The sequence below is a fragment of the Salmo salar genome, chromosome ssa18 (genome assembly GCF_905237065.1).
Source record: "Salmo salar chromosome ssa18, Ssal_v3.1, whole genome shotgun sequence".
In the NCBI taxonomy this organism is placed as follows: Eukaryota; Metazoa; Chordata; class Actinopteri; order Salmoniformes; family Salmonidae; genus Salmo; species Salmo salar.
The window spans coordinates 29,188,776-29,260,864 of NC_059459.1; the positions used below are offsets into that span (position 1 = coordinate 29,188,776).

The window sequence follows — 72,089 nt, forward strand, 5'->3', positions numbered from 1 at the left end:
ATTCACCTCGACCTCTGCTGATGTTACCATCTGCTGTCTCTTAGACTCTTCCTCCTGTTCACCCTCTTCCTCTGGGTCGTCCACTTCAACATCCACTTTACCTCTATATTTCTCTTTCTCTTCATCCATCTCTTCCCCACTCCTCCTCTCAGCTTTGTCACTCTCTTCTCCCTGCTTCTGTCTCAACTCGTCTCCCTCTCCCCCGTCCGTCTCCTCGGAGCCTGTCTCCTCGATCTCGGACATCTCCATGTCTCTGGTGGTCTCAGTAATGATCTCCTCAACAAACTTGTACTGGGGCTCAGACCTGCGTGTGGGCCCTCCCTGCCGGGCCAGGTAAGGCAGGGTGTAGACGGGGGACTGGCGGTAGATGCAGGGCATGGAGATGTGGGTGTCAGAGATGGTGTACAGACGGGACTCCTCACCCTCCAGGAGTTTCCTATAGGGAGGCAGAGAGATGTGTTATTACCGTCATGACTATAATATGGATATGTCCCAATGTGTTAGCCTCATAAATGCCAGACTGATCACCATGTCAGCTCGTGAGAACAGTGTGTGTGGATATGTCTGAATATCCATATTATGATTATAGTGTCATCTGTGTTGTGATATGGTCTATGTTCATTTGATGTTAAACATGACATCAAACTATTTCAATTAAATGTCTACTGTTTCATTTCTTCACTATTGACTGTGTTTTGTAATAATCTTTCACCATCTCTATGACACTTTGCACAGTTTTGTTCCAACATAGCACTAAGTTGAATCAGATGTGTTAGCGCTGGGCTAGAATAAAATGTCCACACCTCGGTTATCCTCAGAAATAGATCCAGGAACACATAAACTATATGGTATTTTCCTCAGTCAATGATTTTATATATGGGAGAGATGGAGTTGATGTCCCTTACCTGTAAGAGAGAATCTCCACATCCAAAGCCATTTTGACATTCAGCAGGTCCTTGTACTCTCTCAGGTAGCCAGACATGTCTAGTTTAGCATTGGTCACCTCATTATCCAGCTGCCTGATAGTGTCCTGGACAGAAAAGCACACAAGTAGTGTCAATAATAGGGTCAACCAGCCACTTTGGTTGGTATGACAACAAGGAGAAATTAAGGGGAGAAATAGTGTTCTACCCCTATAGGCCTATATGAGGAAATTATATTCCAATAATGATACAGTTCACATGGGGCCTATATTTGTGGCCTACACCTACAACATAGCCCTGAATACAAATATGAATCATAAAAATGTGTTTGTTTACTTACAATTGTTAGAGGTACAAAATAAACCACAGTCTACCTGGTAATGAATCATTTCCGCATAGTGACGCTCCTCCAGGTCTTGCAGTTGTTTTTCCAGGGCCTCTCTGATTCCTTTCCCACATTCCAGTTCAATTGTTTTCCCCTGCAGGCGCCTTCTATTCTCCTGGATCTCCTGCTGGGTCGCCTTCAACGCCTCTCTGTTGCTCTCTGCCGCTTTGGTTAACTTTGCGAACTGGACACGGAAGCCCTCCTCGGCCTGCTGAATGTTGGAGTGACCTTCTAACTGCACACGGATGTCCCGGAGAGCCTCTGTGATGTCAGGTTTGCCAAAGTCATGCGCCTTGACCGTTACTTGAGCCTCTTGGATCTGGGCCACCATTTCTGATATCTCGTCCTCATGGTTCTTCTTCAGGAAGTGGATCTCGTCCACCAGAGACTGCGCTTTCTTGTCCAACTGAAGTTTGGCGAGGTATGCATCGTTGGCGTCCTTTTTCAGCACAAGGATGCCGTTCTCTGCATCCGAGCGGTCACGTGCCTCCTGCTCGTACTTGTCTCTCAAGGTGAGGAAATCTTCCTCCAGGTTCTGATGCTCTATCTCGATTTGACGCTTCTGAAGGGTGATGTCATGAACTAGGTTCCTCAGGTCCATAAGTTCCAGCTCGTGCTCCTGGGCCAGAGACGCAGGGGACTGTGCCTTTAGTTTGATTTCCTCGATTTCCCTCTCAAACAATTCATTTTGATGCTCCAATTGACGCACCTTCTCTATGAATCCGGCGAAACGGTCGTTCAGCCCATGGAGCAGTTCTTTCTCATTCATTTTCGTCAACACCCCGGTAAATGGGTCTGAAAAATTTAAACGGCTCTCCGATGATCTCGGAACGGATCCGAATTCACTCTTCAGCATCGTCGCATATCCTCTGTTCATGTATGCGGTAGTCGACTCAAAGCCAACGGTCCTGGATGCAGAGGGGGATCCGGTCAGTTTGGGTTGATAGCAGCAATACTCAGCTTGAGCTCCCCTATGCGGAGAACCCGAATGATAGTCCATTCTGTGGCTCATATTGCCTCAGTATACTAAGCTGTGTTGGTGTGCAGGCTAAGCAACCATTTATACCCGCTCTGTCTGCTCGCGCTGCAGAATGGAACTGTCCATAGTGCTGAAAATGTATAGAATCAGCTGTAGGCTTGACTGTCTGCCAACGCGTGCTTCCTCACCTGTGTTCTCTCTCTCTCCGTCTCTCTCTCTCCCTCATCGTTTTGTCTCAGACTGCATTGACGCAAAATTACAAGTCATATGTCTTCAATACATTGTCAGGGTTTCAGACTATTGTTTAATCCATAGCTTTCCTTGTTATATTTTTATATATATATATATATATTATAGAAAGGGGTTGCAGATTCTGGTTTGGCTGAATGTGCTTGCCTTGTAATTGAACTGTATATTACTGTATATAAGAGGTTGTAAAGCTAGTGTAAAATAGTCATTTAAGAATGACCCTAAGCTTAGACATAACTGCTCTCAATTCTCAGTCAAGCAGCACTTTTAAAGGGCATTTCAAACACTTTTCAACCTCATATTCATCATCTCCAGCACCAAACCAGTGAAAATTAGGTTGAAAATGGGTGGAGTTGCCCTTTAATCTCACAACGTTTTACAAATGTCTACATGAGGAAAACACATGGGTCTGCTTGGCTTGGCGGAGACAGGCTGGCTGAAAAGGGTTGGCCTGGATGTGTTCCAGTGATACAGCATTCATTTACACCTCACAGTATACGGTAGGTTGCTCATAGAAATCAATTATGTATTTCAGTGAATAATGTGAATATGATATCAGAATATGATATTTACTCTCTTGATCAGACATGAAAACCTCTACAGAGAGAGATTAGTAAATAGAAAATGTGACTGAACAATGTCTCAGCAAAGACCTTTTTTATTGTAAAATAGTGTATCATCACTAAAATAAGCACTACATTAACTCCATGTCACATGATAGATGTATGTTGGTTAAGGATACACAGTGATTCACATTTGTTAACACATTTCATAGGCAACGTTTTTATAATTTTGGGGTATATGTAACCGCTAACTGCCCTCACCCCACCCCCTATACAAAACAAGTGTTGAGAAAGTGCTTTTAGATCAGGTGAAAGTCACTCAGTAGATACACTGACTGTACAAAACATTAGGAACACCTTCCTAATATTGCGATGCATTCAATTCATCAGGGCATGGACTCTACAAGGTATTGAAAGCATTCCACAGGGATGCTGGCCCATGTTGATTCCAATGCTTCTCACAGTTTTGTCACTGTCAAGTTGTCTGAATCTCATTTGGGTGGTGGACCATTCTTGATAGGCATGGGAAACTGTTGAGCGTGAAAAACCCAACAGCGTTGCAGTTCTTGACAAACTCAAACCGGTGCTCCTGGTACCTACTACCATACCCCGTTGAAAGGCACTTAAATGTTTTGTCTTGCCCATTCACCCTCTGAATGGCACACACACTATCCATGTCTCAATTGTCTCAAGGCTTAAAAATCCTTCTTTAACCTGTCTGCTCCTCTTCATCTACACTTTTTGAAGTGGACTTAACAAGTGACATCTATAAGGGATCATAGTTTTCATGTGGATTCACCTGGTCAATCTATGTCATGGAAAGTAGAGGAGTTCCTAATGTTTTGTAAACTCAGTGTATATAGACTGAATGAAAATATAAATGCAACATGCAACAATTTCAAACAAGTTACTTAGTTACAGTTCATAGAGGGAAATCAGTCAATTTAAATAAATCAACCAGGCCCTAATCTATGGATTTCACAAGACTGGGAATACAGATATGCATCTGTTGGCCACAGACACCTTGAAAGAAAAGTAGGGCTGTGGATCAGAAAACCAGTGTCTGGTGTGACCACCATTTGCCTCATGCGGCGTGACACATCTCCTTCACATAGAGTTGATCAGGCTGTTGATTGTGGCCTGTGGAATGTTGTCCCACTCCTCTTCAATGGCTGTGCGGAGTTGCTGGATATTGGCGCAAACTGGAACACGCTGTCGTACAAGTCGATCCAGAGCATCCCAAACATGCTCAATGGTTGGCATGTCTGGTGGGTATGCAGGCCATGGAAGAACTGGGACATTTTTAGTTTCCAGACATTGTGTACAGATCCTTGTGACATGGGGCCATGCATTACCATGCTGAAACATGAGGCGATGAATGGCACGATATTGGGCCTCAGGATGTCATCAAGGTATCTCTGTACATTCAAATTCCCGTAAATAAAATGCAATTGTGTTTGTTGTCATCCATAGCTTATGCCTGCCCATACCATAACCACACCACCACCATGGGGCTCTCTGTTCAAACCTTTGACATGAGCAATCCACTTGCCCTCACGACCCCGTTCACGCTGTTTACCATCTGCCCGGTACGGTTGAAACCTGGATTTATCCGTGAAGATCCCACTTCTGCAGAGTGCCAGCAGCCTTCTAAGGTGAGCATTTAACCACTGAAGTCGTTTACAACGCCAGACTGCAGTCAGGTCAAGACCCTGGTGAGGACGACAAGCACGCAGATGAGCTTCCCTGAGACTGTTTCTGACAGTTTGTGCAGAAAGTCTTCGGTTGTGCAAACCCACAGTTTCATCAGCTGTCCGGGTGGCTGGTCTCAGACGATCCCGCAGGTGAAAAAAACAGATGTGCAGGTCCTGGTCTGGCGTGGTTACACGTGGTTGTCACGTCCTGACCCCTGTTAGATGTCATTTTCTATGGTAAAGTAGGTCAGGGCGTGACAGGGGTTGTTTTGGTTGGTTTTCTATGTTTTCTATTTCTATGTTTAAGTTCTAGTTCTTCTGTTTCTATGTTGTTTTTTGGGGTTGATCTCCATTAGGAGGCAGCTGGTCCTCATTGCCTCTAATTGGAAATCATATTTAAGTTGGGGTTATTTTTATTGTGTTTGTGGGTAGTTGTTTTCTGTTTTGTTGTCTGCTGCCTGACGGAACTGTTTTGCTGTCGTTTTAGTTTCTTTGTAAAAGTGTTAAGTTTTCATTAAAAGAATAATCATGAGCACTCAACACGCCGCGCTTGGTCCCCTCTATACGACGCACATTACAGAACTACCCACCATTATTGGATCAAGCGGCGTGCCCATGCAGAAATGGACACCTGGTCACATAAGGAATGGATGGAAAGGAGAAACTGGACTTGGGGCCAGGTAATAGAGAGATATCGGAGCCTACCGGGGAAGAACGAGAGGCAGCCCCAAATTTCTTTGGGGGGGGGGGCACACGAGTAGTTTGGCTGGGCCAGGGGTGAGACCTGAGCCAACTCCCCGTGCTTATTTTGGTGAGCCTGTGCCTGCTCCTTGCACTCTCCCTCCAGTGCGCCTCCATAGCCCAGTGCGTCCTGTGCCTGCTCCTCGCACTCTCCCTCCAGTGCGCCTCCATAGCCCAGTGCGTCCTGTGCCTGCTCCTCGCACTCTCCCTCCAGTGCGCCTCCATAGCCCAGTACGTCCTGTGCCTGCTCCTCGCACTCTCCCTCCAGTGCGTCTCTCCAGTCCTGTGAGACCTGTTTCAGCTCCACGAGTAAAGCTTCCAGTGATAATCTATGGTCCGAAGCCTGTAGAGATGATCCATGGCACGAAGCCTCTAGTGATGATCCATGGCCCGGAGCCTGTAGGGATGTTCCATGGCACGAAGCCTCCAGAGGTAATCCATGGCCTGGAGCCTGTTGGGATTATCCATGGTCCGGAGCCTGTAGGGATAATCCATGGCCTGGAGCCTGTAGAGATGATCCATGGCACGAAGCCTCCAGTGATGATCCATGGCATGGAACCTGTATTGATGATCCATGGCATGGAGCCTGCAGCAACGGTCCCTAGTCCGGAACCTACAACGACGCTCCCCAGACCGGATCCTCCAGCGACACGCCCCAGACCGGATCCTCCAGCGACGCGCCCCAGACCGGATCCTCCAGCGACGTGCCCCAGACCGGAGCCTCCAGCGACGCGCCCCAGACCGGAGCCTCCAGCGACGCGCCCCAGACCGGAACATCCAGCGACGTCCTGTGCCTGCAGCCAAGAACCTCCAGCGGCGGCCTGCAGCCCAGAACCTCCAGCGGCGGCCTGCAGCCCAGAACCTCCAGCGGCGGCCTGCAGCCCAGAACCTCCAGCGGCGGCCTGCAGCCCAGAACCTCCAGCGGCGGCCTGCAGCAAAGATCCTCCAGCGGCGGCCTGCAGCACAGAGCTTCCGGCGATGATCTACAGTCCGGTTCCTCCTCCGACGATCCACGTTCCGGTGTTACAGAAGCAGAGGGATCTGTGGGCGGAGCGGGGTTTACGCCCCGAACCGGAGCCACCTCCGCTGCTGGAGGATCTGCTGGATGGTAAGGTTCTGGGTGCTGCACTAGAACCGCCATAGACAATTGTCACCCTCACTTTTTGTTTTGTGGTTTCTTTATTTTTTTTGCATTCAGATTATGCACCTTTGGGAGGGTACTATCACATCCTGACCCTTGTCAGATGTCATTTTCTATAGTAAAGTAGGTCAGGGCGTGACAGAAAACAACCCAAAAGTTTTCTATTTCTATGTTTAAGTTCTAGTTTTTCTGTTTCTATGTTGGGTTTTTTGTGTTGATCTCCAATTGGAGGCAGCTGGTCCTCATTGCCTCTAATTGGAGATCATATTTAAGTTTTTTTTTTTTCTATTGTGTTTGTGGGAAGTTGTTTTCCGTTTTGTTGATTGCTGCCTGACGGAACTGTTTTGCTGTCGTTTTGGTTTCTTTCTAAAAGTGTTTAGTTTTCATTAAAATAATAATCATGAGCACTCAACACGCCGCGCCTTGGTCCCCTCTATACGACGCACGTTATAGTGGTCTGCGGTTGTTGGGCCAGTTGGAGGTACTGCCAAATTCCCCAAAACGATGTTGGAGGCAGCTTAGGGTAAATAAATTAACATTCAATTATCTGGCAACAGCTCTGATGGACATTCCTGCAGTCAGCATGTCAATTGCACGCTCCAAAAAACTTGAGACATCTGTGGCATTGAGGTGTGTGAGCTCAACTGTGAATGTCCTGGCATACCAACAAAAAGTGTCAAGGGAAGCCAGTTTGGATTTGGCTTCCCTCCTATCACATCACATCGAGAGCAATACATCTTTGACAAAACAACTTGTTGTTGTGGCTAGCTAGCTAAAATTGACCCTTTCCTAAATTAGCCACGGATTGAGATAGGGGTTTGGACTTCTGGTTTTACATAATTCTAATACTGGTCAATGATTATAACGGTGATTCTGATCTAACCATAAATTCATACATTGTTGTGCTATACTGTAGCTAGATTTCTAGCCAGGTAGCCTAGGACAATAAAAATACAAGTGTGAACTGTATGACAGAGTCATAGTCCGTTTTGTCAACATGAGAGGATGTCATTGACGTTTCTCTACAAGTAGATTGAGTCAACATGTTTTTTCAACTTGCACGAACGCATACGCACACACACACACACACACACACACACACACACACACACACACACACACACACACACACACACACACACACACACACACACACACACACACACACACACACACACACACACACACACACACACACACAGAAATCAGAACCAGGGACAGCCACATCATATTTAGCTTACATTGATTGGACTAAATCATTTTTGGTATATTTTAGTTGTCACTGTATTAGACTAAGCAATGTGATTTGATGATGTTGAAATGTTTCAGTTGAAGTGGTGCTGGAACCAATTGACCCAGCGTTGTCCGGGTTAGGGAGGGTTTGCCGGCAGGGATATCCTTGTCTCATCGCGCACTAGCGACTCCTGTGGCGGGCCGGGCGCAGTGCATGCTGACCAGCTCAGTGTACGGTGTTTCCTCCGACACATTGGTGCGGCTGGCTTCCGGGTTGGATGTGCATTGTGTCAAGAAGCAGTGCGGCATGGTTGGGTTGTGTTTCGGAGGACGCATGGCTCTCGACCGTCGCCTCTCCCGAGTCCGTACGGGAGTTGCAGCAATGAGACAAGACTGTAACTACTACCAATTAGAAACCACAAAATTGGGGAGAAAAAAGGGGTAAAAAAAAGCTAAGAAAAAAAAGAAATGGTGCTGGAACAGTGGAGGCAGCAACTGTTTTCTTGTGATCACTCTCGTTGGTTCTATCTATAGTTGTTTAGTAGTCCGAAAATGTCAGAAGCATTGACTTGCTTGACCATGCTGTAGGTCATGTAACTAACTGTTTGTTACATGCAATATGCTTTGTGGACTTCACCAGACAGAGCTTGCTCTCCGGTTTTGTGATGAAAAAACAGTGTGGTTGAATTTATTCTGCAGCTGTGTCTTCCTATTGTCTTGGCCTTAGCCCTAAATATCACAGTCTCAAGGCTTATGAACTAACAGGTCATAGTGCAAACAACGATATTATCACAACACAGGTTGAAATATGGCTTTCTTTTCTGTTGTGATAATAGTGTTGTTTGCTCTATAACCAGTGATTTTACCAACATAACTCTGCTGTTTACACAGTCTATGGCTCGAGGAAACTGTGCAGACACAGTGATCTGAGCTATATGATTGGCTACCAGTAGGCATATAGGCGTTATTGATTTGCTCTCTGGGCCTGCCGGGTAGGTGGAGTTGTACCTTCAGACACATGAAATGGTTAAAAATGTGAACACTTTGCCTTCCTGGTGCAAGGGCTGCTGAACCAAGTGCACCTACCCCCAACAGCAACAAAAACATAGAAAAATAAAGAACCGAAGGCTTTATCCTTGGGTTTTTTACAGAATTGTTTGGTGATCGACTAGGAATGCCTTGGAGATCGACCGGTTGGTGACCACTGCTGTACTTGAAATGTAGTTAGGAAAGTTCAGTCAGTAAGGCTGGTCTGAATGGATCGTCATTTCATTCATCTTGTAAACTCTATAATTCACATTGCTTGCTTCCTATCTCACTAGTCAGCATAGCAGGAATTTGTATGTTAGTGTTTTTATTGACACCTCATCAGGATAGCCTTACGTCTCTCTTCCTCTTTACTATTAGCAAGCGGGTGGAATGTCCTTCGCCTATTAACTTCCGCCAATGAGCATGGCACACTAAGGCATTTCCACCATGCATGCTGATTAACCTATGGACTCACTCGTGCAATAATCACTTCCCTTTCTGTCAACCAATGGGCATAAATCCAGGGGAATATGTCAGCTCACCCCTTGTGTCTCACTTGATATTTTGGAGCAAAAGTCTTCCAAAGACCTCCCACCTCTCCACCAGCATGTAACCTGGAGAGCCGTCATCGGATCCCTCTTCTCCCAGCTGGAGGGTTTCGATGCCAGCTGTCCAGCATAGGGCAATCTGTTATCAGCATCTGGTTCTGTGGAGCATTCCTCTGAGACGAGGCCTACCCCAAAACTACCATATGGTATTCTGTTGTCATTCAGTTAAGCCTGTACTCAATTGAAATCTAATAAAAAGGATTTTAGTCCCACCCTGAAAAAATATAATCTCTGGGAGTCAAAGGTAGTAATTTAGCTCTTACTGAGACAGAGGCTGGCATGCTTTCGAATTTCAAGTAGAAACTGAATCTCACTCGTACACGTACAGTACTTGTTGAAAATAACATCTATTTATTCCAGCCCTTCATGTTTACCACATCTCAAAAAAATCCCCAATAAATCACAGTGGGTTTGGAGTAAGCATGCATTAAGCATGAGTCATCACGGGTTAGTATGAGTTAGCATGGGTTATTGTTAGCGTTTGATGGCCAGGGTGAGTCCGTCGCCCACAGTGAGCATGCTCAGATCGATCCTCTGGTCTGTGTGGAGTTTCTTGTTGAGCTTGTCCAGAGCCTGGGAGGTCAGGTCATCAGGAGCAGGGTCCACCACTTTACCACTCCAGAGTACCTGGGGGGAGAAGGTGGGGGGGATCAGAGATACAAGTGAGGTGTTCTGTGGTCAGAAGGTCAGAAAGACAGGTGAAGGAAGTGTAGTTAGATAGACAGGTGATCAACAGGTCAAGGAAGGGTAATTAGATGGACAGGTGATAGACAGGTCAAGGAAGGGTAATTAGATAGACAGGTGATAGACAGGTCAAGGAAGAGTAATTAGATAGACAGGTGATAGACAGGTCAAGGAAGAGTAATTAGATGGACAGGTGAAGACAGGTCAAGGAAGGGTAATTAGATAGACAGGCGATAGACAGGTCAAGGAAAGGTAATTAGATAGACAGGTCAAGGAAAGGTAATTAGATAGACAGATGATAGACAGGTGAAGGAAGTGTAATTAGATAGACAGGTGATAGACAGGTGAAGGAAAGGTAATTAGATAGACAGGTGATAGACAGGTCAAGGAAGGGTAATTATAGACAGGTGATAGACAGGTCTAGGAAAGGTAATTAGATAGACAGGTGATAGACAGGTGAAGGAAGTGTAATTAGATAGACAGGTGATAAACAGGTCAAGGAAGGGTAATTAGGTGGACAGGTTTTAGACAGGTCAATGAAGGGTAATTAGGTGGACAGGTGTAGACAGATCAAGGAAGGGTAATTAGGTGGACAGGTATTGGACAGGTCAAGGAAGGGTAATCAGATAGACAGATTAGAGGAGTGAGGTGAAGGGGAGACAGGTGAGGAGAGAGGCTTAAACTGAGGACAGAGGTGATAGGTTGCCATCTTTCTCTGTGTTTTATATGTAGGCCTATCTTTTCATGCATCTTTACCTCAGTTAGCTTATTAGATCAAATCGATTGCATGCTGGCATTATTCAAATCATTTTCAAAATCACGACTCGCTTGTAGGAATACAATTTTGGGCATAGGCTACTCACATTATCGATGGCAATGATGCCCCCTTGTCTCACAAGCTCAAGAGACTTCTCATAATATCTGTCATAGTTCCGTTTATCCGCATCGATGAACACAAAGTCATATGTTCCAGCTTCCCCAGCAGCTATCAACTCATCTAGGACAAACAAAAGATCACGTTGAAAAGGATTGACCCGTTTCACAACGGATTCGTGTTCGGGTTCTTTAAAATCAGTCACCTACCCAGTGTTTTTATACACATTTGAAGACGGACATTAATTTTATCCTCGACTCCGGCCTAGAAAAGAGAAAGGTAGTTAGTTACATGTCTTTCATTGTCTAGGCATTTGTACTGTTAAGTCCATTGAGATGTTTCAATGTGCTTTAAATTACATTTTGACTTGATTTCGAGTTTAGATGGTTTGAAGCAGACAATAGCAACCATTTTCTGTCACAATGGTTGACCTGTGTTGTGTACAGTAGTATTTCTACTGTTGGGGTTTGGAGGGGGCATTAAGTTCATTGTAGGGATTCTCTGCTGCTAGGCTTTGCACCTTTCGTAGACACTTTCTTCTGAGCAGACGGCCTCACTACTCCACCCACAGCACTTTGTGAAGTCTGACTGAGATGTTAGATACTGAATATGCTGTATTGAAGCTTTTGGGGAGACAATCAATGTTTCTGAATTCCAATGAGTTGAATGGGCTTAGATGTTGTATTGGGGTTGAATACTGGACAAACAGATCTAATTCCTGTCTAGAGGAATATTGGAGCAAGTAAACTAGCTGAACGACAAGCGGAATCTTGACCTGACCTCTTTAAAGAAAGGTTTAGCAATGTTCACGTATTCGTCGTCTATTTCACATGCTACCACTTGACCCTTCTCTGGTACAACCAATGCCATGTTCAGGGTGTTGTACCCCGTGTACATCCCTGGAGAGAAGGAAAATATTAACATTAGTCTCTTCTGATATTAGAATGAGGGCAGATAATTCAGAATTAGTGAATGTTGAAAAGATTGGCACAATGAAATATATTCCAAATAATATAGTAACATTAAATGTTTTCAGTATTAAGCTTGTTTTATCATTACATACCAATTTCAATGGTTTTGCTGGCATTGATCAGTTTGGCCAGATTAGCCATCAGTTGTGCTTGTTCACTAGCAACCAGCATGATGCTCCATGGGTCCTCAAGGGTTTTCTGCAACATGAAGGAAGGAGAATTTTTGTTTTATTTAACCTTTATTTAACTAGGTGAATCAGTTAAGAACAAATTCAATGACGGCCTATCAAAAGGCAAAAGGCCTCCTGTGGGGACGGGGGCTGGGATTAATGTTTTATTTTTTTGTAGTTTTTTTTAAATATAGGACAAAACACACATCACGACAAGAGAGACAACACAACACTGCATACAGAGAGACCTAAGACAACAACATAGGAAGGCAGCAACACATGACAACACAGCATAGTAGCAACACAACATGAAAACAACATGGTAGCAACACAACATGGTAGTAGCACAAAACATGGTACAAACATTATTGGCAAAGACAACAGCACAAAGGGCAAGAAGTTAAAGACAAAAATACATCACGCAAAGCAGCCACAACTGTCAGTAAGAGTGTCCATGATTGAGTCTTTGAATGAAGAGATTGAGATAAAACTGTCTAGTTTGAGTGTTTGTTGCAGCTCGTTCCAGTCGCTAGCTGCAGCGAACTGAAAGACGAGCGACCCAGGGATTTGTGTGCTTCGGGGATCTTTAACAGAATGTGACTGGCAGATTGGGTGTTGTATGTGGTGGATGAGGGTTGCAGTAGATATCTCCGATAGGGGGAGTGAGGCTTAAGATGGTTTTATAAATAAGCATCAACCAGTGGGTCTTGCGACGGGTATACAGAGATGACCAGTTTACAGAGGAGTATAGAGTGCAGTGATGTGTCCTATAAGGAGCATTGGTGGCACATCTGATGGCCGAATGGTAAAGAACATCTAGCGAGAGCACCCTTACCTGCCGATCTAGAAATGACATCTCCATAATCTAGCATGGGTAGGATGGTCATCTGAATCAGGGTTAGTTTGGCAGCTGGGGTGAAAGAGGAGCGATTACGATAGAGGAAACAAAGTCTAGATTTAACTTTAGCCTGCAGTTGTGATTTGTGCTGAGAGAAGGACAGTGTACCGTCTTGCCATACAAAGGGAAGCACAGCCGCGAGACTACAAAGGGAAGCACAGCCGCGAGCTGCCCAGTGACACGAGCCTACCAGACAAGCTAAATCACTTCTATGCTCGCTTCGAGGCAAGCAACACTGAGGCATGCATGAGAGCATCAGCTGTTCCAGACGACTGTGTGATCACACTCTCTGTAGCCGACGTGAGTGAGACCTTTAAACAGGTCAACATACACAAGGCTGTGGGGCCAGATGGATTACCAGGACGTGTGCTCTGGGCATGTGCAGACCAACTGGCAGGTGTCTTCACTGACATTTTCAACATGTCCCTGATTGAGTCTGTAATACCAACATGCTTCAAGCAGACGACCATAGTCCCTGTGCCCAAGAACACAAAGGAAACCTGCCTAAATGACTACAGACCCGTAGCACTCACGTCCGTAGCTATGAACTGCTTTGAAAGGCTGGTAATGGCTCACATCAACACCATTATCCCAGAAACCCTAGACCCACTCCAATTTGCATACCGCCCAAACAGATCCACAGATGATGCAATCTCTATTGCACTCCACACTGCCATTTCCCACCTGGACAAAATGAACACCTATGTGAGAATGCTATTCATTGACTACAGCTCAGCGTTCAACACCATAGTACCCTCAAAGCTCATCACTAAGCTAAGGAACCTGGGACTAACCACCTCCCTCTGCAACTGGATCCTGGACTTCCTGACGGGCCGCCCCCAGGCGGTGAGGGTAGGTAGCAACACATCTGCCACGCTGATCCTCAACACTGGAGCTCCCCAGGGGTGCGTGCTCAGTCCCCTCCTGTACTACCTGTTCACCAACGACTGCATGGCCAGGCACGACTGCAACACCATCATTAAGTTTGCTGACGACACAACAGTGGTAGGCCTGATCATTGACAACGACGAGACAGACTATAGGGAGGAGGTCAGAGACCTGGCCGGGTGGTGCCAGAATAACAACCTATCCCTCAACGTAACCAAGACCAAGGAGATGATTGTGGACTACAGGAAAAGGAGCACCGAGCACGTCCCCATTCTCATCGACGGGGCTGTAGTGGACCAGGTTGAGAGCTTCAAATTCCTTGGTGTCCACATCAACAAGAAACTAGAATGGTCCAAACACACCAAGACAGTTGTTAAGAGGGCACGACAAAGCCTTTTCCCCCTCAAGAAACGAAAAAGATTTTGATCCTCAAAAGGTTCTACAGCTGCAACATCGAGAGCATCCTGACTGGTTGCATCACTGCCTGGTACGGCAATTGCTCGGCTTCCGACCGCAAGGCACTTCAGAGGGTAGTGCGTACGGCCCAGTACATCACTGGGGCAAAGTTGCCTGCCATCCAGGACCTCTACACCAGGCGGTGTCAGAGGAAGGCCCTAGAAATTGTCAAAGACCCCAGCCACCCCAGTCATAGACTGTTCTCTATACTACCGCATGGCAAGCGGTACCGGAGTGCCAAGTCTAGGACAAAAAGGCAGTTTTTACCCCCAAGCAATAAGACTCCTGAACAGGTAACCAAATGGTTACCTGGACTATTTGCATTGTGTGCCCCCCCCCCAACCCCTCTTTTACGCTGCTGCTACTCTCTGTTTATCTTAAATGCATAGTCACTTTAACTATACATTCATGTACATACTACCTCAATTGGCCCGACCAACCAGTGCTCCCTCACCTTGGCTAACCGGGCTATCTGCACTGTGTCCCACCACCCGCCAACCCCTCTTTTTACGCTACTGCTACTCTCTGTTCATCATATATGCATAGTCACTTTAACCATTCCCACATGTACATACTACCTCAATAGGCCTGACTAACCGGTGACTGTATATAGCATTGCTACTCTTATTTTCAAATGTCTTTTTACTGTTGTTTTATTTCTTTACTTACCTACACACACACACACACACACACACACACACACACACACACACACACACACACACACACACACACACACACACACACACACACACACACACACACACACATACACACATACCTTTTTTTTCTCGCACTATTGGTTAGAGCCTGTAAGTAAGCATTTCACTGTAAGGTCTACACCTGTTGTATTCGGCGCACGTGACAAATAAACTTTGATTTGATTTGATTTGACCTTTGTTTTGGAGGTGTTCAGAACAAGTTTAAGGGCTGAGAAAGCTTGTTGGACACTAAGAAAGCTTTGTTATAGAGCGTTTAACACAAAATTTGATTTCAGACATTGACAAAAAAAGACTAAAACATTACATTTTTATGACATAATCTAATCAAACATTGTGATTACGCCGTGTTGCTGCAGCTTCTCAGCACAGTGTTTGTATAGTACTGTGCTGACCTCTAGTGGTTACAGTAGCCTATTTAACTGTCATGATAATGTAGAAAACCAGTATCTCTCTGTATCTATCTGGTTTGTATGTATAGTACATTCCTGCTTTTCATCTCATAAACACCCTGGTTCTACCTAAGTCTTACCAGTCCAACCCCAACCCTAGTTTCATGTCCTCATCCCGGTTCAACCCTAACACTAGCCTCAACCTCAACCCTAACCCTGGCTCTAACCCAGTCCAGTCTTACCAGTCCAACCCCAACCCTAGTTTCATGTCCTCATCCCGGTTCACCCCTAACACTAGCCTCAAAAACAACCACAAGCCTAACCCTGGCTCTAACCCAGTCCAGCCTTACCAGTCTGAGTTTGGTCATGACAGGATGTTCTCTCAGTGAGTTGTTCACGACATACTGCAGCACTGGGTCGTTCTTCCCTCCACTGTGGCTCTTACCTGGCAGGGCAGATCCTATTCCTGTGCCTGACCAAAAACACATCAGTTACAAATTTAGTTTTGCATGGTCATTTTAAAGGTCATTTTGATTGTCAGCCCCAAAGCCGTGTTCGCAGCCATGGCAAATATTGATTACAGCGTGTTCAGGATTTAGCAAGTTAACCTTTGTAAAGAATTCTTTACTGTCAACATCAGGATAAGAAATTGCAGTGCTTAAAGATGTTAAAAACATGGATATTCTCTGAGTCTGTGCCCTTGTTTGGCCTGTAAGGAAAAAACAGAATGGTGTGGGCTTACTGGTCAAAAACAGCTGATTTTGCCAGCTCAGCCAATGAGATGTGCATGCACTTGGATATTCAAATGATCTACCAACTCAGAGTTCCATGTGGGGACAAGCTGCTCTGGCTGCCCCAGATGTCCAGCATGCAGACTTGCCTTTGCAGCTTGTAAACCACGTTGTGTGGAGGCTCTGTTTTGCCACTCTTTGTTGTTGGCTAGCCGTCTATCTATGTTTGCAGCGATTGCTAGCATGCTAACTAAGTGTTACTTAACAGCCAACTCTTATTAACCACATCATTTGAAAAGGTGACTGGCGAGATAGTTGTTGCAATCCTTGGGCCTCATTTATAACTATTGCGTAAATTGCACGCTAAACTTGGTGCATGGCATACATATGTATGTTTCGTGTTTACTAATCAGGCCCATCCTGAAACTGTGTGCGTATCAACAAGCATTAAACCCCTGCCTGAAAATGCCCATCGTTCACCTTTTATTGTGACAATAACGCCCTTATTTCCTGTATAATTTGGAACTAGGCCAAGGCATTTTTCTAAAGGAAATAGCAATAGCGAACTTGATCAAATGTCTTTGTAGGTGATGGCAGAATGTTAAACCTTTGCAGTGGCATTTGCTGTAGGCCGTGGCTATCTGACAGACAAAAAGTTTATGTAAGACAACAACAAAGGCAAATAGCTGTGTCCCTGTAAACAGATGTTTGAATTCAATAGGACCTATTGTTTTGCGTTTACTTTTTCTCCAACCTACACTGCTGCACAGTGCGAATTCTAGAACATTGTCTACTCACAGTGATGGCCATAACTTACACACTTCAATGCAAAATGTCATATGTCTGTTCACCTGTCAAATTCTACTGTATGTTATAAACCAGCTTTCTTTCTGGTGCATAGAGCAAAATACTTGAATTACTGGCATATATATGTAATAGGCCCAGTTAAATGAGAGATGTGCATGTTAATTGTTTGTAGTCTGTGGCTACTTCGGGAATATGAACCCATCATGGCCCAAGTAGTTTAAGAATTTATTCTGCAATGATTCTGAAAATATGTATTATATGTATAAACGCAATATTGTCTACTTGATAAATGTGAAATTAGAGTATTCAGACGAAAGCTTCAGAAGTAACCTACAACCATCTGTGCCACTGTTAATAAACTGTGCTCTGGATCTGAGGACTGGATCAGATGGTTTAGAGCAAAATAGACTTGTTGATTTACTACTATGAAGTGGGTGCAATTAAATGAGATATGGGACAAATAGTATACAGTACTTGTTCTAGGTCTATGTGCTAGCAACCTGGTGAGTATGAAACCATCACAGAAGCGGTGAGGAATTTATTATGCATTGATCATGGAAATTAAATAAATAATAGCCTAGAAAATAGATGCCTATTTCTAATTATGTTAAAATGCTAAGAGAAACGAAATAGATTTTCTCTCTTCTCACTAATGGCAAATGATTGCATCTTATTAACTTGTTTATTGTTATGAACAAGCGTGTCCAGTATATCCCCCATATGCACATCACACTAATCTACTTACCTGCTTGCAATGCAAAACTTCAACCACTAGAAAGTACATACACAGTCTAAAGTTTGCTGGAAGGTGAGCACATTTTCAAGTCAAGTTCAGTTTTTATAAATTCAAACTTTTGTGTGAAATTGGTGCACGCAGATCTTGGGGTATATTCTGTATGTATGTAAATGTTTATAAATGAGGCCCCTGAGCCTAAGTCTCCCCCCTAGTCAGCAGGTACTGTAGCCTAGTGGTTAGAGCCGAAAGGTTGCTGGATCGAATCCCCGTGCTGACAAGGTAAAAATCTATCATTCTGCCCCTGAACAAGGCAGTTAACCCACTGTTCCCCGGTAGGCTGTCATTGTAAATAAGAATTTGTTCTTAACTGACTTGCCTAGTTAAACAAAGGTTAAATAAAAACATTTGCCTCCTCTCTAATGGAAAAATTGCATAGCGAGATATTTACCTGTTAGTGCAAGAACAAGCTGAATGCAGAAACACATCTTGATGTCTGGAGCCATTTTGGAAGTGTGTCTATTCAGCTATATAGTGTGAACACCAAAGAGACTGTATTGAGGGAATGTGGGTCTACAATTTATACAGAGTGGATGGGAAAGTCCACTGGCCTCCATGTGTGTTTGTTTTGGACTATCCTTTTAGGGTGAGGGACAATATATCGACCACTCTGTATGTAGATGTTTCACAAGAAAACTTTCCTCACAATGTGTTTTCCAGACACCACCCCATGATCCCCATGATGTAACAGTGGAGTTTCCAAGGTGTCAGCCATAGGGAACCACTGTTTAAAGCTCACTGTATGCAGTACAGAGGGTCAAATAATACATACAAATACTAGATGTGTAACGCAGACACTGGGAGTTAGGAAGCAAGTACAGGGGGCGAATTTTATAATAAATAGAACAATCCAAAACAAGAGTTTAGCATCTGGACATGAGAAAGATAACTAATACTGCCTGGGGAAACAGCCAAAGGGAATGACAGATATAGTGGAGGTAATCAGAAGTGATGGAGTCCAGGTGAGTCTCATCCTCATGAGACTCACCTGGGTTGTGCAAACCCACAGTTTCATCAGCTGTCCGGGTGGCTGGTCTCAGATGATTCCACAGGTGAAGAAGCCAGATGTGGAGGTCCTGGACTGGCGTGGTTACACATGGTCTGCTGGTTGGACGTACTGCCGGTGCGCATAATGATGGTGGCAGGTGTGCATAATAATAAGTAAACTGGCGACAATGAGTGCCAGAGAGTGGGAGCAGGAGTAAATGTGAAAAGATGTACCATGCATTGCCCCCCCGGTGGAATCACATTGGGGTTGAGTATGAGCAACACTGTTCAGTCAAACTGGGCAGAAAGCCCAGTTAAGGATCGGAACCTTTTTTCAATTTCCGGCTAAAATACCAAAATCTAACTGCCTGTAGCTCAGGACCTGAAGCAAGGATATGCATATTCTTGATACTGTGGGCGAGCGGTTTGCTGATGTCAACGTTGTAAACAGAGTGCCCCATGGAGGCGGTGGGGTTATGGTATGGGCAGGCATGGAGAATGAACACAAATGCATTTTATCAATGGCAATTTGAATGCACAGAGATATCGTGACGAGATCAAGGAGATGTGTCGCACTGCATGAGGCAAATATTGGTCACACCAGATACTGACTGGTTTTCTGATCCACACCTGTAACTTTTTTGTTAAGGTATCAAATCAAATCACATTTTATTTGTCACATGCGCCGAATACAACAAGTGCTTACTTACAAGCCCTTAACCAACAATGCCGTTTTAAGACAATACCTACAAAAAAGTGCTGTAGCAGAGAGAACAGCCTATGACAAGGGTGGCTGGAGTCTGACCATTTTGAGGGCCTTCCTCTGACTCCGCCTGGTATAGAGGTCCTGGATGGCAGGAAGCTTGGCCCCAGTGATATACTGGGCCGTACGCACTGCCCTCTGTAGTGCCTTGCGGTCGGAGGCCGAGCAGTTTCCATACCAGGCAGTGATGCAACCCGTCAGGATGGTCTCGATTGGGCCACTGTAAAACCTTTTGAGGATCTGAGGAACCACGCCAAATCTTTTCAGTCTCCTGAGGGGTAATAGGTTTTGTCGTGTCCTCTTCACGACTTTCTTGGTGTGCTTGGACCATGTTAGTTTGTTGGTGATGTGGAAGCCAAGGAACTTGAAGCTACCCTTACCCTTCAGGAAGTCCAGGATCCAGTTGCAGAGGGAGGCGTTCAGTCCCAGGGTACTTAGCTTAGTGATCAGATTTGAAGGCATTATGGTGTTGAATGCTGAGCTGTAGTCAATGAATAGCGTTCTCACTGTAGGTGTTCCTTTTGTCCAGGTGTGAAAGGGCAGTGTAGAGTGCAACAGAGATTGCATCATCTGTGGATCTGTTGGTGTGGTATGCAGATTGGACTGGGTCTAGGGTTTCTGGGATAATGATGTTGATGTGAGCCATGACCAGCCTTTCAAAGCATTTCATGGCTACAGACGTGAGTGCTACGGGTTGGTAAACATTTAGGCAGGTTACAATAGTGTTCTTTGGGACAGGAACTATGGTGGTCTGCTTGAAACATGTTGGTAATACAGACTCAGATACGGATAGGTTGAAAATGTCAGTGAAGACACTTGCCAGTTGGTCAGCGCATGCTCGGAGTACACGTCCTGGTAATCCGTCTGGCCCTGCGGCCTTGTGAATGTTGACCTGTTTAAAGGTCTTACTCACATCGGATGCGGAGAGCGTGATCATACAGTCGTCAGGAACAACTGATGCTCTCATGCATGTTTTAGTGTTACTTGTCTCTAAGCGAGCATAGAAGTTATTTAGCTCGTCTGGTACGCTGGTGTCACTGGGCAGCTCTCGGCTGTGCTTCCCTTCGTAGTCTGTAATAGTTTGCAAGCCCTGCCACATCCGACGAGCATTGGAGCCGGTGTAGTGACCAACATATGCATATCTGTATTCCCAGTCATGTGAAATCCATAGATTAGGGCCTAATACATTTATTTCAATTCTTTGATTTCCTTATATGAACTGAAACTCAATATGTTGCATTTATATTTTTGTTCAATATAAAGGGCTCAACCATGAGTCTCTGCCATGCTTTGGGGAAATAGGATGCGGGCGAAGGGGAAATTTATTTTGAATTCAACCTAGTGCTGTTGGAATTCACCTAGCTTCTACATAGAGGAGAAACTCTGACAAATTCTATATGTGATGCCATCTTATCAGGTGAAATACAGCACAGTTTGTAAGAATAGCTGGAAACAACTGCTCTTCAAATAGCATTTATTGCTCAGCACATTCAGGCGTGATCAAATCACATTATCAACCATTCTCATTATCATCCCTATGTACATTTTCATCCATTGGTCAGAAGTAAATAGATACAGCAAAATAGAGCTTTTGATTTGTTACATTCAATATTACAGTACATTTCTCTTGCAGGAGTGTATCCAAAAGCACACCTATGCATCGGTTTGTAACACATTCCATGATAAAATTATACGATAAAACTGGGGGAGACATAAATACAATTTCAGAATGTGGGAGGGGGACATATTTTAAGGCGAAGCAGTTCTCATATTGCTTTAAAGGCTTGCACTAACCATGCAGTTTTACAGAAAACCTCTACTGACCTCTAAATCTAGTCATTCTAAAAAGAGGTTAAGTCCCAAGTTTTAGGTTTAGCTTGCTTCTCTGCGATTGGCTCAGCAGCTTGTCCTATTCGCAGTTTTGTCATCTTTGCTCTCTCCATCACTTCCTGTAAAGCAGTTCTCGTCTATTTAAAATTGCTCTTGTTCTGTTATCTTCTCATCAACTGTCTGATCTTTCAAACCCACGGCTGATACATCCTGTTCTTTCACTGGTGATGTCTTTGTAATAGATATCTCAACATGTTCAGGTTTTAACTCAGAGGCCTTGGACTTCACGCTCTCTGTCTTTGGGGTTCCATCTTTGGGATCTGTAACATTCTCAGGCTCTTTGTCCATACTTTCATCTGGTTTCTCCTGAGTTGCGTTGCTTTCTGGCACCTCCCTGTGGGAGTCCTTGCTCTCTGCAACTGCAGGAATCTGTTTCTCTGGTGGTGTGATTCTCTTAGCTTTGTCACCACCTCCTGTCGTTTCACTCTCTTCCATAGAGGTGGTCGTTGATTCTGGGGTGAGGGTTGAGTCTGGTTTAGGGGTGGTCGTTGATTCTGGGGTGAGGGTTGAGTCTGGTTTAGGGGTGGTCGTTGATTCTGGGGTGAGGGTTGAGCATGGTTTAGGGGTGGTCGTTGATTCTGGGGTGAGGGTTGAGTCTGGTTTACGTGATATTTCCTCTTTAGGGGTGATGGTTGGGTCTGGTTTTGGGGAAGTCTCTTCTTTAGGGTTGACTGCTGGTTTTGGAGAAGTTTCTACTTTCGGGGTGACTGCTGGTTCTGGTTTTGGGGAAGTTTCTACTGTAGGGGTGACTGCTAGTTCTGGTTTTGGGGAAGTTTCTTCTTCAGGGGTGACTGCTAGATCTGGTTTTGGGGAAGTTTCTAATTTAGTGGTGACTGCTGGTTCTGGTTTTGGGGAAGTTTCTTCTTTAGTGGTGACTGCTAGTTCTGGTTTAAGGGATGTCTCCTCTTTAAGGGCGACAGTTGGCTCTGGTTGCGGGGTTGTTTCTTCTTTAGAAGTGACAGTGGGGTCTGGTTTTTGGGAAATGTCTGCCTTATGGGTGACTGCTGGTTCTGATTTTGGGGAAGTTTCTTCTTTAGGGGTGACTGCTGATTCAGGTTTAGGGGAAGTTTCTTCTTTAGGGGTGACTGCTGGTTCTGGTTTTGGGGAAGATTCTACTTTAGGGGTGACTGCTAGTTCTAGTTTCGGGGAAGTTTCTACTTTAGGGGTGATTGCTGGTTCTGGTTTTGGGGAAGTTTCTTCTTTAGGGGTGACTACAACTTCTGGTTTTGGGTAAGTTTCTTCTTTAGGGGTGACTGCTAGATCTGGTTTTGGGGAAGTTTCTAATTTAGCGGTGACAGCTGGTTCTGGTTTTGGGGAAGTTTCTGCTTTAGTGGTGACAGCTGGATCTGGTTTTGGGGAAGTTTCTTCTTTAGGGGTGACTGTTAGTTCTGGTTGTGGGGAAGTTTCTAATTTAGTGGTGACTGCTGGTTCTGGTTTTGGGAAAGTTTCTGCTTTAGTGGTGACAGGTTTGTCCGGTTTAGGGGATGTCTCTTCTTTAGGGGTGACGGTTGGCTCCTGTTGTGGGGATGTCTCCTCTTTAGCGGTGACAGTTTGGTCTGGTTTTGTGGTTGTTTCATCTTCAGGGGTGACTGCTGGTTCTGGTTTAGGGGATGTGTCCTCTTTAGGGGCAACAGTGTGGTACGGTTTAGGGGATGTTTCATCTTTAAGGGTAACATTAGGGTCCGGTTTAGGGGATGTCTCTTCTTTAGGGGTTACGGTTGGCTCTTTTTGTGGGGATATCTCCTCTTTAGCGGTGACAGATTGATCCGGTTGTGGGGATGTTTCTTCTTTAGCGGTGACAGTGGGTTCCGGTTTAAGGGATGCCTCTTCTTTATGGGTGACAGTTGGCTCTGGATACAGGGTTGTTTCTTCTTTAGGAGTCACATTGGGGTCCGATTTAGGGGATGTCTCAGATTCTTTCCCTTTTTCCTCACCCATTGAGACATCTTTTGTGACCTTTTCACTGCCATTCTGTTCATTCTGCACAACACTTTTTACACTATCATCCTTGCTGCTCACTTCTGGCTCTGTCGGACCCACCTCCTTTTTAGAAGTCTTTTGCACAGGCTCTTCCTTACACTCACTTGTTGTGCTGAGAATTCTGTCTGGCATTTTATCTCCTACTGTTTTCTCATCTTGTGTTGTTTTTACACCAGAATCATCAGGTGACTTCACCTGCTCCACTGTCTCCTTGGTTGAACTGCTCTTCAGCTCTGCAGTGATATCAGGGGATTCCATGTCCTTCTCTGTGGGCTCAGGGAAATCCTCTTCTTGTATTGTCACAGCACTCTCTGCCTCTTGAGGTTGGTCTGACTCTCTGTGCTCTTTCTGATCAGGTTTCTGCTCCAGTGTTGGGGCACTCTGCTCTGTCAGATCTACCTTTTTTCTCTCTTTGATGGGACTTCCTTTTGGGCTATCTTGTTGTTGCTCTGTTGAGGCACTCTCCTCTTTCAGATCTACCTCCATCTTCTCTTTTAAAGGGCTTAGTTTTTTTCTCTCCTCTGACACCTTTTTGGGTTCTTTGGAGATGTCCTCTGTGGGGACCTGAAGTTCACCCTTTTCTGAACTTCCTGTTTTGCTATCCTCTGACTCTGAAGTTTTGGGTTCTGTTGAGGTGTCACCATTCATGGGAACCTCTGGTTGGGATTCGCCATGTTTTGGGGTGTCATCTTTTTCTAATGTCTCCTTTATCTCGCTGTCTAGCTTCTCTGTTGTGTCTAGTTTTTCCTTCTCTCCCTCACTGGTGGCCTCAGCTGATTTGACTTGACTTTGTGTATTTTCACCTCTGTCAATGTCCTCTGTCTTTTTGATTGCATCTGGCTCACCCCCCTTTTCCTCCTCTCTTTCATCATCTTCCTCCTCTCCATTTTCTCCCTCGCTTGGGCTAACTCCATCTCCATTTACCTCGACCTCTGCTGATGTTACCATCTGCTGTCTCTTAGACTCTTCCTCCTGTTCACCCTCTTCCTCTGGGTCGTCCACTTCAACATCCACTTTACCTCTATCTTTCTCTTTCTCCTCATCCACCTCTTCCCCACTCCTCCTCTCAGCTTTGTCACTCTCTTCTCCCTGCTTCTGTCTCAACTCGTCTCCCTCTCCCCCGTCCGTCTCCTCGGAGCCTGTCTCCTCAATCTCAGACATCTCCATGTCTCTGGTGGTCTCAGTGATGATCTCCTCAACAAACTTGTACTGGGGCTCAGACCTGCGTGTGGGCCCTCCCTGCCGGGCCAGGTAAGGCAGGGTGTAGACGGGGGACTGGCGGTAGATGCAGGGCATGGAGATGTGGGTGTCAGAGATGGTGTACAGACGGGACTCCTCACCCTCCAGGAGTTTCCTATAGGGAGGCAGAGAGATGTGTTATTACCGTCATGACTATAATATGGATATCTCCCAATGTGTTAGCCTCATAAATGCCAGACTGATCACCATGTCAGCTCGTGAGAACAGTGTGTGTGGATATGTCTGAATATCCATATTATGATTATAGTATCATCTGTGTTGTGATATGGTCTATGTTCATTTGATGTTAAACATGACATCAAACTATTTCAATTAAATGTCTACTGTTTCATTTCTTCACTATTGACTGTGTTTTGTAATAATCTTTCACCATCTCTATGACACTTTGCACAGTTTTGTTCCAACATAGCACTAAGTTGAATCAGATGTGTTAGCGCTGGGCTAGAATAAAATGTCCACACATCGGTTATCCTCAGAAATAGATCCAGGAACACATAAACTATATGGTATTTTCCTCAGTCAATGATTTTATATATGGGAGAGATGGAGTTGATGTCCCTTACCTGTAAGAGAGAATCTCCACATCCAAAGCCATTTTGACATTCAGCAGGTCCTTGTACTCTCTCAGGTAGCCAGACATGTCTAGTTTAGCATTGGTCACCTCATTCTCCAGCTGCCTGATAGTGTCCTGGACAGAAAAGCACACAAGTAGTGTCAATAATAGGGTCAACCAGCCACTTTGGTTGGTATGACAACAAGGAGAAATTAAGGGGAGAAATAGTGTTCTACCCCTATAGGCCTATATGAGGAAATTATATTCCAATAATGATACAGTTCACATGGGGCCTATATTTGTGGCCTACACCTACAACATAGCCCTGAATACAAATATGAATCATAAAAATGTGTTTGTTTACTTACAATTGTTAGAGGTACAAAATAAACCACAGTCTACCTGGTAATGAATCATTTCCGCATAGTGACGCTCCTCCAGGTCTTGCAGTTGTTTTTCCAGGGCCTCTCTGATTCCTTTCCCACATTCCAGTTCAATTGTTTTCCCCTGCAGGCGCCTTCTATTCTCCTGGATCTCCTGCTGGGTCGCCTTCAACGCCTCTCTGTTGCTCTCTGCCGCTTTGGTTAACTTTGCGAACTGGACACGGAAGCCCTCCTCGGCCTGCTGAATGTTGGAGTGACCTTCTAACTGCACACGGATGTCCCGGAGAGCCTCTGTGATGTCAGGTTTGCCAAAGTCATGCGCCTTGACCGTTACTTGAGCCTCTTGGATCTGGGCCACCATTTCTGATATCTCGTCCTCATGGTTCTTCTTCAGGAAGTGGATCTCGTCCACCAGAGACTGCGCTTTCTTGTCCAACTGAAGTTTGGCGAGGTATGCATCGTTGGCGTCCTTTTTCAGCACAAGGATGCCGTTCTCTGCATCCGAGCGGTCACGTGCCTCCTGCTCGTACTTGTCTCTCAAGGTGAGGAAATCTTCCTCCAGGTTCTGATGCTCTATCTCGATTTGACGCTTCTGAAGGGTGATGTCATGAACTAGGTTCCTCAGGTCCATAAGTTCCAGCTCGTGCTCCTGGGCCAGAGACGCAGGGGACTGTGCCTTTAGTTTGATTTCCTCGATTTCCCTCTCAAACAATTCATTTTGATGCTCCAATTGACGCACCTTCTCTATGAATCCGGCGAAACGGTCGTTCAGCCCATGGAGCAGTTCTTTCTCATTCATTTTCGTCAACACCCCGGTAAATGGGTCTGAAAAATTTAAACGGCTCTCCAAAGATCTCGGAACGGATCCGAATTCACTCTTCAGCGTCGTCGCATATCCTCTGTTCATGTATGCGGTAGTCGACTCAAAGCCAACGGTCCTGGATGCAGAGGGGGATCCAGTCAGTTTGGGTTGATAGCAGCAATACTCAGCTTGAGCTCCCCTATGCGGAGAACCTGAATGATAGTCCATTCTGTGGCTCATATTGCCTCAGTATACTAAGCTGTGTTGGTGTGCAGGCTAAGCAACCTTTTATACCCGCTCTGTCTGCTCGCGCTGCAGAATGGAACTGTCCATAGTGCTGAAAATGTATAGAATCAGCTGTAGGCTTGACTGTCTGCCAACGCGTGCTTCCTCACCTGTGTTCTCTCTCTCTCCGTCTCTCTCTCTCCCTCATCGTTTTGTCTCAGACTGCATTGACGCAAAATTACAAGTCATTTGTCTTCAATACATTGTCAGGTTTTCAGACTATTGTTTAATCTATTTCCTTGTTATATTTTTATATATATATATTTTTATATTATAGAAAGGGGTTGCAGATTCTGGTTTGGCTGAATGTGCTTGCCTTGTAATTGAACTGTATATTACTGTATATAAGAGGTTGTAAAGCTAGTGTAAAATAGTCATTTAAGAATGACCCTAAGCCTAGACATAACTGCTCTCAATTCTCAGTCAAGCAGCACTTTTAAAGGGCATTTCAAACACTTTTCAACCTCACATTCATCATCTCCAGCACCAAACCAGTGAAAATTAGGTTGAAAATGGGTGGAGTTGCCCTTTAATCTCACAACGTTTTACAAATGTCTACATGAGGAAAACACATGGGTCTGCTTGGCTTGGCGGAGACAGGCTGGCTGAAAAGGGTTGGCCTGGATGTGTTCCAGTGATACAGCATTCATTTACACCTCACAGTATACGGTAGGTTGCTCATAGAAATCAATTATGTATTTCAGTGAATAATGTGAATATGTTATCAGAATATGATATTTACTCTCTTGATCAGACATGAAAACCTCTACAGAGAGAGATTAGTAAATAGAAAATGTGACTGAACAATGTCTCAGCAAAGACCTTTTTTATTGTAAAATAGTGTATCATCACTAAAATAAGCACTACATTAACTCCATGTCACATGATAGATGTATGTTGGTTAAGGATACACAGTGATTCACATTTGTTAACACATTTCATAGGCAACGTTTTTATAATTTTGGGGTATATGTAACCGCTAACTGCCCTCACCCCACCCCCTATACAAAACAAGTGTTGAGAAAGTGCTTTTAGATCAGGTGAAAGTCACTCAGTAGATACACTGACTGTACAAAACATTAGGAACACCTTCCTAATATTGCGATGCATTCAATTCATCAGGGCATGGACTCTACAAGGTATTGAAAGCATTCCACAGGGATGCTGGCCCATGTTGATTCCAATGCTTCTCACAGTTTTGTCACTGTCAAGTTGTCTGAATCTCATTTGGGTGGTGGACCCATTCTTGATACGCATGGGAAACTGTTGAGCGTGAATAACCCAACAGCGTTGCAGTTCTTGACAAACTCAAACCGGTGCTCCTGGTACCTACTACCATACCCCGTTGAAAGGCACTTAAATATTTTGTCTTGCCCATTCACCCTCTGCATGGCACACACACAATCCATGTCTCAATTGTCTCAAGGCTTAAAAATCCTTCTTTAACCTGTCTCCTCCCCTTCATCTACACTGTTTGAAGTGGAATTAACAAATGACATCAATAAGGGATCATAGTTTTCATGTGGATTCACCTGGTCAATCTATGTCATGGAAAGTAGAGGAGTTCCTAATGTTTTGTAAACTCAGTGTATATAGACTGAATGAAAATATAAATGCAACATGCAAGAATTTCAAACAAGTTACTTAGTTACAGTTCATAGAGGGAAATCAGTCAATTTAAATAAATCACCTAGGCCCTAAATCTATGGATTTCACAAGATTGGGAATACAGCTATGCATCTGTTGGCCACAGAAAAGTAGGGCTGTGGATCAGAAAAGCAGTGTCTGGTGTGACCACCATTTGCCTCATGCAGCGTGACACATCTCCTTCACATAGAGTTGATCAGGCTGTTGATTGTGGCCTGTGGAATGTTGTCGCACTCCTCTTCAATGGCTGTGCGGAGTTGCTGGATATTGGCGCAAACTGGAACACGCTGTCGTACAAGTCGATCCAGAGCATCCCAAACATGCTCAATGGTTGGCATGTCTGGTGGGTATGCAGGCCATGGAAGAACTGGGACATTTTTAGTTTCCAGAAATTGTGTACAGATCCTTGCGACATGGGGCCATGCATTATCATGCTGAAACATGAGGTGATGAATGGCACGATATTGGGCCTCAGGATGTCATCAAGGTATCTCTGTGCATTCAAATTCCCAAAATAAAATGCAATTGTGTTTGTTGTCATCCGTAGCTTATGCCTGCCCATACCATAACCACACCACCACCATGGGGCTCTCTGTTCACACCATTGACATGAGCAAACCACTTGCCCTCACGACACAGTACACGCTGTTTGCCGTGTGCCCGGTACGGTTGAAACCTGGATTTATCCGTGAAGATTCCACTTCTGCAGAGTGCCAGCAGCCTTCTAAGGTGAGCATTTAACCACTGAAGTCGAATACAACGCCAGACTGCAGTCAGGTCAAGACCTTGGTGAGGACGACAAGTACGTAGATGAGCTTCCCTGAGACTGTTTCTGACAGTTTGTGCAGAAAGTCTTCGGTTGTGCAAACCCACAGTTTCATCAGCTGTCCGGGTGGCTGGTCTCAGACGATCCCGCAGGTGAAAAAAACAGATGTGCAGGTCCTGGTCTGGCATGGTTACACGTGGTTGTCACGTCCTAACCCCTGTTAGATGTCATTTTCTATAGTAAAGTAGGTCAGGGCGTGACAGGGGGTGTTTTGGGTGGTTTTCTATGTTTTCTATTTCTATGTTTAAGTTCTAGTTTTTCTGTTTCTATGTTGTTTTTTTGTGGTTGTACTCCAATTGGAGGCAGCTGGTCCTCGTTGCCTCTAATTGGAGATCATATATAAGTTGGGTTTTTTTCTATTGTGTTTGTGGGTAGTTGTTTTCCGTTTTGTTGTCTGCTGCCTGACGGAACTGTTTTGCTGTCGTTTTAGTTTCTTTGTAAAAGTGTTAAGTTTTGATTAAAAGAATAATCATGAGCACTCAACACGCCGCGCTTTGTCGCCCTCTATACGACGCACATTACAGACCTTCCCACCATTATTGGATCAAGCAGCGTGCCCAGGCAGAAATGGACACCTGGTCACATAAGGAATGGATGGAAAGGAGAAACTGGACTTGGGGCCAGGTAATAGAGATATCGGAGCCTACCGGGGAAGAACGAGAGGCAGCCACAAAACATTTTTTTTGGGGGGGGCACACGGGTAGTTTGGCTGGGCCAGGGACTGAGACCTGAGCCAACTCCCCGTGCTTATTGTGGTGAGCCTGTGCCTGCTCCTTGCACTCTCCCTTCAGTGCGCCTCCATAGCCCAGTACGTCCTGTGCCTGCTCCTCGCACTCTCCCTCCAGTGCGCCTCCATAGCCCAGTGCGTCCTGTGCCTGCTCCTCGCACTCTCCCTCCAGTGCGCCTCCATAGCCCAGTACGTCCTGTGCCTGCTCCTCGCACTCTCCCTCCAGTGCGCCTCCATAGCCCAGTGCATCCTGTGCCTGCTCCTCGCACTCTTCCTCCAGTGCGCCTCCATAGCCCAGTAAGTCCTGTGCCTGCTCCTCGCACTCTCCCTCCAGTGCGTCTCTCCAGTCCGGTGAGACCTGTTTCAGCTCCACGAGTAAAGCCTCCAGTGATAATCTATGGTCCGAAGCCTGTAGAGATGATCCATGGCACCAAGCCTGTAGAGATGATCCGTGGCACGAAGCCTCTAGTGATGATCCATGGCCCGGAACCTGTAGGGATGTTCCATGGCCTGGAGCCTGTTGGGATTATCCATGGTCCGGAGCCTGTAGGGATCATCCATGGCAAGAAGCCTGTAGGGATGATCCATGGCCCGGAGCCTGCAGAGATGATCCATGGCACGAAGCCTCCAGTGATGATCCATGGCATGGAACCTGTATTGATGATCCATGGCATGGAGCCTGCAGCAACGGTCCCTAGTCCGGAGCCTTCAGCGACGTTTTTCAGTCCGGAGCCTCCAGCGACGCTCCCCAGTCCGGAGCCTCCAGCGACGCTCCCCAGTCCGGAGCCTCCAGCGACGCTCCCCAGACCGGATCCTCCAGCGACACGCCCCAGACCGGATCCTCCAGCGACGCGCCCCAGACCGGATCCTCCAGCGACGTGCCCCAGACCGGAGCCTCCAGCGACGCGCCCCAGGCCGGAGCCTCCAGCGACGCGCCCCAGACCGGAGCCTCCAGCGACGCGCCCCAGACCGGAACATCCAGCGACGTCCTGTGCCTGCAGCCAAGAACCTCCAGCGGCGGCCTGCAGCCCAGAACCTCCAGCGGCGGCCTGCAGCCCAGAACCTCCAGCGGCGGCCTGCAGCCCAGAACCTCTAGCGGCGGCCTGCAGCCCAGAACCTCCAGCGGCGGCCTGCAGCAAAGATCCTCCAGCGGCGGCCTGCAGCACAGAGCTTCCGGCGATGATCTACAGTCCGGTTCCTCCTCCGACGATCCACGTTCCGGTGTTACAGAAGCAGAGGGATCTGTGGGCGGAGCGGGGGTTACGCCCCGAACCGGAGCCACCTCCGCTGCTGGAGGATCTGCTGGATGGTAAGGTTCTGGGTGCTGCACTAGAACCGCCATAGACAATTGTCACCCTCACTTTTTGTTTTGTGGTTTCTTTATTTTTTTTGCATTCAGATTATGCACCTTTGGGAGGGTACTATCACATCCTGACCCTTGTCAGATGTCATTTTCTATAGTAAAGTAGGTCAGGGCGTGACAGAAAACAACCCAAAACACCCCCTGTTTTCTATTTCTATGTTTAAGTTCTAGTTTTTCTGTTTCTATGTTGTTTTTTTTGTGTTGATCTCCAATTGGAGGCAGCTGGTCCTCATTGCCTCTAATTGGAGATCATATTTAAGTTGGGGTTTTTTCTATTGTGTTTGTGGGAAGTTGTTTTCCGTTTTGTTGTCTGCTGCCTGACGGAACTGTTTTGCTGTCGTTTTAGTTTCTTTCTAAAAGTGTTTAGTTTTCATTAAAAGAATAATCATGAGCACTCAACACGCCGTGCCTTGGTCCCCACTATATGACGCACGTTACAGTGGTCTGCAGTTGTTGGGCCAGTTGGAGGTACTGCCAAATTCCCCAAAACGATGTTGGAGGCGGCTTAGGGTAAATAAATTAACATTCAATTATCTGGCAACAGCTCTGGTGGACATTCCTGCAGTCAGCATGTCAATTGCACGCTCCAAAAAACTTGAGACATCTGTGGCATTGAGGTGTGTGAGCTCAACTGTGAATGGTCCTGGCGTACCAAGAAAAAGTGTCAAGGGAAGCCAGTTTGGATTTGGCTTCCCTCCTATCACATCACATCGAGAGCAATACATCTTTGACAAAACAACTTGTTGTTGTGGCTAGCTAGCTAAAATTGACCCTTTCCTAAATTAGCCACGGATTGAGATAGGGGTTTGGACTTCTGGTTTTACTTAATTCTAATACTGGTCAATGATTATAACGGTGATTCTGATCTAACCATAAATTCATACATCGTTGTGCTATACTGTAGCTAGATTTTTAGCCAGGTAGCCTAGGACAACAAAAAATACAAGTGTGAACCATATGACAGAGTCATAGTCGGTTTTGTCAACACAAGAGGATGTCATTGACGTTTCTCTACAAGTAGATTGAGTCAACATGTTTTTTCAACTTGCACGCACGCACGCACGCACGCACGCACGCACACACACACACACACACAAATCAGAACCAGGGACAGCCACATCATATTTAGCTTACATTGATTGGACTAAATCGTTTTTGGTATGTTTTAGTTGTCACTGTATTAGACTAAGCAATGTGATTTGATGATGTTGAAATGTTTCAGTTGAAGTGGTGCTGGAACCAATTGACCCAGCGTTGTCCGGGTTAGGGAGGGTTTGCCGGCAGGGATATCCTTGTCTCATCGCACACTAGCGACTCCTGTGGCGGGCCGGGCGCAGTGCATGCTGACCAGCTCGTTGTACGGTGTTTCCTCCGACACATTGGTGCGGCTGGCTTCCGGGTTGGATGTGCATTGTGTCAAGAAGCAGTGCGGCATGGTTGGGTTGTGTTTCGGAGGACGCATGGCTCTCGGCCTTCGCCTCTCCCGAGTCCGTACGGGAGTTGCAGCAATGAGACAAGACTGTAACTACTACCAATTGGAAACCACAAAATTGGGGAGAAAAAAGGGGTAAAAAAAAGCTAAGAAAAAAAAGAAATGGTGCTGGAACAGTGGAGGCAGCAACTGTTTTCTTGTGATCACTCTCGTTGGTTCTATCTATAGTTGTTTAGTAGTCCGAAAATGTCAGAAGCATTGACTTGCTTGACAATGCTGTAGGTCATGTAACTAACTGTTTGTTACATGCAATATGCTTTGTGGACTTCACCGGACAGAGCTTGCTCTCCGGTTTTGTGATGAAAAAACTGTGTGGTTGAATTTATTCTGCCACTGTGTCTTCCTATTGTCTTGGCCTTAGCCCTAAATATCACAGTCTCAAGGCTTATGAACTAACAGGTTATAGTGCAAACAATGCAATTATCACTACACATAGGTTGTAATATGGCTTTCTTTTCTGTTTTGATAATTGTGTTGTTTGCTCTATAAACAGTGATTTTACCAACACAACTCTACTGTTTACACAGTCTATGGCTCGAGGAAACTGTGCAGACACAGTGATCTGAGCTATATGATTGGCTACCAGTAGGCATATAGGAGTTATTGATTTGCTCTCTGGGCCTGTCGGATAGGTGGAGTTGTACCTTCACACACATGAAATGGTTAAAAATGTGAACACTTTGCCTTCCTGGTGCTAGGGCTGCTGAACCAAGTGCACCTACCCCCAACAGCAACAAAAACATAGAAAAATAAAGAACCGAAGGCTTTATCCTTGGGTTTTTTACAGAATTGTTTGGTGATCGACTAGGAATGCCTTGGAGATCGACCGGTTGGTGACCACTGCTGTACTTGAAATGTAGTTACGAAAGTTCAGTCAGTAAGGCTGGTCTGAATGGATTGTCATTTCATTCACCTTGTAAACTCTATAATTCACATTGCTTGCTTCCTATCTCACTAGTCAGCATAGCAGGAATTTGTATGTTAGTGTTTTTATTGACACCTCATCAGGATAGCCTCACGTCTCTCTTCCTCTTTACCATTAGCAAGCGGGTGGAATGTCCTTCGCCTATTAACTTCCGCCAATGAGCATGGCACACTAAGGCATTTCCACCATGCATGCTGATTAACCTATGGACTCACTCGTGCAATAATCACTTCCCTTTCTGTCAACCAATGGGCATAAATCCAGGGGAATATGTCAACTCACCCCTTGTGTCTCACTTGATATTTTGGAGCAAAAGTCTTCCAAAGACCTCCCACCTCTCCACCAGCATGTAACCTGGAGAGCCGTCATCGGATCCCTCTTCTCCCAGCTGGAGGGTTTCGATGCCAGCTGTCCAGCATAGGGCATTCTGTTATCAGCATCTGGTTCTGTGGAGCATTCCTCTGAGATGAGGCCTACCCCAAAACTACCATATGGTATTCTGTTGTCATTCAGTTAAGCTGTCTGGGCTAGGGGGCAGTATTTTCATGGCCGGATGAAAAATGTACCCAATTTAAACAGGTTACTACTCTGGCCCAGAAACTAGAATATGCATAGTATTATATCTGGATAGAAAACACTCTGAAGGTTCTAAAACTGTTTGAATGGTGTCTGTGAGTATAACAGAACTCATATGGCAGGCAAAAACCTGAGAAAAAGTCAACCAGGAAGTGGAGGATCTGAGAATTGTAGTTCTTCTTTCTAGTCCCTTTCGAAACTACAGTATCTGTGGGGTGACGTTGCACTTCCTAAGGCTTCCATTGGCTGTCAAAAGCCTTCAGAAAGTTGTTTCAGCCTTCTCCTGTTACTGGGCAGATAATAGGAGCTCAGTTACTGAGTGGACTGCCTGTGGACAAAGGGATTGGATATGCGTGGTCACGCGAGCGCTCCGTTCCTTCTTTTTCTCCTTGAATGAATACGCTATTGTCCGGTTGGAATATTATCGCAATTTTACGTAAAAAATACCATAAAGATTGATTTTAAACAGTGTTTGACATGCTTCTAAGTACGGTAATGGAACATTTTGACTTTTCGTCTCTGGTACCGCGCTCGCGCGTTATGCCTTTGGATGGTGCTCTGAACGCACAAACAAAACAGTAGGTATTTGAGGTATTTGGACATAAATATGTATTACTTCGAACAAAAACAACATTTCTTGTGGAAGTAGCAGTCCTGGGAGTGCATTCTGACGAAGATCAGCAAAGGTAAGAGAATATTTCTAACACTAATTCTGAGTTTAGGTTGCCCCGAACTTGGCAGGTGTCTGTATAGCTCTCTGTGATGGCTGAGCTATGTACTCAGAGTATTGAAAAATGTGCTTTCTCCGTAAAGCTATTTTAAAATCTGACAAAGCGGTTGCATCCAGGAGTAGTCTATCTATAATTCTTTAAATAATTGTTATATATTTTGTCAACGTTTATGATGAGTATTTTTGTAAATTGATGTGCACATTCACCGGGAGTTTTGGTGGGAATACATTTTCTGAACATCACGCGCCAATGTAAAATGCTGTTTCTGGATATAAATATGAACTTTATCGAACAAAACATATATGTATTGTGTAACATAATGTCCTAGGAGTGTCATCTGATGAAGATCGTGAAAAGTTAGTGCTTCATTTAGCTGTGTTTTGGGTTTTATTGACACATGTCCTTGCTTGGAAAATGGCTGTGTGATTATATTTGTCTATGTACTCTCCTAACATAATCTAGTGTTTTGCTTTCGCTGTAAAGCCTTTTTGAAATCGGACAATGTGGTTACATAAAGGAGAAGTGTATCTTTAAAATGGTGTAAAATAGTTGTATGTTTGAGGAAATTGAATTATGACATTTTGTTGTTTTTGAATTTGCCGCCCTGATATTTCACTGGCTGTGTCCCGCAGGTGGGACGCTAGCGTCCCACGTAGCCCATAGAAGTTAAGCCTGTACTCAATTGAAATCTAATAAAAATGATTTTAGTCCCACCCTGAAAAAGTAAAATCTCTGGGAGTCAAAGGTAGTGATTTAGCTCTTACTGAGACAGAGGCTGACATGCTTTCGAATTTCAAGTAAAAACTGAATCTCACTCGTACACGTACAGTAACATCTATTTATTCCAGCCCTTCATGTTTACCACATCTCAAAAAAATCCCCAATAAATCACAGTGGGTTTGGAGTAAGCATGCATTAAGCATGAGTCATCACGGGTTAGTATGAGTTAGCATGGGTTATTGTTAGCGTTTGATGGCCAGGGTGAGTCCGTCGCCCACAGTGAGCATGCTCAGATCGATCCTCTGGTCTGTGTGGAGTTTCTTGTTGAGCTTGTCCAGAGCCTGGGAGGTCAGGTCATCAGGAGCAGGGTCCACCACTTTACCACTCCAGAGTACCTGGGGGGAGAAGGTGGGGGGGATCAGAGATACAAGTGAGGTGTTCTGTGGTCAGAAGGTCAGAAAGACAGGTGAAGGAAGTGTAATTAGATAGACAGGTGATCAACAGGTCAATGAAGGGTAATTAGATGGACAGGTGATAGACAGGTCAAGGAAAGGTAATTAGATAGACAGGTCAAGGAAGAGTAATTAGATAGACAGGTGAAGGAAGTGTAATTAGATAGACAGGTGATAGACAGGTGATAGACAGGTCAAGGAAGGGTAATTAGATAGACAGGTGATAAACAGGTCAAGGAAGGGTAATTAGGTGGACAGGTTTTAGACAGGTCAATGAAGGGTAATTAGGTGGACAGGTATTGGACAGGTCAAGGAAGGGTAATCAGATAGACGATTAGAGGAGTGAGGTGAAGGGGGAGACAGGTGAGGAGAGAGGCTCAGACTGAGGACAGAGGTGATAGGCCTACATATAAAACACAGAGAAAGATGGCAACCTATCTTTTCATGCATCTTTACCTCAGTTAGCTTATTAGATCAAATCAATCGCATGCTGGCATTATTCAAATCATTTTCAAAATCACGACTCACTTGTTTGAATAAAATTTTGGGCATAGGCTACTCACATTATCGATGGCAATGATGCCACCTTGTCTCACAATCTCAAGAGACTTCTCATAATATCTGTCATAGTTCCGTTTATCCGCATCGATGAACACAAAGTCATATGTTCCAGCTTCCCCAGCAGCTATCAACTCATCTAGGACAAACAAAAGATCACGTTGAAAAGGATTGACCCGTTTCACAACGGATTCGTGTTCGGGTTCTTTAAAATCAGTCACCTACCCAGTGTTTTTATACACATTTGAAGACGGACATTAATTTTATCCTCGACTCCGGCCTAGAAAAGAGAAAGGTAGTTAGTTACATGTTTTTCATTGTCTAGGCATTTGTACTGTTAAGTCCATTGAGATGTTTCAATGTGCTTTAAATTACATTTTGACTTGATTTCGAGTTTAGATGGTTTGAAGCAGACAATAGCAACCATTTTCTGTCACAATGGTTGACCTGTGTTGTGTACAGTAGTATTTCTACTGGTGGGGTTTGGAGGGGGCATTAAGTTCATTGTATGGATTCTCTGCTGCTAGGCTTTGCACCTTTCGTAGACACTTTCTTCTGAGCAGACGGCCTCACTACTCCACCCACAGCACTTTGTGAAGTCTGACTGACAGATGTTAGATACTGAATATGCTGTATTGAAGCTTTTGGAGAGACAATCGATGTTTCTGAATTCCAATGAGTTGAATGGGTTTAGATGTTGTATTGGGGTTGAATACTGGACAAACCGGTCTAAATCCTGTCTAGAGGAATGATGGAGCAAGTTGGGGATGTAACGCATACAAAAGCCCAGGCCCAGACAAAATAAGTGGACATGGGTTAAAGCACTGTGCTGAACAATTGGCTGGTGTTTTTACAGACATTTTCCAATCCTCACTCGACCAGCAACATGTGCCAGTATTGTGGAAAAACTCAATAATTATACCAATTCCTAAAGCATCTAATCCCTCTGTGCTGAATGACTACGACCCTGTCGCCTTGACATCCTTAGTAATGAAATGCCTTGAGAAAATTGTGAAAAGTCATATTCTCAGTGTCACCCAGAAGCTTCTCGACCCATTTCAGTTTGCCTATCAGCCTAGCAGAGGAGTTGATGATGCCATTCTTACCCTCCTTAACATGGTCTATAGACATCTAGAGGGTGCCAAATCCCATGTCAGGGTTCTGTTTGTTGACTTTTCTTCTGCCTTCAACACAATCCAGCCTTACATTTTGGTACAGAGACTCATTTGGGACTTCTCCTTAGATGGGAGGCTGGTTTTGTGGCTGTTGGACTTCCTGAGCCAATGCTCACAGCAAGTCACAATAGGTCCCCACGTGTCGATATACGCAATACCAACACAGGCTCACCTCAGGGATGCGTTTTGTCCCTACTCCTGTACATCTTGTACATTAATAGTTGTATTAGTTCCCATACTGACAGACACCTCGTTAAGTTCGCTGTTGACACTGCCTTGATCAGCCTGTTGCATGATGACGAGTAACATCATGGCCCGGTCCTAGATGACTTTGTAGAGTGGTGTGAGGAATCACACTTGGTCCTCAATACCAACAAGACCAAAGAGATGTGCACAGACTTCAGGAAGTGTACAACACCTACCTCTGCAACATCTATCAGAGGTCAGAATATAGAAATTGTAGAGGAAAACAAATATCTGGGTGTCCTTTTGGACAATAAGCTTCAGTGGAGTAAATGTACAGACCTGATCTACAAAAAGAGCCAACAGAGACTGTACTTCCTCAAAAAGCTGGGATCTTTTAATGTAGACTGTACTATATTGACTCTGTTTTACAAATCTTTTATTGAGAGTATTTTTACTTTTTGTATTGTTTGTTGGTTTGGCAATGCCACTGTCAGCCAGAGAAATATGCTGAGAAGAATTATCACCACAGCAAGCAAGGTACTTGGAGTCAAACAGACAGGCCTGGATGAGATCTTTAAGGTCAGGGCCCTCCGTAAGGGTCACAAAATCATTTTAGACCCAAGCCACCCCTGTACCTGGATTTTGAACTACTCCCCTCTGGGCGCAGGTATAGGGCACCCCTCAGCAGGAAAAACAGAACTAGACAATAATTTGTGCCAGGTGTGATATCCCTCCTAAATAGCTCAGGCTAATGTTCCTATCGACTCCGTAAGGCCAGCAGGCTAGTCTTTTGTTTTAAATGTTTTATTTCTTAATTTATTATAATTTCTTATATTTTTTATTGGTATATAATTGTCATGAAAGTTGTATTGTCAATTTTGTTTTGTATTTAAACGTCACTTTCAATGTGTACATGACACTGCAACAAAATTTCTCCATGGGGAAAATAAAGTCAGAAAGTAAACTAGCTGAATGACTAGCAGAAAAAATATATACTCTAAAAGTAGGCCTAGCTACTCACAGCTGTGTGGGATTTCTGATGAAAATGTAATTCATTGTAAAATGGAAATACAAACTTGGAATATGATTTGATCTGACCTCTTTAAAGAAAGGTTTAGCAATGTTCACGTATTCGTCGTCTATTTCACATGCTACCACTTGACCCTTCTCTGGTACAACCAATGCCATGTTCAGGGTGTTGTACCCCGTGTACATCCCTGGAGAGAAGGAAAATATTAACATTAGTCTCTTCTGATATTAGAATGAGGGCAATTCATTCAGAATTAGTGAATGTTGAAAAGATTGGCGCAATGAAATATATTCCAAATAATATAGTAACATTAAATGTTTTCAGTATTAAGCTTGTTTTATCATTACATACCAATTTCAATGGTTTTGCTGGCATTGATCAATTTGGCCAGATTAGCCATCAGTTGTGCTTGTTCACTAGCAACCAGCATGATGCTCCATGGGTCCTCAAGGGTTTTCTGCAACATGAAGGAAGGAGAATTTGTAATTGATTTAACCTTTATTTAACTAGGTGAATCAGTTAAGAACAAATTCAATGACGGCCTATCAAAAGGCAAAAGGTCTCCTGCGGGGACGGGGGCTGGGATTAATGTTTTATTTTATTTATAAAAAAAAAAAATATAGGACAAAACACACATCACGACAAGAGAGACAACACATCACTGCATATAGAGAGACCTAAGACAACAACATAGGAAGGCAGCAACACATGACAACACAGCATAGTAGCAACACAACATGACAACAACATGGTAGCAACACAACATGGTAGTAGCACAAAACATGGTACAAACATTATTGGGCACAGACAACAGCACAAAGGGCAAGAAGGTAAAGACAACAATACATCACGCAAAGCAGCCACAACTGTCAGTAAGAGTGTCCATGATGGAGTCTTTGAATGAAGAGATTGAGATAAAACTGTCTAGTTTGAGTGTTTGTTGCAGCTCGTTCCAGTCGCTAGCTGCAGCGAACTGAAAGACGAGCGACCCAGGGATTTGTGTCAACCAGTGGGTCTTGCGACGGGTATACAGAGGTGACCAGTTTACAGAGGAGTATAGAGTGCAGTGATGTGTCCTATAAGGAGCATTGGTGGCACATCTGATGGCCGAATGGTAAAGAACATCTAGCGAGAGCACCCTTACCTGCCGATCTAGAAATGACATCTCCATTATCTAGCATGGGTAGGATGGTCATCTGAATCAGGGTTAGTTTGGCAGCTGGGGTGAAAGAGGAGCTACGATAGAGGAAACAAAGTCTAGATTTAACTTTAGCCTGCAGCTTTGATTTGTGCTGAGAGAAGGACATTTAGCCATACTCCCAAGTACTTGTATGAGGTGACTACCTCAAGCTCTAAACCCTCAGAGCTAGTAATCACACCTCTGGGGAGAGGGGCATTTTTCTTCGACAAAAAGACTAAAACATGACTTTTTATGACATAATCTAATCAAACAATGTAATTACGCCGTGTTGCTGACTGCAGCTTCTCAGCACAGTGTTTGTATAGTACTGTGCTGACCTCTAGTGGCTATAGTAGCCTATTTAACTGTCATGATAATGTAGAAAACCAGTATCTCTCTGTATCTATCTGGTTTGTATGTATAGTACATTCCTGCTTTTCATCTCATAAACACCCTGGTTCTCCCCAGTCTTACCAGTCCAACCCCAACCCTAGTTTCATCTCCTCATCCCAGTTCAACCCTAACACTAGCCTCAACCTCAACCCTAACCCTGACTCTAACCCAGTCCAGTCTTACCAGTCCAACCCTAACCCTAGTTTCATGACCTCATTCCAGTTCAACCCTAACACTAGCCTCAACCTCAACCCTAACCCTGGCTCTAACCCAGTCCAGCCTTACCAGTCTGAGTTTGGTCATGACAGGATGTTCTCTCAGTGAGTTGTTCACGACATACTGCAGCACTGGGTCGTTCTTCCCTCCACTGTGGCTCTTACCTGGCAGGGCAGATCCTATTCCTGTGCCTGACCAAAAAAACATCAGTTAGTTACAAATTTAGTTTTGCATGGTAACCCATCTAAACTTTATTTTGATTGTCAGCCCCAAAGCCATGTTCGCAACCACGGCAAATATTGATTACAGCGGGTTCAGAATTTAGCAAGTTTACCTTTGTAAAGAATTCTTTACTGTCAACATCAGGATAAGACATTCCAGTGCTTGAGGATGTTAAAAAACAGGATATTCCCTGAGTCTGTGTTCTTGTTTGGCCTGTAAGGAAAAAACAGAATGGTGTGGGTTTACTGGTCAAAAACAGCTGACCAACTCATAGTTCCATGTGGCGACAAGCTGCTCTGGCTGCCCCTGATGTCCAGCATGCAGACTTGCCTTTGCAGCTTGTAAACCACCTTGTGTGGAGGCTCTGTTTTGCCACTCTTTCTTTTTGGCTAGCCATCTATCTATGTTTGCCGCGATTGCTAGCGTGCTAGCTAAGTGCTTCTTAACAGCCAACTCTTATTAACCACATCATTTGAAAAAGTGACTGGTGAGATAGTTGTTGCAATCCTGGGGCCTCATTTATAACTATTGCGTAAATTGCACACTAAACTTGGTGCATTGCATACATATGTATGTTTCCTGTTTACTAATCAGGCCCGTCCTGAAACTGTGTGCGTTTCAACAAGCATTAAACCCCTGCCTGAAAATGCCCATCGTTCACCTTTTATTGTGACAATAACGCCCTTATTTCCTGTATAATTTGGAACTAGGCCAAGGCATTTTTCTAAAGGAAATAGCAATAGCAAACTTGATCAAATGTCTTTGAAGGTGACGGCAGAATGTTAAACCTTTGCAGTGGCATTTGCTGTAGGCCGTGGCTATCTGACAGACAAAGTTTATGTAAGACAACAACAAAGGCAAATAGCTGTGGACCTGTAAACAGACCGTTTGAATTCAATAGGACTTATCGTTTTGCGTTTACTTTTTCTCCAACCTACGCTGCTGCAACGCGCGTTCTAGAACATTGTCTATTCACAGTGATGGCCATAAATTACACACTTCAATGCAAAATGTCATATGTCTGTTCACCTGTCAAATTCTACTGTATGTTATAAACCAGCTTTCTTTCTGGTGCATAGAGCAAAATACTTGAATTACTAGCATATCTAATAGGCCCAGTTAAATGAGAGATGTGCATGGTAATTGTTTGTAGTCTGTGGCTACTTCGGGAATATGAACCCATCATGGCCCAAGTAGTTTAAGAATTTATTCTGCAATTGTTCTGAAAATATGTATTATGTTTATAAACGCAATATTGTCTACTTGATAAATGTGAAATTTGAGTATTCAGACGAAAGCTTCAGAAGTAACCTACAACCATCTGTGCCACCTGTTAATAAACTGTGCTCTGGATCTGAGGACTGGATCAGATGGTTTAGAGCAAAATAGCTTGTTTATTTACTACTATGAAGTGGGTGCAATTAAACGAGATTTGGGACAAATAGTATACAGTACTTGTTCTAGGTCTATGTGCTAGTAACCTGGCGAGTATGAAACCGTTTTGTGTGAGAACTGGTACGCACATATTTTTGGTTATATTTTGTATGTAAGCACAGTTTATAAATGAGGCCCCTGAGCCTAAGTCTCCCCTAGTCTCTTTCTCTCTCATGGAAAAAAAACAAGCTTTTGGTCATTTGCATAATTGGGTCTTTAACAAATGACAGATAGGGCTGTCTCGGCCGAAGAATGTGAGGTCCCATAACAAGAAAATCACAAGCATTTTTTTTTAAACAGTCCGTTTCAAAAACTAGTTTGAAATAGGGTTTTACTGAGTGGTTTTATGAGTCAACAACATTATTGCGCACGTTAATATGAGCTTTAAAAATTAGATTTTAATTGGACAGTTACTTTAAAATATGATTCCAACATGACAAGCTATCCTACTACCAACATATTAAATCATTATTGTGTCTCATATCCACATTGCATATCATAGATTATTTGTGACAGCTGTAAAACAATAGTTTACTGTACTTCTAAGCAATCAATTATAATATCAGTTTGGTATGGACCACATCATTCTACAGTGTGATATTTAACTGTTAGTGCAAGAACAAGCCGAATGCAGAAACACATCTTGATATCTGAAGCCATTTTGGAAGTGTGTCTATTCAGCTATATAGAGTGAACACCAAAGAGACTGTATTGAGGGAATGTGGGCCTACAATTTATACAGAGTGGATGGGAAAGTCCACTGGCCTCCATGTGTGTTTGTTTTGAACTATCCTTTTAGGGTGAGGGACAATATATCGACCACTCTGTATGTAGATGTTTCACAAGAACACTTTCCTCACAATGTGTTTTCCAGACACCACCCCATGATCCCCATGATGTAACAGTGGAGTTTCCAAGGTGTCAGCCATAGGGAACCACTGTTTAAAGCTCACTGTATGCAGTACAGAGGGTCAAATAATACATACAAATACTAGATGTGTAACGCAGACACTGGGAGTTAGGAAGCAAGTACAGGGGGTCAAATAATACATACAAATACTAGACCTGCCATGCATTGCTCCCTGGTGACATAACATTGGGGTTGAGTATGAGCAACACTGTTCAGTCAAACTGATGTTAGAGTTAGTTAAAGAGTAAGTTCACCCTAACTGTTACGTTCCCCAGTTTCTGTGTTGTAGTTTGTGTATTTGTGAGTGTGTTTCAGGTAATGGCTTCCTGAAGTTCTCCAAGCAGCTGATTGGTCGGCCCCATTACTGATTGGAGAGCTGACCCCGCCCCCTCGTCAGGACGCAGCTGTCTCCAATTACCAACCCCACCTAAAGCTTTATAAGCCAGTGTTCTGCTGCTCAGAGGGAGATGATTGCAGAGAGATATTTGCTGAGACAGGAGGTTGATGGCAGAGGGTTATATATGTTGGTTGTTTCGCAGAAAGAGAATTGGGTATGTACTTAGTTAGTTGTTGCTGAGAAAGCTTACTATTATGTTGTAGTTTGTCTATGCACACTAGGAAAGACCTGGGCGAACCATCCCCTGTATTTTGGTTAGTGCACCAGGTGGTGCTAGTTAGTTAAGTAGTGGGTAGGCAGGTAAGGTAAGAGAGGGGGCTTTGATATTTACTTTCTTTGCTTTGGTTCCGTCCAGCCCCTTTTGCCCAAACTTATCGTGCGAAGGAATAAATTCCCTGTAAACGGTATTCTCTGCCTTTTTGTCATCCTTACTCACACCTACAGTCTATACCTCTTTCACACCACAGAGAGTTGAGTTGTAGCAGGGTGTTGCGTTCCCTCTTACTAGAGGCGTGCGTAACACTAACATCAACATTTCTCAGATGATTTACTATCTAAAAATCGGCCCTTGTTGAGCTGAATCTATATTACATAATACATATTTCCTGTAGATATCATTTAGTGTTTAGGCCTCAGTCCCAAATGAATGAGAAAGATTGGCACCATTACATTACAGCTAACGTTACAGCATACTGTACTTTACATCTTCCTATTTTCTGTTTGGCTGGGTTAAGACAGACCAATACAGTATGGTTTTAGTTTGCAAGTCAGTCACACTGTTTTGCTGCTACCTGCCTGTGTGTTTCCCTTTAACTGGCTCAGAACCTGCTGTGTCATGATACAACAACTCTAGTTTAACTTCTAGGGGGGGGGAGGATTTTTCAAAACAGTTTGGGGGGAGGGGATGTGAGGTCTCCAAGGACACCAAGCTTCCTCTGTCAATTCCCTAATTATAGATGCAGGGATACAAACAAAACCTATTTGCCAACAACTACACATAAATTAATTGAGCCATGACCTGAACTGTCTTTGGAGGAGACATTCTCGTCCGAGATCTCTGAGTGTTGACTGGTATAGGGAAGGGATGCCTTGGAGTGAGCATGCACCACTGCTCAGCTCTGCTCATCTCAGGTCTTCCCAGCGATGCCTTGTTTCCCATATCCTCCTTTCTGCCCCCCCACCCCCATTGCGCCGGCCCTCTGCTTATGTGACGTTAATTGCTCCTGCTACTTGTGCCAAGAACCGACTGTTCCCTGGCACATTCCACAGACAGGACTGGGTTCCCTCAGCTGCTCTTTGTGTTTATGGAACGTGGCGATGCGTGTTGCCATGTGCAGCAGGCTTCCCCACTCCTCGCTCCTCTTCCTCCTCACCGGTGATGTGGTAGAGAAAAGGTGGGTAAACTCCAATGGGTGATCGAGATAAGACAAACAACGATTTTGTCAGGAGACCACATTTCAATTTCAGGGGACCCCACAAGCTTGGGAACCACTGTACTAACCTCTGTCAGCTTGCATCCTCTGTCTGTCTCCTCTGCCTCCTCCTGCATTGCAGCCTGCCTCACCACTGTCTGTCTCACTACTCACTGTAAACAAAAGTGATTCTGTTATGAAAACGTTTAGTAGCGTGAGGAGTCTTCACGGCCCCCTTGGCTGTCAACGCTTCACAGCGATACAACACACACGGTCACACTGTGACACACACACACAAACACACACACGTTGAAGTCGGAAGGATACATTCCACAATAAGTTGGTTGAATTTTGGCCCATTCCACCTGACAAAGCTGGTGTAACTGAGTCAGGTTTGTAGGCCTCCTTGCTCGTACATGCTTTTTCAGTTCTGCCCACAAATGTTCTATAGGGTTGAGGTCAGGGCTTTGTGACGGCCACTCCAATACCTTGACTTTGTTGTCCTTAACTTCTTATGGATGGTGGCAGTATTGAGTCGCTTGGATGACTGATGTGCCCAGAGTAAACTGCCTGCTACTCACTCCCAGAAAGTAAGATATGCATATTATTAGTAGATTTGGATAGAAAACACTCTGAAGTTTCTAAAACTGTTTGAATGATGTCTGTGAGTATAACAGAACTCATATGGCAGGCAAAAACCTGAGAAAAAAATCCAACCTGGATATGACTTGTAGTTTTTCCTATCTAATCCCTGTTCAAACTACAGTGTCTGTGGGGTCATTTTGCACTTCCTAAGGCTTCCATTGGCTGTCAACAGCCTTTAGAAACTTGTTTCATCCATCTACTGTTACTGGGCAGAGAATAGGAGCTCAGTCAATCAGTGGACTGCCTGGGAGCAGTGAGTTGTTTACTGCACAGGCACGTTTGGCGCGCAGCTCCTTCTTTTTCTTCTGTAATGAATACGCTATTGTCCGGTTGGAATATTATCAACGTTTTATGTTAAAAAGACCCTAAGGATTGATTGTAAACATCGTTTGACATGTTTCTACGAACGGTAATCGAACTATTTGACTTTTTGTCTCTTGTTTTACGCTCATGTGTTATGCCTTTGGATAGTGATCTGAACGTGCGAACAAAACGGAAGTATTTGGACATAAATATGGAGTATTTAGAACAAAAATAACATTTATTGTGGAAGTAAGAGTCCTGGGAGTGCATTCAGACGAAGATCAGCAAAGGTAAGGGAAGATTTATAATACTAATTCTGAGTTTAGTTGACTCCAGAACTTGGCGGGTAACTGTATAGCTTGCTTTGATGGCTGAGCTCTGTACTCAGAATATTGAAAAATGTGCTTTCGCCGAAAAGCTATTTTAAAATCTGACACAGCGGTTGCATTAAGGAGTAGTATATCTATAATTCTTTCAATAACTGTTGTAAATTTTATCAACATTTATGATGAGTATTTTTGTAAATTGATGTGCTCATTCACCGGGAGTTTTGGTGGGAATACATTTTCTGAACATCACGCGCCAATGTAAAATGGGATTTATGGATATAAATATGAACTTTATCGAACAAAACATACATGTATTTTGTAACATTGAGTCCTGGGAGTGTCATCTGATATAGATCATCAAATGTTAGTAATTAATTTTAGCTGTATTTCTGGTTTTTGTAACACCTCTCCTTGCTTGGAAAATGGCTGTGTGGTTTTTCTTGTTTAGGTGCTGTCCTAACAATCTAATGTTTTGCTTTCGCCGTAAAGCCTTTTTGAAATCGGACACTGTGGTTAGATTAAGGAGAATCTTATCTTTAAAATGGTGTATAATATTTGTATGTTTGAGAAATTTGAGATTTTTGTTGTTTTGAATTTGCTGCCGTGCACTTTCACTGGCTGTCGTCATATCGATCCCGCTAACGGGATTCAAGACATAAGAAGCCATTTTGCCACAACTTTGGAAGTATGCTTGGGGTCATTGTCCATTTGGAAGACACATTTGCGACCAAGTTTTAACTTCCTGACTGAGGTCTTGAGATGTTGCTTCAATATATCCACATATTTCCCTTCCTCATGATGCCATCTATTTTGTGAAGTGCACCAGTCCCTCCTGCAGCAAAGCACCCCCACAACATGATGCTGCCACCCCCATGCTTCACGGTTGGGATGGTGTTCTTCCGCTGGCAAACCTCCCCCTTTTTCCTCCAAACATAACGATGGGCATTATGGCCAAACAGTTCTATTTTTGTTTCATCAGACCAGAGGACATTTCTCTAAAAAGTACAATCTTTGTCCCCATGTGCAGTTGCAAACCGTAGTCTGGCATTTTTATGGCGGTTTTGGAGCAGTGGCTTCTTCCTTGCTGAACGGCCTTTCAGGTTATGTCGATATAGATAATTTAGTATCTGTTTTCTCCAGCATCTTCACAAGGTCCTTTGCTGTTGTTCTGGGATTGATTCGCACTTTTCGCACCATAGTATGTCACATTTACGTCATTTAGCAGACGCGACTTACAAATTGGTGCATTCACCTTATGATATCCAGTGGAACAACCACTTTACAATAGTACATCTATATATTTTTTTTGGGGGGGGGTGGGTTAGAAGGATTACTTTATCCTATCCCAGGTATTCCTTAAAGAGGTGGGGTTTCAGGTGTCTCCGGAAGGTGGTGATTGACTTCACTGTCCTGGCATCGTGAGGGAGCTTGTTCCACCATTGGGGTGCCAGAGCAGCGAACAGTTTTGACTGGGCTGAGCGGGAACTGTGCTTCCGCAGAGGTAGGGAGGCGAGCAGGCCAGAGGTGGATGAACGCAGTGCCCTTCTTTGGGTGTAGGGACTGATCAGAGCCTGAAGGTACGGAGGTGCTGTTCCCCTCACAGCTCCGTAGGCAAGCACCATGGTCTTGTAGCAGATGCGAGCTTCAACTCTAGGAGACAGAATGCGTCTCCTTCCTGAGCAGTATGACTGCTGCGTGGTCCCATGGTGTTTACACTTGCGTACAATTGTTTGTACAGATGAATGTGGTACCTTCAGGTGTTTGGAAATTGCTCTCAAGGATGAACCAGGCTTGTTGAAGTCTACCATTTTTTTCTGAGGTCTTTGCTGAGATCCTTTGATTTTCCCATGATGTCAAGCAAAGAGGCACTGAGTTTGAAGGTAGGCCTTGAAATACATCCACAGGTACACCTCCAATTGACTCAAATGATGTCAATTAGCCTATCAGAAGTTTCTAAAGCCATGACATCATTTTCTGGAATTCTCCTAGCTGTTTAAAGGCACAGCCAACATAGTGTATGTAAACTTCCTACCCACTGGAATTGTGATACAGTGAATTATAAAGTGAAATAATCTGTCTGTAAACAATTGTTGGAAAAATGACTTGTGTCATGCACAAAGTAGATGTCCTAACCGACTTGCCAAAACTATAGTTTGTTAACAAGACATCTGTGGACTGGTCGAAAATTGAGTTTTAATGACTCCAACCTAAGTGTATGTAAACTTCCGACTATACACACACACATACTATATAACTTCCAACTGTATACACACACTGTCTGTCTGTCTCTGTCAGAAGTCAGAAGTGAGGGATTGCAGTGGATGAAAAAAGAAAGGACATGTACAACGTTTTAAATATGAAACAAAAGAATTCAGGAGGATCCTGTTTTGATGTCTTTAGAAGAATGTAGTGAATAGAGTGCAGTTAAAACTAATGCGCAGTAGGAGTTTTGGTGGTAGTATAGGCCCAAACGGAATACCAGAACTTTTGAGATTGATGTTCATGATTCCTTAAACTCCAAGAGACCGAAGGTGTTTTGGGCCTGTGATATAATCACATTGTCTTAGAAGGTGAATCCAGAAATGCAACAATTCTAAGAAACTAGACTATGCAGGATATAGGCTACACCCCTCAAACTCAACACTGGGCCTCGAAGACCATTCCACTGCATATTTTTATTGTTCCCCTCTAATCAGGTGGGTGCAATTAACTATCATGTAGAACAGAAAACCAGGAGGCTCCGGACCTCGTAGGGTAAGAGTTGAATGCCCCTGGGCTACACTATCAGCATTGTACTGTAGACCTATAGGCCCACTGTAGGCCTATATGTATTTTTACATGCGTTGTAGTGTATTAGCAGCAATTCACCAGCAAGTGGCAATATTGTCTAGTGAATCTGCAGTTCTCCCAGAGCCAGCGATGCCTCTAGCCCTGTCTAATAATGGGAAGGACAGACTACAACTGCTATTCTATAGTTTTGAAACATGACGTGTCTTATCGGCCTTGATGAATTCAGTCAATGACATCATCAGTTCAAGTATTGGACATGCCTGTAACGGCACGCCGAAGACACCATCAGTTAGAATTGTATTATGGGATGTCTGATGTATCGCTTAGTTACCGCAGTCAGTTTAGTGTTCAACGCACAACCATCCTCTCAGCAGTCAGAAAGGTCTTCATGCATGACTGCTAAGTGATGTTAATCGTAGCGGAGCAGAACGTCAAGACGATTGACAGACATTTTCTCTTCCTTTTTCTGATGGGAGTTTCAATTGACATGTTTAGAGTTGTCCTGCGTTCGTCAGCTGATGTCTCCTAACATGACAGGGCTGCTTAGAGATACCTCTACACCAGACACTGTGGGAGACGGGCTTGTTGATGTTGATTTGCTCCAACTACACTGGGTGACTGTGCCGGACCTGGGCTGAAGCCTGTGCTTGTTTAGAGCCCGCAAAAATTGCAGAAGAATAAGTCTGCACAATGTGCACACAAGCACGTACGCACGCACACACATACACTGCACACTCACAAAGGACCTCTGCTTTGCATCTAGGTCATTCTCCAAGAGTTAGCTGAATTTAGATTGAGATGTAATAAAATTACTTCAAAAACATACTTTTTCAAGCATAGAAAATCTGGAATGACAGCTCTATAGAAATATAGAGGGATTAACCAATTCAATTTACAGCACAATCATCCCCCCTTTGTATTTTTAAACCCCATTGTAACAGTGATAGGGAATCTACCACAGCATAAAACCAGGTTTGAGTGGCAGGTGGGGTTGTTTTGACTTTCATCTTTTTTTATTAACCTGGCATGTAAATAGATACAGATTTCAATTTCCATGGAGTCACGCGAGGAGCTGACAGACCACGGAAACATCAAACGGTGTGCTGGGGGGCACCGGAGGCCCTGTGAAACCTCAGGTACAAGCGAGAGGTGCTGAGGTGCTAACACCTTGAGCAAGGAACCCAGGAAGACAAAATTACATTTCTTCAGAAACAATTAGTGGTCTCTCGGAATTGAAGGCAGCGACTCTTGCGGCTGTCTAATCTAACCCCCTGGCTGACTGGCAGCGCTATCGGTGTCTGTGTCAGTGACACTTGGAGGTTCTACGAGGTAGATCTTCTATTTCTGGATATGCTGAGACTTGTCTGAATATTAAGTGTCACAGGAATATCTCATAATAACTATAGTTTTTTAGGAGAAAGGGACATACAGTGGGGCAAAAAAGTATTTAGTCAGCCACCAATTGTGCAAGTTCTCCCACTTAAAAAGATGAGAGACCTGTAATTTTCATCATAGGTACACGTCAACTATGACAAACAAAATTAGAAAAAAAATCCAGAAAATCACATTGTAGGATTATTAATGAATTTATTTGCAAATTATGGTGGAAAATAAGTATTTGGTCACCTACAAACAAGCAAGATTTCTGGCTCTCACAGACCTGTAACTTCTTCTTTAAGAGGCTCCTCTGTCCTCCACTCGTTACCTGTATTAATGGCACCTGTTTGAACTTGTTATCAGTATAAAAGACACCTGTCCACAACCTCAAACAGTCACGCTCCAAACTCCACTATGGCCAAGACCAAAGAGCTGTCAAAGGACACCAGAAACAAAATTGTAGACCTGCACCAGGCTGGGAAGACTGAATCTGCAATAGGTAAGCAGCTTGGTTTGAAGAAATCAACTGTGGGAGCAATTATTAGGAAATGGAAGACATACAAGACCACTGATAATCTCCCTCGTTCTTGTGCTCCACGCAAGATCTCACCCCGTGGGGTCAAAATGATCACAAGAACAGTGAGCAAAAATCCCAGAACCACATGGGGGGACCTAGTGAATGACCTGCAGAGAGCTGGGACCAAAGTATCAAAGCCTACCATCAGTAACACACTACGCCGCCAGGGACTCAAATCCTGCAGTGCCAGACGTGTCCCCCTGCTTAAGCCAGTACATGTCCAGGCCCGTCTGAAGTTTGCTAGAGCGCATTTGGATGATCCAGAAGAGGATTGGGAGAATGTCATATGGTCAGATGAAACCAAAATATAACTTTTTGGTAAAAACTCAACTCGTTGTGTTTGGAGGACAAAGAATGCTGAGTTGCATCCAAAGAACACCATACCTACTGTGAAGCATGGGGGTGGAAACATCATGCTTTGGGGCTGTTTTTCTGCAAAGGGACCAGGACGACTGATACGTGTAAAGGAAAGAATGAATGGGGCCATGTATCGTGAGATTTTGAGTGAAAACCTCCTTCCATCAGCAAGGGCATTGAAGATGAAACGTGGCTGGGTCTTTCAGCATGACAATGATCCCAAACACACCGCCTGGGCAACGAAGGAGTGGCTTCGTAAGAAGCATTTCAAGGTCCTGGAGTGGCCTAGCCAGTCTCCAGATCTCAACCCCATAGAAAATCTTTGGAGGGAGTTGAAAGTCCGTGTTGCCCAGCGACAGCCCCAAAACATCACTGCTCTAGAGGAGATCTACATGGAGGAATGGGCCAAAATACCAGCAACAGTGTATGAAAACCTTGTGAAGACTTACAGAAAACGTTTGACCTGTGTCATTGCCAACAAAGGGTATATAACAAAGTATTGAGATCAACTTTTGTTATTGACCAAATACTTATTTTCAACCATAATTTGCAAATAAATTCATAAAAGATCCTACAATGTGATTTTCTGGATTTTCTTTCCTCATTTTGTCTGTCATAGTTAAAGTGTACCTATGATGAAAATTACAGGCCTCTCATCTTTTTAAGTGGGAGAACTTGCACAATTGGTGGCTGACTAAATACTTTTTTGCCCCACTGTATCTCTCTCCATCAGTCTGCAAATCCTTTGTCCTGCTTGTGATATGAATTAACTCATATTGCCCCTCCAATCCTCTCCAGTCAGACTCTCTCTCTCTCTAATGATAATCTTATAACTCAGATCAATTTGCTATGGCCATTGGGCCCTCTTAATTGACTTGATTATGAGCTCTCTCAGAGAGATGGATCCTCTGGACTGGCTGAAGGGATGAATGGAGTGATGGAGAGAACAGAGAGAGGGGGGATGTCGAGAGAGAGAGCTGGAGAGAACAGAGAGAGCTGGAGATGAGAGAACATGAGAGAGAGAGAAAGAGAGATTGAGGGAACAGAGATAGATATGGAGAGAACTGAGGGGGAAAGAGAGAACAGAGAGAGAGAGATGGGGGAACAGAGAGAAAGAGAGAGAGAGTGAGAGAGAGAGAAGGAAAGGATGGAGAGAGAGAGAGAGAGATGGTATTTTAATTTAATTATCAAATATACAGACCCCAAATTCAAATTGGCTACACTCAAACTCCTCGACATTGTCCTCACTGCAGGTATTTCTCCCAATAATAATATATGTAACCAAGGATTGATCACACCAATCTATAAAAATGGAGACTCATTTGACATAAATAATTACAGAGTAATTTGCATTGTCCTCACTTGGGGAAGATTCTGTGCAGTATCATAAATAGCAGAATACTTCATTTCCTTGATGAACACAACATCCTTAGCAGAAGCCAGATAGGATTTTTACCAAATTACTGCACACCAGACCACATTTATATCCTCCACGCTCTAATTGACAAACAAGTAAACAAAAGCAAAGGCAAAGGCATTTGATTCAATTAGGCACAAAGTATTTTTTTATAAACAAATAGAAAGTGGTATTAGAGGGAAAACATATGATGCTATTAATTCAATGTACACTAAAAACAAATGTGCAGTTAAAATTGGCAACAAGCAAACAGACTTCTTCTCTCATGGGACGGGGAATGAAACAGGGCTGCTCAATAAGTCCAACACTATTTAACATCTACATTAATAAATTGGTAAAAACATTAGAAGAATCTGCAGCACCTGGTCTCACCCTACACAACACTGAAATCAAGTGTCTGCTGTACACAGATGACCTGGTGCTGCCGTTTCCCACAAAGGAGGCGTTACAGCAGCACCTAGATCATCTGCACAGGTTCTGTCAGACCTGGGCTCTGACATTTACCTAAAAAATGAAAAGAGGTCCGGAAATCAGGATCACAAATATAAATTCTATTTGGACACAGTTCTATTAGAACACACCAAAAACTACACATATCTAGGACTAAATATCAGCAACACAGGTATCTTTCACATGGCTGTGAACAAGCTGAGAGACAAAGCAAGAAGAGCATTCTATGCCATTAAAGGGAATATTAAAATTGAAATTCCTATTAGAATCTGGCACAACATTTTCCTATCAGTTATAGAACCAATTGCTCTATATAGCAGCGAAGTATGAGGTATCCCATAGTATCCACTCTCTAATAATGAATTTATCAAATGGGACAAACATCCAGTCGAAAGTCTGCATGCTGAGTTTTACAAGAGTGTATTGTAAGTGCAAAGAAAAACTCAAAATAACGCATGCAGAGCAGAATTGGGACAATACCCCCTCCTTATTCAAATAGAAAAAAGAGCCACCAAATTTTACAACCATCTAAAAACAAGCGACCCCGAAACATTCCATCACACAGCTCTACAATGTCAAGAGATGAAACCAGAGAAGAGTCCCCTCAGCCAGCTGGTTCTGAGGCTCAGTTCACTAACCCAAACCAACCCCATAGAGCCTCAGTACAGCACTCAGAAAATCTGGCCCAACCAAATCATCACAAAGCAAAGAGAAAAATATATCACTCATCACCCACACCACAAAACAATCTAAGTAAATGCTACTTGGCTCTAAACAGACAGTAGATGGTGGCAGACTATCTGACCACTGTGACTGATAGAAAACTGAGGAAAACACTGACTAGGTACAGACTCAGTGAGAACAGCCTGGCTATAGAGACCGGTCATCACAGGCAAACATGGCTGCCCAGAGAGGTAGAGACAGAGCGGCATTTCCAATTACTTTGTGACATATACTCAGATCTAAACTACCGTTCAAAAGTTTGGGGTCACTTAGAAATGTCCTTGTTTTTTAAATAAAAGCAAATTTTTTGGTCAATTAAAATAACATCAAATTGATCAGAAATACAGTATAGACATTGTTAATGTTGTAAATGACCATTGTAGCTGGAAACGGCAGATGTTTTATGGAATATCTACATAGGCGTACAGAGGCCCATTAACAGCAACCATCACTCCTGTGTTCCAATGGCACGTTGTGTTAGCTAATCCAAGTTTATCATTTTAAAAGGTTAATTGATCATTAGAAAACACTTTTGCAATTATGATAGCACAGCTGAAAACTGTTGTCCTGATTTTAAAGAAGCAATAAAACTGTCCTTCTTTAGACTAGTTGAGTATGCCACGAACCGTCTCAAAGCCCGTAACAAAAAGGGAGACAACGTGGAGATAAGAAATAACAAAAATATATTTATTAACTGAGGTAACCTATATACAATTAACAATGGTGTGTGTAGTCAGTAATCAGTAGGGTAAGTGAGTGGTTGCGTGTATAGAGGTGATAATGAGGAGTGTTGAAAGATGCCAAAGCAATCAAACAAAACCGTCCACAAAAAATGCCACAACCAAAGTCAAACAGTGTGTCTGCATAGAGAGAGTCTCCCCAATGAATGGGGAAGAGGTGTATTATTCCGGAACACACCCGGGCCCAGGTGTGTCCCATTTCGCTGACAACCCTCCCGGCTCTGCCCACCGACATCCTAATAAGGAAAACAAGAGCAAAGAGAAAGAATACAGCAGAAAGAGTGGGAGGGTCGTCACAAGTATCTGGAGCCTCAGCAATTGTGGGTTCAATTACAGACTCAATATGGCCAAAAACAAAGACCTTTCATCTGAAACTCGTCAGTCTATTCTTGTTCTGAGAAATGAAGGCTATTCCATGCGAGAAATTGCCAAGAAACTGAAGATCTGGTACAACGCTGTGTACTACTCCCTTCACAGAACAGCGCAAACTGGCTCTAATAGTACCCCCAAAACACCAGTCTCAACGTCAATAGTGAAGAGGCGACTCCAGGATGCTGGCCTTCTAGGCAGAGTTCCTCTGTCCAGTGTCTGTGTTCTTTTGCTCATCTTAATCTTTTCTTTTTATTGGCCAGTCTGAGATATGGCTTCTTTGCAACTCTGCCCAAAAGGCCAGCATCCCGTAGTCGCCTCTTCACTGTTGACGTTGAGAAAAAGGACATTCTCAGTGACCCCAAACTTTTTAACGGTAGTGTAAGAGAATCTTTCTTTACCAAAATGATCATTCAGTAAAAAGTAATTGAAACTATAAAAGATGAAGAAAAAAATCTAGTATTTATTAGGTGAAAAGCCAAAATCTGCAGCCAAATATGTGTCCTCCTGCCACAACCTGAAGGACAGCCAGTGAAAAGTGCAATGTAATGCCTAAAACATTTCCCATTTTGTTTTGGATTTCATACCATGCCATGTGTCTTTTCAGTCATGTTGAGACTGGTCTACTACTATTGCTTTAATGTATTGTTATTCTCATTAATATTGTTGTAGTTGCTGTTAATAGCAATTCCATTTCCACTACTACTACCTCCAGTACTTCAACTACTACTACTATTAATACCACTACTACTACCGCCAGTGCTACCACTACTACTGCAACTGCTACCTCTACTACTACCACTACCTTTACTACTACTACCACCACTACCCCTCCCGACCCCTCCTGTCTCAGCCTCCAGTTTTTATGCTGCAATAGTTTGTGTGTCGGGGGACTAGGGTCAGTCTGTTATATCTGGAGTATTTCTCATGTCTTACCCGGTGTACTGCACTACTACTACCACTACTACCACCGCTACTACTACCACTATTACTACTACCACCACCACCACTACTACCACTACTACCACCACCGCTACTACTACCACTATTACTACTACCACCACCACCACTACTACCACTTCTACTCTACCACCACCCTTACTATTACCTCTACTACCACTACTGCTACTACTACCACCACCACCACCACCAACGCAACCACTACTACCACCACTACTACTACTACTACTACTACCACCTCTACTACCACTACTACTATTATTTACCTCTACTACCACTACTACTATTGCTACTACCACTTCTACTATTACCTCTACTACCACTACCACTTCTACTACTACTACCACCACCACTACTACTTCTACCACCACCACCACTACTTCTACCACCACCACTACTACCACTACTACCACCACCCTTACTATTACCTCTACTACCACTACTGCTACTACCACTACTAATACAACTACCACTACCACCACCACCACCACTACTACCAACGCAACCACTACTACCACCACCACTACTACTACTACTACTACCACCACCTCTACTACCACTTCTACTATTACCTCTACTACCACTACTACTTCTACCACTATTACTTCTACGACCACTTTTACTATTTCCTCTACTACCACTACTACCTCTACTACCACTTCTACTACTATTACCATCACCACTACTACTACTACTACCACCTCTACTACCACTTCTACTATTACCTCTACTACCACTACTACCGCTACTACCACTTCTACCACCACTACTACTACTTCTACCACTATTACTTCTACGACCACTTTTACTACTACTATTTCCTCTACTACCACTACTACCTCTACTACCATCACCACTACTACTACTACTACTATTACCTCTACCACCACCACCACCTCTACTACCACTACTATTACCTCTACTAGCACTACTGCTACTACCACTACTATTACCACTAACACTACAACCATTACCTCTACTACCACTACTACTACTACTACCACCACCACCACCACCACCACCACTACTACTACTACCACTACTACCGCTACTCTACCACTACAATTACTACTACCACTACTGGTACTACCTCTACCTCTACTACCACCACCACCACTACTACCACTACCTCTACTACTACCTCTACCCCTCCCGACCCCTCCTGTCTCAGCCTCCAGTTTTTATGCTGCAATAGTTTATGTGTCGGGGGCCTAGGGTCAGTCTGTTACAGCTGGAGTATTTCTCATGTCTTACCCGGTGTACTGCACTACTACTACTACCACTACTACCACTACTACCGCTACCACTACTACTAACTACTACAACCACTACTACAACCACTACTACTATTAATACCGCTACTACTACTACCACCACAACCGCTACTACTATTAATACCGCTACTACTACTACTACTACCACTACTACAACCGCTACTACCACTACTACTACTACCTCCCCTACCACTACAACCGCTACTACCACCACTGCTACTACTATTACTACTACCGCTACTACCACCTCCGCTACTACCACTACCTCTACCTCTACTACCACCACCACTACCAGTACTACTACTACTACTACTACTACTACTACCTCTACTACTACCACCTCTACTACCACTACCTCTACTACCACTACCTCTACCCCTCCCGACCCCTCCTGTCTCAGCCTCCAGTTTTTATGCTGCAATAGTTATGTGTCGGGGGGCTAGGGTCAGTCTGTTACATCTGGAGTATTTCTCATGTCTTACCCGGTGTACTGCACTACTACTACTACTACTTCCACTACTACTACCACCACTACCACCGCTACCACTACTACTACCACTACTACTACTACCACAACTACTGCTACTACCACTTCTACTACTACCACCTTTACTACTACTATTACCTCTACTACCACCACCACCACTACCACCGCTACCACTACTACCACCCTACTACCACTTCTACTACTGCTACCACTATTTCTACTACCACCGCTACCACTACTACTACCACCACCGCTACCACTACTACTACCACCACCGCTACCACTACTACAACTACTGCTACTACCACCACTACTACCACTGCTACTACCACTATTACTACTACCACCACCGCTACCACCACTACTACCACCGCTACCACTACTGCTACTACTACCGCTACTACTACTACCACCACTACTACTACTGCTACTACCACCACTACTACTACCACTTCTACTACTACTGCCACTACCACTTCTACTACTACTACCACCACTACTATTGCTACTACCACTTCTACTACCACTATTACCACTACCACCGCTACTACTGCTACTACTACTACCACCGCTACTACCACTATTATTATTGATGTTGGTCCCAAAATTGTTGTTATATGTATACTTTGACAATGTAAGTCATTTAATTTGCCATTTCAATACAGTTTACTGAATTGAATTGAGAGGGAGAGAAATAGAAATGGGAGGAAACAGAGAGAGAGAGAGATGGAGGGGATGGAGAGGGAGAGAACAGAGAGAGAGAGAGTGAGGGAGAGATGGAGAGAGAGACAAAAAGAAAGAGAGATCGGAAGTAACAGAGAGAGAGGGATGGAGGGACCACAGAGAGAGAGCGAGGGAGAGAGAGAGATATACCCAACCAAATCATGAGAAAACAAAAAGATAATTACTTGACACATTGGAAAGAATTTACAAAAAAACTGAGCAAACTAGAATGCAATTTGGCCCTAAACAAAGAGTACACAGTGGCAGTGACGGACCCAAAATTATGGAAATCTTTGACTATGTACAGACTCAGTGTGCATAGCCTTGCTATTGAAAGAGGCCGCCGTAGGCAGACCTGGCTCTCAAGAGAAGACAGGCTGTGTGCACACTGCCCAAAAAATTAGGTGGAAACTGCGTTGTACTTCCTAAGCTTCTGACAAATCTATGGCCATATTAGAGACACATATTTCCTTCAGATTACACAAACCCACAAAGAATTCCAAAACAAATCCAATTTTGATCAACTCCCATATCTATTGGGTGAAATACAAGTGTGCCATCACAGCAGCAAGATGTGCGACCTGTTGCCACAAGAAAAGGGCAACCAGTGAAGAACAAACAAATAGGAACCATATTTATGTTTATTTATTTTCCCTTTTGTACTTTAACAATTTGCACATAATATGACATTTGAAATGTCTTTATTCTTTTGGAACTTTTGTGAGTGTAATATTTACTTTTCATTTTTATTGTTTATTTCACTTTTGCTTATTATCTACTTCACTTGTTTGGCAATGTTAACATATGTTTCCCATTAATATAAAGCCCTTTGAATTGAATTGAATTGAGAAAGAGAGATATTGATAAAGAGAATGAGAGAGATGGAGGGTACAGAGAGAGATGGAGGGAACAGAGAGAAAGAGCGAGAGAGATGGAGGAAACAGATGGCGGGGACAGAGAAAGAGAGCGAGATGGAGGGAACAGAGAGAGAGAGATGGAGGGAACAGAGAGAGAGAGATGGAGGGAACAGAGAGAGAGATGGAGGGAACAGATAGAGAGAGAGAACGAGAGGGAACAGAGTGAGAGAACGAGAGGGAACAGAGAGAGAGAAAGAGAGGGAACAGATAGAGAGGGAACAGAGAGAGAGAAACAGAGAGAGAGAGAGAGAGAGAAACAGAGAGAGCGAGAGAAAAACAGAGAGCGAGAGAAAAACAGAGAGCGCGAGAAAAACAGAGAGCGCGAGAAAAACAGAGAGCGCGAGAAAAACAGAGAGAGCGAGAAAAACAGAGAGAGAGAGAGAGAAAAACAGAGAGAGAGAGAGAGAAAAACAGAGAGAGAGAGAGAGAAAAAGAGAGAGAGAGAGAGAGAGAGAGAAACAGAGAGAGAGAAACACAGAGAGAGAAACAGAGAGAGAAACAGAGAGAGAGAAACAGAGAGAGAAACAGAGAGAGAGAGAGAAAGAGAGGAAACAGATAGAGAGAGAAAGAGAGGAAACAGATAGAGAGAGAAAGAGAGGAAACAGATAGAGAGAGAAAGAGAGGAAACAGATAGAGAGAGAAAGAGAGGAAACAGAGAGAGAGAAAGAGAGGAAACAGATAGAGAGAGAAAGAGAAGAAACAGAGAGAGAAAGAGAGGAAACAGATAGAGAGAGAAAGAGAGGAAACAGATAGAGAGAGAAAGAGAGGAAACAGATAGAGAGAGAGAGAGAGGAAACAGAGAGAGAGAAAGAGGAAACAGATAGAGAGAGAGATGGAGAGAGAACAGAGAGAGAGATGGAGAGAGAACAGAGAGAGCGATGGAGAGAGAACAGAGAGAGAGAGAGATGGAGAGAGAAAGAGAGAGAGAGGTGGCGGGATGGACAAAGAAAGTGAGAGAGATGGAGGGTACCATGAGAGAGAGAGATCGAAGGAACAGACAGAGTGAGAGAGAGACTGACCTTTTCTCTTTCCTTAATGAAACATTCTCATTTTATTAAAACCTCACCACCAACACCACCCTTAAAATAAAACACCAAAATATGTCCTGTACTGCATACATGTACCATACTCACCTTTCCCTCTACCAAACGATACAAAACAACACCACACATCACAATAACCAAAAACAACCTCACCACTTCTACAACTGTATATCCAAAACATCTTCCCCAGCTATACAGACAGTCCCACCAACACACCATATCTCCTGAAACATCTCCACACTTTTTATCATTTAATACAACTCAAATTCGACCCTAAGGCGTGCAGAGACCATCCCATTAAACAATAGTAAAAGGTGTGTTATCGCCCCACCTTTGACTCTGTTCCTCCTTGTTAGCCAAATAGCCAACTTTGCCTAAGCAAACAGAAAATTCAACAAAACACATTTGGCCTTTTCCTTATTTGAATACCTGTACCCCATTATAAACATCCCAACAGTAAAAACCACCCCCAACCTCTCACACAGACATTCCAACAGAGACATTAATGGCATTTACCTGGCGTACACAGAAAACACATGAATCACAGTTTATCTCATAACACAGAAAGGACACCCCTGCCTGACTCCAGGTTCAACCCGTGCCAACCAGCTGTTAGTGGCCAGGGCTCCTTGTAGAACCCTCCACTGACCTCTTTGGTGCTTGGGTTTGTAGAGTCCCCTCTATCTAAAACCCACCATACTCTCCTCCTCACATACCCCCTGCCACTGATGTGCCTTCACTCCTGTTAGGCTCCTAATATTCCTCATCTTAAAACCTGTTGGGGCTCGGGGGCAGTATTGAGACATTTTGAAAAAAATATGTGCCCATTTTTAACTGCCTCCTACACCAACTCAGAAGCTAGGATATGCATATTATTAACACATTCGGATAGAAAACACTCTGAATTTTCTAAAACAGTTTGAATGGTGTCTGTAAGTATAACAAAACTCATATTGCAGGCAAAAACCTGTGAAAAATAGATCAAAAAAAAATTGAATTTTGTGACTGTACTATTTAGTGTCATTGTTTTGTAGATACCATAGTGAGAAAGGATTCATTTCGCAACACCTACGGCTTCCACTAGATGTCAACGATCTTTATAAAGTTGTTTGAAGCGTCTATGATAAACAGAGAGCAAATTAGAATCCAAGGAAGTTGACATGTCATCACTTCATTTTTTTGCGCCTGCGCATAAATCTGAGAAACGTGAGTTTTGTCTTCATTGTTTATCTAGACATAGGATAGGTTGTGTGAAAATATTACTGATGTTTAACGTTAAAAATGGACCAAAAGATTAATGCTAAACAACATTTGACATGTTTGAACGAACATAAATAGATTATTTACTAGTTTTTTTTAGCTTTTCGGCGTGATTTTACAGTCCCCCCACCACGTTTTGTGGGAGCATAATGAACGCTAAGTACTTGGTGTTATTTGGACATAAATTATGAACTTTGTCAAAAGAAACCACATTTGTTCCGGACCTGGGATGCCTTCCGGACCTGGGATGCCTGCCTTCTGATGGAGATAATCAAAGGTAAGGGGATATTTACAATGTTATTATCGATTATAGATGATGCTAACTGTATAGCATAGCCTGTTGTTCTTAGCATAGCACCCCGTTTATTGCAAAATGTGATTTCCCAGTAAAGTTATTTTGAGATCTGGCCATTCGGTAGCAATTACGAGATGATAATATATTATTCTTTGAATGACAATATTATAATTTACCAATGTTTTCGAATAGTAATTTTGTTATGTTCACCGGAAGCATTTCAGAGAAGAAAAAATCTGAATTTCACGCTACTGTAAAATGCTGTTTTTGGATATAAATATGAACTTGATGGAACAAAAAATGCATGTATTGTATAACATAATGTCCTAGGAGTGTCATCTGATGGAGATTGACAAAAGTTAGTGCATAATTCAAGCTGGTTTCTGCTTTTGGTGACGCCTGACCTTGAATTGAAAATGGATGTTTGTACTTTTGTGGCTATGTACTGTCCTAACATAATCTAACTTTATTCTTTTGCCGTAAAGCCTCTTTGAAAATCGAACAATGTGGTTAGATTAAGGAGATGTTTATCATTTAAATTGTGTAAAATAGTTGATTGTTTGAGAAATTGAAATTATTAGATTTTTGATGTTTTGAATTTCCAGCCTTGTTAGCAATCCTGGCTCGGGGTTCATTGCTAACCTGTAGCCCCAACAGGTTAATGCAGAGGTTGTTGAGGGCTTTACCTCCCACCCCCCTCAAACTCCCCCAGGCTCGGAGTGTTAAACTCTAACAAGTCCTCCAGACCCCTTGCCAGTCCCCAGTCTCTGCCGTCACCTGCAGTGGCGGAAACATTGGTGGCCCCTCCCCCCTTTGGCCGCTCAAACACCCCCCTTACCGGCTCAGACAGTGACTCCTGGACCTCCTCCAGGAATCTCTCCAGCAGCCTAAGAGATGTTATTCCTGTTTGTTGTGCCAGGACTTCCGGGGTTTTCCACCCCTCCTCTCCCAGCAGTCTCAGGTCACCCAGCCTTAGTAAACCCGCTGCCATCAGTTGCCTCTGCAGGGTGGCCGACTGAACCGATCTCAAAGGGATGGCTGGGTTGTGGAAGATGGGCTCCTCCCACACCCACAGCCCAGGCTCCACACCCCCTTCTTGTGTGGGCCTTAGCAGCTGCCAGGCCCTCAGCACTGCAGAGTAAAAATCTGAGAGATCTGCTGTACTCAGCCTCTCCAGCCTCATGAGGAACAGTTGCCGGTCCAACCCTAATCTGCCAGCTCTCCTCAGCAGTGCGCATGCTGGTTCCCTCCAGCCAACATCAGTATGGTACAGCAGTCTCTGCGCCGCCTTTAGTCTGAATGCAGCCACTCTGCTCTCGAGTTCCACCAGGCCCTGTCCTCCTTCGTGGATGGTCATGTACAACACTGCCACCCTCAGCCAGTGATTGCCAGACCAGAAAAAGTCCACCAGCTTACGTTGCAGGTCTGCGAGCCAGTTTATGCCACAGGGAAGATGCCACCAGGTTGTTGATTATCAGCACCCTCCCTCTATATGACACTTGGGACAGGAGCCACCTCCACCTGGCCAGTCTTGACACCACTGCCTGTGACAGCCCCTCCCAGTTCGAGCCCAGGTACACTCCCAACATTTTAAGCCCTTCACAACCCCACTGCAAACCCCCTGGAAGCAGAGGAGGGGCCCTATCCCCCCATGCCCCACATAACAGAGCTTTGCTCTTGCCCCAGTTTACCTTAGCTGATGAAGCTCCCTCGTGCACCTTCAGACTGGTCTTTAGTGCCTGCATATCCTGCCCATCCCTGACCATAACAGAAACGTCATCTGCATACGCTGACACTGCTATGCCGGTCACCACACCCATGCCTGTCCAGCACACTCCCTGCAGTCTCCTGCGTAGCAGGCCCAAAAATGGCTCAATGGCTAGTGTATATAACTGCCCCGATAGAGGGCATCCTTGTCTAATGCCCCATCTCACCCAGACTGGCCTACTGAGCCCCCCTCCTACCTTGACCATACATGACGCCCCAGCATACAACAGCTTCCCACAGGTCAAAAAACACTTCCCAAACCCAAACATCACATTAAACAGATACTCATGGTCCACTCATGTCCCTGATTAAGAACAAGTTGTCCGTGATTGAGCGTCCCGGTGTTTGGTCCTTATGTACAATCAAGTCCAGATGGGATTTTAGTCTGTTAGATAGGACCTTGGCAAATATCTTGTAGTCCTAACAGAGCAATGCCACCGGACTCCAGTTCTTAAGTTCACACAAGTCCCTTTTTTTGGGCAGGAGAGTCAGAGCCGCCCAACGGCAGCTCATCGGCAACTCTCCTACCCTGATGCATTCACGCAACACGCAAAAGAAGTCCAGTCCAATTATTCCCCAGAATTCTTTATAAAACTCCACTGGGAGTCCATCGACCCTTGGTGCACGAACGGGGGACATCTCGGTAACAGAAGAATGTCCATTTCATCACTCTGTGCCAGAGAGAGCTTAGGGAGTTCTGCAAACAAGACCTGAGCACACATAGGATCACACATTTCTGCCCTATACAACTCAGTATAAAACTCCACAGTTCGCTCCCGCATCTCTCCCACCACAGAGGTCACCTGCCCATCAGACAGCCGTAGACAATGCATACCCTTGGCTTCACCTCTCTGTCTTTCCAAACCAAAGAAGAAGGAGTTGGGAGCATCCATCTCCTTGAGCATGGAGAACCTAGCTCATACAAGTGCTCCCATTGCTTTAACCTGGAAAAAAACTTCCCAGGTCCCTACGTAATTCAGCTAAATTAGCCTGGAGGCCTACATTGCCTTGCCCCACCATCTCTACCTCCATATCACTAATACTACGCTCCAGTTCCCCCAAAACGTTCCTAGCCTCTGAGGATGAGAGAGCTGTATACCGTTGACAGAAAAGTTGAATTTGGACTTTCCCCACATCCCACCATTGACTCAGAGACTCATACTCTTCTCTTCGCTGCCCCCACTTTCCCAAAAGGTCTGGAAACCTGAGCAAAAAGTGGCATCTTGTAAGAGCTTTACATTAAACTTCCAATAAGATGCCTGCTGGGGCCCTGGTGAAATAGACAGCCGAGCGATGGGTATGTGGTGATCCGAAATCCCCACCCGGGAGAATGGTAGTGCCCAACAGCCTATTGCTTCGATTCCGATGTAAAAACGATCAAGTCGGGCTGCACTCACCCTAGCCCCCAAAACCTCCACCCATGTATACTGTCTTGTGTTGGGATGTTTAGTTCTCCAAACATCCACTAGGTCGAACTGATTAATGATGTCCCTTAACACTCCCACTGACACTGAATGAGGCTCTTCCCCATTTCTGTCTTTCGTAAAATCCATTGTACAGTTCCAGTCCCTGCCGACCACCAGCGTCTCCCCAGGCGCTACCTGTGAGAGTTCCTGTCTAAGACACCCAAATAGAACCCCCCTCTCTCTCCCTGTGTTAGGCGCATTATAAAGACAAAACCCACATTGTTAATTTCTGCTTTTACAACAAGCAGCCTACCCCTACACACCTCCTTTGAGGAGCACATTTTTACAGACAGACCCGGTACAAAAAGGACTGCCACCCCTGCACTAAAATTTGTCCCATCGCTCAACACACTTGCCCATTTCCACCAGAGACCCCAATCGACTTCATTCACCATGCGACTCCTGCAGAAACAACACCTGTAAAAATCTTTTTTTTTTTACATATTCAAGCAACACACTCCTCTTTCCCGCATCTCTGGCACCATTCATATTGAGCGAGCCTACCCGAAGAGTCTCCATAAGAAGTGGGAGAAAAGCCAGCAAAGAAAGAGACCAATAGCGAAGCTCAAAAAGCCCCAGTGCCAGAAAGAAACTATACATCTAAACAGTGTCTGAAGGTAGACACTCACGCGCTGTTGTGACGCACTTCCTCAACCTAAACCGTTTTCTGGGTGAGAGGACACCATGCCCCTCATTTTTCATAGCATGTTGTACTGATCTTACAAACTTTCTCAGATCAGAAAAAAAAGCCTAAAGATGAACTTTTTCCCCCTTGGTCTCATTCAGAAACCTTGTCAGTTCCCTCAACGTGTACTTTGACCCCTCTGCTTGACTGGCTGTCAGCTCCGGACCCATTGAAAAGGAGTCTGAAAAACTCCTCATCATCCTCTTCCTCAGACTCACTTTCCTCCTCATCTCCATCTCCCATCCTGACCACCTGCCCTTCCGCTCTGGTCAGGGCCGCCCCCCCAGCACCAGGCAAAGGTTCCATGGTGCCTTTGACCACACCAGCCTCTCCCCTCCCACCTCCTTTCTTCTCCCCCTTTTTCCTTTTCCGCTTGACACCCTCATCCTCCCCCCTAGTCTCTTACGCTTCCCCACTATACTCTCCTCATCCACTAGCATAACCTGACTAGACCCAGCCTCATCTACACCACCCTCCATAGCATGACTAGACCCAGCCTCAGCTTCCCCACCATCTCTAGCCTGACTAGGCCCAGCCTCATCTGCACCACCATCTCTGGCATGACTAGGCCCAGCCTCTGCTCTCTGCATCTCATTGCCCCCTGCACATTGACCTCGATTTCCCCCACTGGCGTTTGTGCCCTCACCTTGTCTACGGCCTTTATGTGGGCCCGCAAAGCTCTTATGCCCCAAATCCCCACACTCAAAACACCGTAGACTATCTGTGCTGGCAAACCCTGCGTAGAGCCCCTCCCCATGCCTCACTTTAAAATGCACATTTAGCTGTTGCTCATTGTTATTCAGAAATATGAACACTTGCCTCCGGAACGAAACAACATGCTTAATGGAATCTGCCTGAAAACCTGCCGACAGTACACGAAAACCGCTAGCAAACTTACCAAAACGACTCAGCCCTTTCCTGATTTGATCATCCATAATAAACGGAGATACATTTGCAACTACCACCCTTGTCGAAGAGGTAGAAAGAGGAGAAATTGGCTCCAACACACCCCTTACAAATATTCCACTAGCAATTAGCCTACCAACCAAATTTGCTCTTTTCATGAACACAAGCACAGCTTTGTTCATTCTGGAAGCGGAATGTATAAATTCAGCTCCTACCTGTTCACCGACAGCAAGTAGAACCTCCTCCACGTTAACTCCATTCTCAGGAACACACCTGAATCCATGCCATATCGACAGTGTCTCCTCCGTGCTAGGCTGAAAAGCCATCGCGCACACCACACCTTCCAAACCCCAGGAATCTAACTCTGTCTTCTTCCACCCTAACTTTGAAAAAAACTTGTGGATACTGCTAAAACAAATAGTGCATTAACCCTCCACCATAGAAAATACAAATAGAAAGAAAAGACCAAGGACAGAATCAAGAAAATGAGTTAGGACAGAGCCCTCCATACCAAACGCTAAAAACTCAAACTCCCAAAAACTCCCAGCATGCACTGCGAGAGAGAGACAGAGAGAGAGACAGAGAGAGAGAAAGAGAGAGAGAGAGAAAGATGGATGGAGTGAATAGATAGAGGGAGAGAGAAAGATAGAGGGAACAGAGAGAGAGAGAAAGATGGAGTGAATAGATAGAGGGAGAGAGAAAGATAGAGGGAACAGAGAGAGAAAGAGCTAAAGATATGCTCAACGTGAGCTCCTGATATATTACAGTTTTTTTTGTTTTTAGAATGAGATAAACACTCAAATCTTTTTTAAATTTTATTTCACCTTTATTTAACCAGGTAGGCAAGTTGAGAACAAGTTCTCATTTACAACTGCGACCTGGCCAAGATAAAGCAAAGCAGTTCGACACATACAACAATACAGAGTTACACATGGAGTAAAACAAACATACAGTCAATAATACAGTAGAAAAATAAGTCTATATACAATGTGAGCAAATGAGGTGAGATAAGGGAGGTAAAGGCAAAAAAGGCCATGGTGGCAAAGTAAATACAATATAGCAAGTAAAACACTGGCATGGTAGATTTGTAGTGGAAGAAAGTGCAAAGTAGAAATAGAAATAATGGGGTGCAAAGGAGCATAATAAATAAATAAATAAATACAGTAGGGGAAGCGGTAGTTGTTTGGGCTAAATTATAGATGGGCTATGTACAGGTGCAGTGATCTGTGAGCTGCTCTGACAGCTGATGCTTAAAGCTAGTGAGGGAGATAAGTGTTTAAGTGAGTCTGCCGATGAGGATGTGGTGATTGACAGAGTCGAAAGCCTTGGCCAGGTCAATGAATACGGCAGCACAGTATTGTTTCTTATCGATGGCGGTTACGAAATCGTTTAGGACCTTGAGCGTGGCTGAGAGGCACCCATGACCAGCTCTGAAACCAGATTGCATAGCGGAGAAGGTGCGGTGGGATTCGAAATGGTCGGTAATCTGTTTGTTGACTTGGCTTTCGAAGACCTTAGAAAGGCAGGGTAGGATAGATATAGATCTGTAGCAGTTTGGGTCAAGAGTGTACCCCCCTTTGAAGAGGGGGATGACCGCAGCAGCTTTCCAATCTTTGGGAATCTCAGATGACACGAAAGAGAGGTTGAACAGGCTAGTAATAGGGGTTGCAACAATTTCGGCAGATAATTTTAGAGAGAAAGGGTCCAGATTGTCTAGCCCGGCTGATTTGTAGGGGTCCAGATTTTGCAGCTCTTTCAGAACATCCGCTGACTGGATTTGGGAGAAGGAGAAATGGGGAAGGCTTGGGCGAGTAGCTGTGGGGGGTGCAGTGCTGTTGACCGCGGTAGGGGTAGCCAGGTGGAAAGCATGGCCAGCCATAGAAAAATGCTTATTGAAATTCTCAATTATAGTGGATTTATCGGTGGTGACAGAGTTTCCTATCCTCAGTGCAGTGGGCAGCTGGGAGGAGGTGTTCTTATTCTCCATGGACTTTACAGTGTCCCAGAACTTTTTTGAGTTTGTGTTGCAGGAAGCAAATTTCTGCTTGAAAAAGCTAGCCTTGGCTTTTCTAACTGCCTGTGTATATTGGTTTCTAACTTCCCTGAAATGTTGCATATCACGGGGGCTGTTCGATGCTAATGCAGAACGCCACAGGATGTTTTTGTGTTGGTTAAGGGCCTATATCTGTTCCTGGTTCTACATTTCTTGAATGGGGCATGCTTATTTAAGATGGTGAGGAAGGCATTTAGAGGGCATTTAGAGGGCAAGTTGGTTAGGATGATATCTATGAGGGTGCCCATGTTTACGGCTTTGGGGTGGTACCTGGTAGGTTCATTGATAATTTGTGTGAGATTGAGGGCATCAAGCTTAGATTGTAGGATGGCTGGGGTGTTAACCTGTTAGGGCTAGGGGGCAGTATTGACACGGCTGGATAAAAAACATACCCGATTTAATCTGGTTACCACTCCTACCCAGTAACTAGAATATGCATATACTTATTACATATGGATAGAAAACACCCTAAATTTTCTAAAACTGTTTGAATGGTGTCTGTGAGTATAACAGAACTCAAATGGCAGGTCAAAACCCGAGAGATTCCTTTACAGGAAGTGGCCTGTCTGACCATTTCTTGAACTTCTTTTCCATCTCTATCATTTACTAAGGATCTCTGCTCTAACGTGACACTTCCCACGTCGTCCATAGGCGCTCAGAGCCCGGGAAAAAACAGAATGTCGTCATTCCAGCCCCAGGCTGAAACACATTATCGCCTTTCTCAAGTGGCCGATCAAGGGACACGGGCTTATGCGCGTGACCCCGACCCGCCCCCGCCTTTAGGATTTTTTCCTCTGTTTGCCGAAAAGGAGATTCCCTGTCGGAATATTATCGCTTTTCTACGAGAAAAATGTCGTAAAAATTGATTTTAAACAGCGGTTGACATGCTTCGAAGTACGGTAATGGAATATTTAGAATTTTATTGTCACGAATTGCGCCATGCGCGTGACACTTCTTTACTATTTCGGATAGTGTCTGGAACGCATACGAACAAAACGCCGCTATTCGGATATAACGATGGATTATTTTGGACCAAACCAACATTTGTTATTGAAGTAGCAGTCCTGGGTGTGCATTCTGACGAAGACAACAAAAGGTAATCAAACTTTTATAATAGTAAATATGATTATGGTGAGTGCTAAACTTGCCGGGTGTCTAAATAGCGAGCCCGTGATGCCTGGGCTATGTACTTAGAATATTGCAAAATGTGCTTTCACCAAAAAGCTATTTTAAAATCGGACATATCGAGTGCATAGAGGAGGTCTGTATCTATAATTCTTAAAATAATTGTTATGCTTTTTGTGAACGTTTATCGTGAGTAATTTAGTAAAATGTTAGCGAATTCCCGGAAGTTTGCGGGGGTATGCTAGTTCTGAACGTCACATGCTAATGTAAAAGCTGGTTTTTGATATAAATATGAACTTGATTGAACAAAACATGCATGTATTGTATAACATAATGTCCTAGGGTTGTCATCTGATGAAGATCATCAAAGGTGAGTGCTGCATTTAGCTGTGGTTTTGTTTTTTGTGACATTATATGCTAGCTTGAAAAATGGGTGTCTGATTATTTCTGGCTGGGTACTCTGCTGACATAATCTAATGTTTTGCTTTCGTTGTAAAGCCTTTTTGAAATCGGACAGTGTGGTTAGATTAACGAGAGTCTTGTCTTTAAATGGCTGTAAAATAGTCATATGTTTGAGAAATTGAAGTAATAGGATTTTTAAGGTTTTGAAAATCGCGCCACAGGCTGGCAGTGGCTGTTACGTAGGTGGGACGCACCTAGCCCATAGAGGTTAAGCATGTCCCAGTTTAGGTCACCTAGCAGCACGAGCTCTGAAGATAGATGGGGGGCAATCAGTTCACATATGGTGTCCAGAGCACAGCTGGGGGCAGAGGGTGGTCTATAGCAGGCGGCAACGGTGAGAGACTTATTTTTAGAGAGGTGGATTTTTAAAAGTAGAAGTTCAAATTGTTTGGGTACAGGCCTGGATAGTAGGACAGAACTCTGCAGGCTATCTCTGCAGTAGATAGCAACACCGCCCCCTTTGGCCGTTCTATCTTGTCTGAAAATGTTGTAGTTAGGGATGAAGATTTCAGAGTTTTTGGTGGTCTTCCTAAGGCAGGATTCAGACACGGCTAGGACATCCGGGTTGGCAGAGTGTGCTAAAGCAGTGAATAAACAAACTTAGGGAGGAGGCTTCTAATGTTAACCTCTTACATCTAGACGTTCTGCTAGCGGAACACCTGCTCCAATATCCAATGATAGGCGTGGCGCGAATTACAAATTCCTCTAAAATACAAAAACTTCAATTTTTCAAACATATGACTATTTCACAGCATTTTAAAGACAAGACTCTCCTTTATCTAACCACACTGTCCGATTTAAAAAAGGCTTTACAGTGAAAGCAAAACATTAGATTATGTCAGCAGAGTACCCAGCCAGAAATAATCAGACACCCATTTTTCAAGCTAGCATATAATGTCACAAAAAACAAAACCACAGCTAAATGCAGCACTAACCTTTGATGATCTTCATCAGATGACACACCTATGACATTATGTTATACAATACATGCATGTTTTGTTCAATCAAGTTCATATTTATATCAAAAACCAGCTTTTTACATTAGCATGTGACGTTCAGAACTAGCATACCCCCCCACAAACCTCCGGTGAATTTACTAAATTACTCACGATAAACGTTCACAAAAAAACATAACAATTATTTTAAGAATTATAGATACAGAACTCCTTTGTGCAATCGAGGTGTC

At 44.1% G+C, this 72,089-nt stretch overlaps 3 protein-coding genes across 3 annotated transcripts; all 3 read right to left on the reverse strand.

The window, feature by feature from the left end:
* Positions 1-911: 911 nt before the first annotated feature.
* On the reverse strand, positions 912-2,768 carry LOC123728715 (neurofilament medium polypeptide-like). The gene has a single exon (XM_045701001.1). The coding sequence runs from the start codon at positions 2,318-2,320 to the stop codon at positions 1,256-1,258; it is 1,065 nt and encodes a 354-aa protein (XP_045556957.1). The 5' UTR covers positions 2,321-2,768; the 3' UTR covers positions 912-1,255.
* Positions 2,769-9,873: 7,105 nt separating this feature from the next.
* LOC106577197 (catechol O-methyltransferase domain-containing protein 1) lies at positions 9,874-18,477 on the reverse strand. The gene is made up of 7 exons (XM_014155087.2): positions 18,320-18,477; positions 15,948-16,069; positions 12,167-12,272; positions 11,884-12,002; positions 11,313-11,367; positions 11,093-11,226; positions 9,874-10,172 (listed from the first exon to the last, which is right to left on the reverse strand). The coding sequence occupies exons 1-7, from the start codon at positions 18,372-18,374 to the stop codon at positions 10,020-10,022; spliced, it is 744 nt and encodes a 247-aa protein (XP_014010562.1). The 5' UTR covers positions 18,375-18,477; the 3' UTR covers positions 9,874-10,019.
* A 17,498-nt stretch (positions 18,478-35,975) lies between these two features.
* LOC106577229 (catechol O-methyltransferase domain-containing protein 1-like) lies at positions 35,976-43,404 on the reverse strand. The gene is made up of 7 exons (XM_014155145.2): positions 43,290-43,404; positions 41,098-41,219; positions 39,591-39,696; positions 39,308-39,426; positions 37,074-37,128; positions 36,854-36,987; positions 35,976-36,233 (listed from the first exon to the last, which is right to left on the reverse strand). Exons 1-7 carry the CDS (start codon positions 43,342-43,344, stop codon positions 36,081-36,083), a joined length of 744 nt encoding a protein of 247 aa, XP_014010620.2. The 5' UTR covers positions 43,345-43,404; the 3' UTR covers positions 35,976-36,080.
* Between the last annotated feature and the right edge of the window lie 28,685 nt (positions 43,405-72,089).

Excerpts from the sequence above, each read along its gene's own strand:
- LOC123728715 (XM_045701001.1), bottom strand. The coding sequence starts at position 2,320 with ATGAGCCACAGAATGGACTATCATTCGGGTTCTCCGCATAGGGGAGCT.
- LOC106577197 (XM_014155087.2), bottom strand. The coding sequence starts at position 18,374 with ATGGCTCCAGACATCAAGATGTGTTTCTGCATTCAGCTTGTTCTTGCA. Across the intron at positions 12,003-12,166 it reads CAGCAAAACCATTGAAATTG|GGATGTACACGGGGTACAAC; the intron begins GTATGTAATGAT and ends CCTTCTCTCCAG. Across the intron at positions 11,368-11,883 it reads CTAAACCTTTCTTTAAAGAG|GCCGGAGTCGAGGATAAAAT; the intron begins GTCAGGTCAAGA and ends TCTCTTTTCTAG.
- LOC106577229 (XM_014155145.2), bottom strand. The coding sequence starts at position 43,344 with ATGGCTTCAGATATCAAGATGTGTTTCTGCATTCGGCTTGTTCTTGCA. Across the intron at positions 41,220-43,289 it reads GCTTGTTCTTGCACTAACAG|GCACAGGAATAGGATCTGCC; the intron begins TTAAATATCACA and ends TTTTTTGGTCAG. Across the intron at positions 39,697-41,097 it reads TCATGACCAAACTCAGACTG|AAAACCCTTGAGGACCCATG; the intron begins GTAAGGCTGGAC and ends TTCATGTTGCAG.